Source organism: Pelodiscus sinensis, chromosome 24 (genome assembly GCF_049634645.1).
Source record: "Pelodiscus sinensis isolate JC-2024 chromosome 24, ASM4963464v1, whole genome shotgun sequence".
In the NCBI taxonomy this organism is placed as follows: domain Eukaryota; kingdom Metazoa; phylum Chordata; order Testudines; family Trionychidae; genus Pelodiscus; species Pelodiscus sinensis.
The window spans coordinates 1-54,606 of NC_134734.1; the positions used below are offsets into that span (position 1 = coordinate 1).

The window sequence follows — 54,606 nt, forward strand, 5'->3', positions numbered from 1 at the left end:
GGGTCCCAGGCGGGAGGGGCTGCGGGTGGGAGGGGGGTCCTTACCATAGACCACCAGCACGTACTGGTCGGAGGCTCGCCCGTGCTTGTTCGCCGTCTGGCAGCTGTAGGTGCCGTTGTCCCCGGGGGTCAGCGCCGGCAGCGTCAGCTCCGCCCCCTGCGTCTGCGCCCGCTCGGGCAGCGTGTCGTTCACCCGGCTCCACACGATCTCCGTGGGGCTGGGGGCAGACACCGCCGGGATGCACTGGGGGAACCTGGCTGCTTGCTGGGCTTGGCTGGGGGGCGACCCCACTGGCGGCTGGGGGGGGGGGCTGGCGGGCCCCATGACAGTGACCGGACCGGTCCGACCGGTTAAGGGAAGGGAGGGAACCAAGGAAGGGAGTGTGGGGGGAGGGGCAGTCTGGGGCTGGAACCATGAAGGAGACAGACTAAGGAGGGGCTGGAGTCTAGGGGCCCAGGGACCCATCTCCAGGGGGCTGGGGCGTCCTGGCCCTGACTCCTGTGGCCACGTCACGTCTGGGCTGGGCCGTGCCCAGGGGACCAATAAACCCCCCTGTTCTCCCGGCTGGCGGAGCCTGTTCTGGCTGCCGCGGGGCTGCAGGATCGGGGGGGGGGGACCCCGACGCACCATCACAACCAGGGCTGGGAGAGCTGGGCCAGGCCCATTCCCATGCCTGGGTGCAGGGCCGGCCCAACACCACGGTGATGGGCAGCAGCTCAAATCACAGGGGACCTGGGAAAATGTTTGTGCCAGGCATGTACCGTGTGTGTGTATCCGTAGGGCCGGGCATGTACCGTGTGTGTGTGTGTGTGTGTGTGTGTGTGTCCGTAGTGCTGGGCATGTAGCCGTGCAGGGGGTGTGTCTGTAGGGCCGGGCGTGTAGCCGTGCAGGGGGTGTGTCCGTAGGGCCGGGCGTGCGAGGGGTGCGTCCGTAGGGCCGGGCGTGCGAGGGGTGCGTCCGTAGGGCCGGGCGTGCGAGGGGTGCGTCCGTAGGGCCGGGCGTGCGAGGGGTGCGTCCGTAGGGGCCGGGCGTGCGAGGGGTGCGTGTGCATCTGTAGGGCTGCACGTGCCGTTCTAGCTTGGCGCTGGGCAGAGCAGGCATCGGGGCTGAGCTTCCCCCCACCAGAGCCGGGGGGGGCGCTGCGCCGTGTCCCGCCAGCACAGGCACAGGGTGTAACCAGGTACAGCCGGGGGCGCTTGTGCACGAGGGGCCCCAGCAGAGCGTGTAGAGCCCGACTGTGCGGCCGGGCCCTGCCTGGGAGCTGCTCGCGGCTGGGGCTGGCCGGGGCCCACGCTCACGGGATCTGGCCCGGCTCCCTGCTGGCCTGGCTGTGTCGCCAGCCGGGGCGAGGCCGCGCCAATCCCCCGCCCCCGCAGTCGCCGGCTTCCCCGCGTGTGCTGGGAGCCCGGCTGGGTCCCCCTGTGGGCGGGGCGGGTCTGAGCTCCCCGGGCACAGACCCTGCGCGGTGCCAGGCGCTGGGTGAGGGGTGAGCCGCACCACCTGCCCAGCCGGGCGCAGCGGGTCAAAGGGCTCCCACGCTGCACCCCGGGGACATGGCCTACCTGGCCCGCGAGCTTCCCCCCAGCAGTGCCCCCAGCTAGACCCTTGGTGCTGCGAGCTTCCCCCTGCAGTGCCCCCAGCTAGGCCCTTGGTGCTGCGAGCTTCCCCCCTGCAGTGCCCCCAGCTAGGGCCTTGGTGCTGCGAGCTTCCCCCTGCAGTGCCCCCAGCTAGGGCCTTGGTGCTGCGAGCTTCCCCCCCGCAGTGCCCCCAGCTAGACCCTTGGTGCTGCGAGCTTCCCCCCAGCAGTGCCCCCAGCTAGACCCTTGGTGCTGCGAGCTTCCCCCTGCAGTGCCCCCAGCTAGACCCTTGGTGCTGCAAGCTTCCCCCCCCCCCGCAGTGCCCCCAGCTAGGCCTTTGGTGCTGCGAGCTTCCCCCTGCAGTGCCCCCAGCTAGGCCCTTGGTGCTGCGAGCTTCCCCCCCGCAGTGCCCCCAGCTAGGCCCTTGGTGCTGCGAGCTTCCCCCCCGCAGTGCCCCCAGCTAGGCCCTTGGTGCTGGGAGCTTCCCCCCCGCAGTGCCCCCAGCTAGGCCCTTGGTGCTGCGAGCTTCCCCCCCGCAGTGCCCTGGCCCCTGGCCCCAGCCCCACTGCCCCGTGGGTGACTCACAGTGGGTTGCCATTGACGACGCAAGTAAGGAGCAGGGTGTCCCCCTCACGCAGCACGGCCTGGCTGGGCTGGATCCGCGCCGTGGGCGAGTCTGCAGGGACAGGACAAGGGCAGCTGCACGGGGAGCCCAGGGCTTGTGACGCCCGGCAACCCCGCAGCCCGGCAACCCCGCAGCCCGGCAACCCCGCAGCCCCACAGCCCGGCAACCCCACAGCCCGGCAACCCCACAATGCAGCCCAGCAATCCCGCAGCCCTGCATCCCCGCAGCCTGGCAACTCCACAACCCGGCAACCTCACAATGCAGCCCAGCAATCCCGCAGCCCTGCATCCCCGCAGCCATGCAGCCTGGCAACCCCACAACCCGGCAACCCCGCAGCACGGCAACCCGGCAACCCCACAGCCCGGCAACCCGGCAACCCCGCAGTGCAGCTCAGCAACCCCGCAGCCCAGCATCCCCGTAGCCCGGAAACACAGCCCGGCATCCCCGCAACCCCACAGCCTGGCAACGCAGCCCGGCAACCCCGGAGCCCGGCAACCCTGCAGCCCGGCAGCCCAGCAACCCTACAGCCCGGCAACCCCACAGCCCGGCAACCTGGCAACCCCACAGCCCGGCAACGCAACCCGACAACCCCACAACCCTGCAGCCTGGCAACCTGGCAACCCCACAGCCCGGCAACGCAGCCCGACAACCCCACAACCCTGCAGCCTGGCAACCCCGCAGCCCAAACTGGCAACCTGATAGCACAACCTGCCAAACCCACCAGCACAAGCCACTGGGAGGAAGTGGGGGGGTTACAGGGGGCTGCATGGGGGGGGAGCACTCAGGCCTCAGGATGCGATTGGTTCAATGTGATGGGGGGGGGGGGGGGAGTTTGCTGTTGCAGGGAACAGCCCAGAACTGGACCCGGCGACTGGTGCCCCCCGGCCCGGCCAGACAAGGGGCGGCAGAGGGGACCCGGCACACCGCCCAGCTGGCCCCGGCGAGGGGGGAACATTGGACGGGAGGGGGGAGGAGAGGGGTCCGGGCGCCCCTGTTACCTGCAGACACACTGGCGGGGGGGCACTGGGGGCTCGGCTGGCAGACGGGTTCAGATCGGGGCGGGGGCAGAGCAGGCAGAGCCCCGGGCGGAGGGGAGACTCAGACGGGCGGGGCCAGGGGTAGGGGACCCCCCGAGGGGGCTCACGGCGCAGGCAGGCGGCTGGAGGCCCCGAGAGGCGCCGTCCCGGAGGTGGAGGGGCAGCCCCCCAGGTGAGAGGGGCCCCCCCCAAGAGAGGGTCGCCGCACGGCAGTCGCCCCGGGAAAGGGCCCCCAGTGCTGGGGGGTTCTGCCCGGGGATGGACGGGTCCGAGCGTGGGCAGGACCTGGGAGCCGTGACAGCCCCACACCCGGCAACACAACCCCCCCGCGTGCCAGTGGAACAGCCCAGCTCACAACCCCCCGCACAGCACAACCCAACGGTGCACTGCCGGCCCCCCCGGCCCCCCGGCCCAGAGCCCGCTGCCTGCCACACCCAACGCAGCCCCACTCCTGCCCCCGGCCCCCGGGCAGGGCCACCCTCCCCAGGCCCTGCCCTCACAGCACAAAGCAGCCCCTGACCCTCTGCCACGGCTCTCAGCCACACCCACTGGCCAGGAACGCCCCCCGGGGCCCCCGCCCGCCCCCCCCCGCCCCGCCCCCCCGCACTTACACTGCACGTCTAGCACGTACTGCGTCTGCTTCCGCTGCCCGCGCAGGGCGGGGTTCGTGGCCTCGCACGTCACGATGGCCCCGTGGTCCCGGCGCTGCACCTGCAGCCGCACCGCGGAGCTGACCCGGAAAACCTTCCCCAGCTGCTCCCGGCTGCCGAGCCCTGTCGCCGCACAGACGGGGTGAGCGGGCACCGCGCCCCGGGCGGCCCTGCCCCCTTCCCTGCCCCCCGGGCGGCCCTGCCCCCTTCCCTGCCCCCCGGGTGCCCCAACCCCTTCCCCGCACCCCCGCTCTCTTCCCTGCCCCCCGGGCGGCCCTGCCCCCTTCCCTGCCCCCCGGGTGCCCCAACCCCCTTCCCCGCACCCCCGCTCTCTTCCCTGTCCCCGGGATGGCCCTGCCCCTTTCCCTGCCCCCCGGGCGGCCCTGCCCCCTTCCCTGCCCCCTTCCCTGCCCCCCGGATGGCCCTGCCCCCCTGCTCCCCTTCCCCGCCCCCGGGAACTCCCACCCCCTTCCCTGCCCCCCGGGTGCCCCAACCCCTTCCCCGCCCCCCCCCCCTCCGCTCTCTTCCCTGTCCCCGGGCGGCCCTGCCCCTTTCCCTGCCCCCCGGGAGCCCCCACTCCCTTCCCCGCCCCCAGGAACTCCCACCCCCCTTCCCTGCCCCCCAGCAACCCCCCAGGCCACCCAAGTCCGCCCCCACAGCTGGCCCCCCGCCCCATTCCCCACCCTCCGGTGGGCTCCCCGACTGAGCCAGCCCACTGCCCAAACCAGCCTCCTGCCCCATTCCCCACCCTCTGCCTGAGCCAGCGCCCCACCCCATTCCCGCCCCCTGCCCCACCTCTCTCACCTCGCAGCTCCCTCCGGTCCCTGGTACCAGCGCAGGGTGGCTGCAGGGCGCGACCGGGGCACGAGGCACGTCAGCTCCACCTCCCCGCCCTCCACCGCCTGCTCCTTCGCCTCCACCGTGGGGTTCTCAGGGGCCACTGCAGAGACACGGGGGCAGGGGTCAGTGGGGCCACCCCCTTCCCTTCCCAGCGCCCCCCGGAGTCCGCCTGCCACCCCCTTCCCTTCCCAGCGCCCCCCGGGGTCCGCCGGTCACCCCCTTCCCTTCCCAGCGCCCCCTGGGGTCCGCCGGCCACCCCCTTCCCTTCCCAGCACCCCCCGGGGTCCGCCGGCCACCCCCTTCCCTTCCCAGCACCCCCCGGGGTCCGCCGGCCACCCCCTTCCCTTCCCAGCACCCCCCGGGGTCCACCGGCCGCCCCCTTTCCTTCCCAGCGCCCCCCGGAGTCCGCCTGCCACCCCCTTCCCTTCCCAGCGCCCCCCGGGGTCCGCCGGTCACCCCCTTCCCTTTCCCAGCGCCCCCTGGGGTCCGCCGGCCACCCCCTTCCCTTCCCAGCACCCCCCGGGGTCCGCCGGTCACCCCCTTCCCTTCCCAGCGCCCCCCCGGGGTCCGCCGGTCACCCCCTTCCCTTCCCAGCACCCCCCGGAGTCCGCCTGCCGCCCCCTTTCCCTTCCCAGCGCCCCCCGGGGTCCGCCGGCCACCCCCTTCCCTTCCCAGCACCCCCGGGGTCCGCCGGCCGCCCCCCTTTCCCTTCCCAGCGCCCCCCCGGGGTCCGCCGGCCGCCCCCTTTCCCTTCCCAGCGCCCCCCGGGGTCGTCCAGCCGCCCCCCTCCCAGCCCAGCCCCCCAGAGGGCCCAGCTGCTCCGCCCTGACCCAGCCCGCCGGCCCCAGCCACGGTGCCCCACTGTGGCCCAGCTGCCTGGCCTGGGCCGTGGGCGCACCCAGCACGGTGAGGGAGGCGATCTGGTGGTGCGTGTCGTCCGTGTACAGCTGGCAGAAGTAACCTCCCTCGTCCTCCAGCCGCACGCCGGAGAGCAGGATGCGAACCTGCCGCTGGGTGAACTCCACCAGCTGGAACCGCTCGTCCTTCAGCGCTGGGGACAGGGAGAGGGACAGGCTGGCCCCGGCCCCTTCCCCCAGCCCCCTCACGCCAGCGGGCCTTCCCCTGCCCCCCGTCTGCCTCTTCCCCCTCTGCCGGCTCCTTGACCCACCCCCCAGCCCCTTCCCCCAGCCCCCCTCACGCCAGCAGGCCCTACCCCTGCCCCCCGTCTGCCTCTTCCCCCTCTGCCGGCTCCTTGACCCACCCCCCAGCCCCTTCCCCCAGCCCCCCTCACGCCAGCGGCCCCTTCCCCTGCCCCCCGTCTGCCTCTTCCCCCTCTGCCGGCTCCTTGACCCACCCCCCCAGCCCCTTCCCCCAGCCCCCCTCACGCCAGCGGGCCCTACCCCTGCCCCCCGTCTGCCTCTTCCCCCTCTGCCGGCTCCTTGACCCACCCCCCAGCCCCTTCCCCCAGCCCCCCTCACGCCAGCGGCCCTTCCCCTGCCCCCCGTCTGCCTCTTCCCCCGCTGCCGGCTCCTTGACCCACCCCCCCAGCCCCTTCCCCCAGCCCCCCTCACGCCAGCGGGCCCTACCCCTGCCCCCCGTCTGCCTCTTCCCCCTCTGCCGGCTCCTTGACCCACCCCCCAGCCCCTTCCCCCAGCCCCCCTCACGCCAGCGGGCCCTTCCCCTGCCCCCCGTCTGCCTCTTCCCCCTCTGCCGGCTCCTTGACCCACCCCCCAGCCCCTTCCCCCAGCCCCCCAGCCCCCCTCACGCCAGCAGGCCCTACCCCTGCCCCCCGTCTGCCTCTTCCCCCTCTGCCGGCTCCTTGACCCACCCCCCAGCCCCTTCCCCCAGCCCCCCTCACGCCAGCGGGGCCCTTCCCCTGCCCCCCGTCTGCCTCTTCCCCCGCTGCCGGCTCCTTGACCCACCCCCCAGCCCCTTCCCCCAGCCCCCCTCACGCCAGCGGGCCCTACCCCCTGCCCCCCGTCTGCCTCTTCCCCCTGTGCCGGCTCCTTGACCCACCCCCCAGCCCCTTACCCTCCCGCCCGCCGGCTCTTTACCCCGCCCACCTGCCGGCTCTTTACCCCATCCACCCCTTACCCCTCCCGCCCGCCAGCTCTTTACCCCATCCACCCCTTACCCCTCCCACCCACCGACTCTTTACCCCATCCACCCCTTACCCCTCCCGCCCGCCAGCTCTTTACCCCATCCACCCCTTACCCCTCCCACCTGCCGGCTCTTTACCCCATCGCCCCTTACCCCCTCCCGCCTGCCGGCTCTTTACCCATCCGCCCCTTACCCCTCCCGCCCGCCAGCTCTTTACCCCATCCACCCCCTTACCCCTCCCCACCCGCCGGCTCTTTACACCCGCCCACCCGCCAGCTCTTTACCCCATCCACCCCTTACCCCTCCCACCCGCCGGCTCTTTACCCCGCCCACCCGCTAGCTCTTTACCCCATCCACCCCTTACCCCTCCCGCCTGCCGGCTCTTTACCCCATCCACCCCTTACCCTGCCCACCTGCCCTTTACCCCGACCATCCGCTGGCCCCTTCCCCCACCTGCCCCTTACCCCTCCCACCCGCTGGCTCTTTACCCCATCCACCCCTTACCCCGCCCACCTGCCCTTTACCCCCGCCCATCCGCTGGCCCCTTCCCCCACCTGCCCCTTACCCCTCCCACCCGCTGGCTCTTTACCCCATCCACCTCTTACCCCGCCCGCCTGCCTTTACCCCGCCCCTTTCGGCGGCCCCTTACCCCGCGTGCCGTTGAAGAAGAGCGTCTGCCGGGCTGGGTTCTGGATCACCACGATGGAGCCGTCGTACCGGTGCAGCCGGCAGTTGATCTCCGCCACCCCACCCTCCACCACCGTCATGTTCTCCGTCTGCACCTCCTGCGCCAGGCCTGGGCAGGCAAGGGGGGGGTCAGGGAGAGACCAGGGGCACTGCCAGGGGGACCCCCATGGTGCCGGAGCCGGGCATAGAGCTGGGGCTGGGCGGGCGAGGGGTTATGGAGAGATGGGGGCACTGCCAGGGGGACCCCCATGGCGCCGGAGCCGGGCATAGAGCTGGGGCTGGGTGGGGGAGGGGTTATGGAGAGATGGGGGCACTGCCAGGGGGACCCCCATGGCACCGGAGCCGGGCATAGAGCTGGGGCTGGGTGGGCGAGGGGTTATGGAGAGATGGGGGGCACTGCCAGGCGAACCCCCATGGCGCCGGAGCCGGGCATAGAGCTGGCCAGACGGTTGAGGCGGGGGCACGACAGGGCGGAGCTCTCAGCAGGGGTTGGTGCTGCCCTACATTACCAGGGGCAGCTTGGTTCCTGCGGGCCGAGGGCGCCCGCCCCACTGCCAGCATCCTGCTGCCAGGAGGGCCGGGCCCATGGCACTGAGGACAGACCCCCCAACCCCAGCCTGGGCTCAGGGAAACGGGCGGGAACTAGGCAGGAACCCACGGGGCTGAGCCCCTGGAGCCAGGCCAGAGTCGGGGGGGGCAGCTTGAGGGTGCTGTGTGTTAGGGAGGAGGGGGGCAGAGCTGAGGGCCATTGAGAAAGGGCCCTTCAGAGGCCTTTCGGGGACCTGTTACATGTGGCATGGACATAGGGGGCGTGGCTTATTGGAATGGGGCGGGGCCTAGAGAGAGGAGGCGGGGCTAAAACATCCTGAGGCCCAGGTGAGTCAGCTGCAGCAGCGGCTTTCCCATCCCCCACACTAGAGTGACCTTTGGCCTCTCCTGTGAGGCCACTTCCTGTCTTGGACTTAACCTCTCCCCAGCATGCACTGGGAAGCCACGGCCCGTGTCACTTCCTGCTGCGTGCCAACCCCGCTGTGTATCACGCGGGGCCTTGGCAGTGTCGGACTCCTCGGCGTCAGCCCCGGCGCTGCATGAGCACTTCCAGCTGTGGCCACGTCGCCATCACCGGCCACCCTCCCCCCTGCCACGGGGCCCCATCCAGCCGCAGCCACCCCGCCCCCGCCACCACATGACCCCAGCTAGCCATGACCGGCCACCCCGCCTCTGCTGCCATGTGGCCCCATCCAGCTGCAGCCACGTCGTCATGTCCGGCCACCCCTCCCCCTGCCACGTGGCCCCATCCAGCCACAGCCATGCCACCATGTCCAGCTACCCTGGCCCCACGTGACCCCATCCAGCTGTGGCCACATCGCCATGACCGGCCACCCTCCCCCTGCCACGGGGCCCCATCCAGCCGCAGCCACCCCGCCCCCGCCACCACATGACCCCAGCCAGCCATGACCGCCACCCCGCCTCTGCTGCCATGTGGCCCCATCCAGCTGCAGCCACGTCGCCATGACCGGCCACCCTCCCCCTGCCATGTGGCCCCATCCAGCTGCAGCCACCCCGCCCCCGCCACCACATGACCCCAGCCAGCCATGACCGGCCACCCCACCTCTGCTGCCATGTGGCCCCATCCAGCTGCAGCCACGTCGTCATGTCCGGCCACCCCTCCCCCGCCATGTGGCCCATCCAGCCACATCCACGTCGCCATGACCGGCCACCTCTCCCCCTGCCACGTGGCCCCATCCAGCCACAGCCATGCCGCCCTGCCCAGCTACCCTGGCCCCACATGACCCCATCCAGCTGTGGCCACATCGCCATGACCGGCCACCCCTCCCCCTGCCATGGGCCCCATCCAGCCACAGCCACCCCACCCCCGCCACCACATGACCCCAGCCAGCCATGACCGGCCACCCCGCCTCTGCTGCCATGTGGCCCCATCCAGCCACATCCACGTCGCCATGACCGGCCACCTCTCCCCCTGCCACGTGGCCCCATCCAGCCACAGCCATGCCGCCCTGCCCAGCTACCCTGGCCCCACATGACCCCATCCAGCTGTGGCCACATCGCCATGACCGGCCACCCCTCCCCCTGCCATGGGGGCCCCATCCAGCCACAGCCACCCCACCCCCGCCACCACATGACCCCAGCCAGCCATGACCGGCCACCCCGCCTCTGCTGCCATGTGGCCCCATCCAGCCACATCCACGTCGCCATGACCGGCCACCTCTCCCCCCTGCCACGTGGCCTCATCCAGCCACAGCCATGCCGCCATGCCCAGCTACCCTGGCCCCACGTGACCTCATCCAGCTTTGGCCACGTCGCCATGACCAGCCACCCCTCCCCTTGCCTTGTGTCCCCATCCAGCCACATCCACATTGCCATGACCGGCCACCCCTCCCCCTGCCCACGTGGCCCCATCCAGCCACAGCCATGCCGCCATGCCCAGCTAGCCTGGCCCCACGTGACCCCATCCAGCTGTGGCCACATCGCCATGACCGGCCACCCTTCCCACTGCCTCGTGGCCCCATCCAGCCACAGCCACCCCGCCCTCACCACCACATGACCCCAGCCAGCCATGACCAGCCACCCCACCTCTGCTGCCATGTGGCCCCATGCAGCCACATCCACGTCGCCATGACCGGCCACCTCTCCCCCTGCCACGTGGCCTCATCCAGCCACAGCCATGCCGCCATGACCAGCTACCCTGGCCCCACGTGACCCCATCCAGCTGTGGCCACATCGCCATGACCGGCCACCCTTCCCACTGCCTCGTGGCCCCATCCAGCCACAGCCACCCCCGCCACCACATGACCCCAGCCAGCCATGACTGGCCACCCCACCTCTGCTGCCATGTGGCCCCATCCAGCTGCAGCCACGTCGTCATGACCGGCCGCCCTTCCCCAACTGCCACGTGACTCCAACCAGCTGTGCCACATTGTCATGACTGGCCATCCCTCCCACTGCCACGTGGCCCCATCCAGCCACAGCCACGTCACCATGCATGGCCACCCCGCTGCCATGTCCCCCCAGCCAGCTGCCGCCATATCGTCATGACTGGCTGCCCTTCTCCAATCATCACGTGACCCCAACCAGCTGTGGCAACCATGACCGGCCACTGTGTCCACACCGCCACGTCACCCCAACCGGCTGCCCTGTCTCTTCAGCAGCACCACCAATGGGCGTCTCTCTCTTTCCACAAACTGCTCGTCAGCTCCCTCTCCACAATATCCATGCGCCTGCCCCTCTGGGACGGGCAGAAAGATGCTTGTGCCGGCTGCGCAGCAAACGTGGCCCTTCACGGGCCATGCCAACAGAACAGACTGCCCCCTTGCTATGGTCACCTAGCAACACGCGTAGCCGTCCCGTGGTGACACGGCCAAACGTGAGACACGGCCATGTGGCCACCCCGCTCTCAGTGGGACTTTGGTTGCCGAGCTCCCCACCCCAACAGAAGGGGGGACAGGCCAACGGGAACCCTGAGACTGACAGTCCCCAGAGCCGGTGGGGGAACAGTAGCCAGCCAGGTCAGCCCACCTGACAGGGCAGCAGACCAATGAGGGAGTCAGCAGGTGGGGGTGGGGTGGGGGGGCCCCCATCTGCTGTGGGAGGAGCTGGGCTGCCTGGGCCAGAGGGGCAGAGCTAAGGGGAGAGTAGGGGCCAGGTGCACAGAGCAGCTGGGGACGGCGAGGTGGGGCCCCAGGCTATGGGAGGGGACGTGACGCCGAGGGGGGGCTGGCGCTCGGGGAGAGCTGTGCCACCTCAATCCTGCGGGCGTGGGGCCGCCGGGAGCAGCCTCGTGTCCCCAGGCTGAGGATGCAGACCCCAACCAAAACCCGCCACGCTCCATGTGCCACAGAACAGGGCTCCAGGGCCCCCGGCTGCCTCTCACCCAGGTCTAGTGGAGGCACCCGGCTGCCCACCCCCAGCCACACGGAGCCGCCCAGCCACCCTCGCGCTCTGCGAGCAAAGCGGCCCCTCCTGGCACAGACAGAACCACGGCCACCCACGGGCCAGCCGGGGGCAGGGAGGCCAAGATGGGAGCCAAGCAGGGTCGGGCTCCATGTTCCCTGTGAGCCGGGCGCTTGGGGAGAGTCCCAGGCTGCCCTGCTGATCAGCAGAGTGCTCACAGCTCAGTTTGTGTTTCTACCAGTGGTGCCCATCTGCACAGGCCTCGGTGCGCAGAACAACATCTATTCCACACATGGAAGGAAAGGGTTAGAGGGAACATTGGACTGTACCGAAGGGCAGTCCCTTGGGGGCTGGCTGAGCTGGGGGTGGCGGTTAGGGGTGCTGGCCGAGCTGGGGGACTGCGGGTGGGGGGTTGTGGGAGCCCACCAGCTCAGCCAGCCTGTGAGTGGGCTTGGGGGTTTCGGCTGAGCTGTGGGGCTGTGGGTGGGGAGCTGTGGGGTGCCAACTGAGCTGGGGGCCGTGAGTGGGTTTGGGGTGCCGGATGAGCTGGGGGCCGTGAGTGGGTTTGGGGGTGCCGGCTGAGCCGGGGGGCCGTGAATGGGTTTGGGGGGTGCCGGCTGAGCTGGGGGGCCGTGAGTGGGTTTGGGGGGTGCCGGCTGAGCCGGGGGGCCTTGAGTGGGTTTGGGGGGTGCCGGCTGAGCCGGGGGGCCGTGAGTGGGCTTGGGGGGTGCCGGCTGAGCCGGGGGGCCGTGAGTGGGCTTGGGGGGTGCCGGCTGAGCCGGGGGGCCGTGAGTGGGTTTGGGGGGTGCCGGCTGAGCCGGGGGGCCGTGAGTGGGTTTGGGGGGTGCCGGCTGAGCCGGGGGGGCTGCAGGTCATGCTGCCCCTTTAAGTCTCTTGATGTTTCGTCTCCTCCTCCTAGGACATCACAATGGGTTGTCATGGGAATAGTTCTAATCAGGTAGTGCAATTGGGGGGAGCAGTGGCAGGTGGGGGGCTGGGAGAGAACCCCCCAAGTAACCCCCCGGGGCTTAGCCCCACAGTCCCCCCCTTGGCACAAGAGAAGGGCTGTGGGGACTCCCTGGCTGATGGGTGTCTGTCACTGTGCCCCCACGCTCCCCACTGCCGCCCTGCCCCATAGCTGGGATGCGCCAGGTCCCTTCGTGCCCCCCAGGGGGTGCTGGGCACCCTCTCCTGCCCCACCCCCACCGCTCCCTCAGCCCCAGCAATTAATGCGTTGCCATGGCCGCCAGCCATAGCGATTTGCATATTCCAGCCCTTCAGTATTTGGCTGGGGCGGAGATGGGGGTGAGTGGGAGGAAGTGGGGGGCTAGAAATGGGGGGGTCGGAGAACTTGGCCTGGGACTCATACTGCCCCTCCCCCCATAGGTTAGCACCCCCAGCCCCCGAAAGGGGGAAGCCATGAAGCCAAGAGTGGTGTCATCTCATGCTTTGAAACAGTGGGGAGTGATGGGAGGGGGCTGGGATGGCAGGGGGTGGGCAGTGGAGTGGAGGGTGCTCGGAGGGGGTGGGATGGGGCTCGTGGGGGGGCAGTGGGGTGGGGGTGGTCGGAGGGGGGTTCGTGGGAGGGCAGAGGGGTGGTCGGAGGGGTGGGATGGGGCTCGCGGGGGGGCAGTGGGGTGGGGGTGGTCAGAGGGGGTAGGATGGGGCTCGCGGGGGGGCAGTGGGGTGGGAGGTTGTCGGAGGGGGGCTCATGGGGCAGTGGGGTGCTCAGAGGGGGTGGGATGGGGCTCACGGGGGGCAGTGGGGTGGGAGGTTGTTGGAGGGGGGTTCGTGGGGGGGCAGTGGGGTGTTCAGAGGGGGTGGGATGGGGCTCGTGGGGGGGCAGTGGGGTGGGGGTGTTCAGAGGGGGTGGGATGGGGCTTGTGGGGGGCAGAGGGGTGGGGGTGGTCAGAGGGGGTGGGATGGGGCTCGTGGGGGGGCAGTGGGGTGGGGGTGGTCAGAGGGGGTGGGATGGGGCTCGTGGGGGGGCAGTGGGGTGGGGGTGGTCAGAGGGGGGTTCGTGGGAGGGCAGAGGGGTGGTTGGAGGGGGTGGGATGGGGCTCGCGGGGGGCAGTGGGGTGGGGGTGGTCAGAGGGGGTGGGATGGGGCTCGTGGGGGGGCAGTGGGGTGGGGGTGGTCAGAGGGGGTGGGATGGGGCTCGTGGGGGGGCAGTGGGGTGGGGGTGGTCAGAGGGGGGTTCGTGGGAGGGCAGAGGGGTGGGGGTGGTCGGAGGGGGTGGGATGGGGCTCGTGGGGGGGCAGTGGGGTGGGGGTGGTCAGAGGGGGTGGGATGGGGCTCGTGGGGGGGCAGAGGGGTGGGGGTGGTCAGAGGGGGTGGGATGGGGCTCGTGGGGGGCAGTGCCCCCTGCTGGGCCAGGCTGGGTTGGCAGCGCCGGCGCCCCCCCCCCCCCCCCGCCATGCAGCTGTCTCACCATCCCAGCTATGCCAGCCAAGGTTGCCGTGGCAACACCCCCATCGCCCGTTGCTAGGCACCAAGCCTGTAGGACTCCCTGGCGTGTGGAGGGGTTGGGGGGGGGCGGATTATTGCTGTGTCAGCTCGTTCCCCAGCCCCCCCCGGGTCTCCACGGCGACCGCGGCGCAGCCAGCTGTGACTGTCAAGGTCACTCGCGCCGCCAAGGTCACCAGCCCCCCAGCCTGCCGGTGCCCCTACCCCCCCGCTCTGCCCCCCACCCCTCCCACTGTGCCCCCCAGCCTGCCGGTGCCCCTACCCCCCCGCTCTGCCCCCCACCCTCCCACTGTGCCCCCCAGCCTGCCGGTGCCCCCACCCCCCCGCTCTGCCCCCCACCCTCCCACTGTGCCCCCCAGCCTGCCGGTGCCCCTACCCCCCCGCTCTGCCCCCCACCCTCCCACTGTGCCCCCCAGCCTGCCGGTGCCCCTACCCCCCCCGCTCTGCCCCCCACCCTCCCACTCTGCCCCCCAGCCTGCCGGTGCCCCTACCCCCCCCGCTCTACCCCCCACCCTCCCACTCTGCCCCCCAGCCTGCCGGTGCCCCTACCCCCCCCGCTCTGCCCCCCACCCTCCCACTCTGCCCCCCAGCCTGCCGGTGCCCCTACCCCCCCCCGCTCTGCCCCCCACCCTCCCACTCTGCCCCCCAGCCTGCCGGTGCCCCTACCCCCCCGCTCTGCCCCACACCCTCCCACTCTGCCCTCCAGCCTGCCGGTGCCCCTACCCCCCCGCTCTGCCCCCCACCCTCCCACTCTGCCCCCCAGCCTGCCGGTGCCCCTCACTCCGCACCCAGCCCTTATCCCCCCTACTCCCACCCCCCACCCTGCCTGTGCCCCTAACTCCCCCCCCAGCTCTGCCCACCCATTCCTGCCCCCCTGCCCCTGCCCCTCCAGCCTGCCAGTGCTTCTTGCTCCAGCCCCCCCAGCCCTCCTGCTGCCCTCACTCCTGACCCACAGCCCCTGCCTTCCCGGTCCCAGGATAACTCGGCTGCTGTGGCCTTGCAGGGGATGCAGCTCTCAGCTCCTTTCCTGGCATGTTTTGGGCTGCTGGCCCCCGTCCCAGTGCCAACAAGGGGACCTGCCCAGGCTCCCAGCCCGAGGGCCCCCCAGCCGAGGCTGCCCTCCACACCCACCACCGCCCCGCACGGAGCCCCCCTGGCTGGGGGAACTAAGGCACGCGGCAGGACAGCTCATGGAGTCCAGCCCCTGCTCTAACCACTGGACACCACTCCCCTCCCTGAGCCAGGGAGAGCGCCCAGGAGTCCTGGCTCCCAGCCCCCCTGCTCGGAGCCAGGCCCCGGCCCAGAGGTTCCGGCTTTGGCACCAGGTCCAGGCTGCTGGACTCATCCCAGGCCTGGTGCCCCAGCAAGGCCCATGGGGGGCAGGGATGGGACCCAGCCAAGCCACGGGCCCATAGGGAGGCCTGGGGCCCAGGGGCAGATTCCTGGGAGGGCAGCGAGGGGGGTGCTGGTGCCCCCTGGGTGCGGCTCTGACCCACACATTCCTGCCAAGCCAGGAGCGCCCGCCGCTGCCCACAGAGCCGCCAGGATAGGGCAAACAAGCAGCCTTTGTTTCGCTGCCAGCTCGCTCCCAGCCCCCCGCCCCGGATGCCTGGGTCCCTCTGCATCAGGCTGCTGCGCTCCCCGACAGACCCCTCCCGGCCCCTCCCTCCCCAGGACACCTGGGTCCCTGGCTGCAGCCCCGCCCCCCCCACGGTCCAGTAAAACCGGGGTGCCCCTCCCAGCTCTGCTGGTGCCCCTCTGCCTAGACGCGCCGCCCCCGGCTAGCTCTGGAGGGCAGTGGGGGCTAACGGTCAGCACGGGGGGCTGGCAGTTCGGGAAGTGGTGGCCCCCAGACAGAAGGGTTGGGATGGGGGGGCTGGTTGCCATAGCGAGGGGAGGGGCTGGTGCCCGGGGAGCTGGCGCCGTAGGGTGACAATGGCCTTTTCTCCGCTGCCTGGCGGGGAGAACGGGCGCCTGTGTGTGGCACAGAGCCGCCTTCAGCCCCCCAGCCCGGCCGTCTCCTCCTGGCACAGCCCCGGGCACAGGCCCTGTGAGGGAAACTGAGGCACGGGACCACCTCCCCCAGGAGAGAGCCCAGGACTCCTGGCTCTCCAGCTACCCTACTGGAACATGGGGGGGAGGGGGATTCATGCAGATACAAAATTCCCTTCTGCCTCCTCTCTGACCCAGGCCTCCTGCCCCCCCCCACGGGGCTTCACCAGGCAAGGGGTCCCTGTAGAGCCAGCCTCCCCGACCCAGAACCAGCCGCACCCCAGGGCCGGAGGAGGGGTCCCCGTATAGCCAGCTCCCCCCAATCCAGAGCCAGCCGCACCCCAGCGCCAGGGGAGGGGTCCCCGTATAGCCAGCTCCCCCCAATCCAGAGCCAGCCGCACCCCAGTGCCGGGGGAGGGGTCCCCGTATAGCCAGCTCCCCCCAATCCAGAGCCAGCCGCACCCCAGCGCCGGGGGAGGGGTCCCCGTATAGCCAGCTCCCCCCAATCCAGAGCCAGCCGCACCCCAGTGCTGGGGGAGGGGTCCCTGTATAGCCAGCCTCCCTGACCCAGAGCCAGCTGCATCACAACACTGGGGGAGGGGTCCCCGTATAGCCAGCTCCCCCCAATCCAGAGCCAGCCGCACCCCAGCGCTGGAGGAGGGGTCCCCATATAGCCAGCTCCCCCCAATCCAGAGCCAGCCGCACCCCAGTGCCGGGGGAGGGGTCCCCGTATAGCCAGCTCCCCCCAATCCAGAGCCAGCCGCACCCCAGTGCCGGGGGAGGGGTCCCCGTATAGCCAGCTCCCCCCAATCCAGAGCCAGCCGCACCCCAGTGCTGGGGGAGGGGTCCCTGTATAGCCAGCCTCCCTGACCCAGAGCCAGCTGCATCACAACACTGGGGGAGGGGTCCCCGTATAGCCAGCTCCCCCCAATCCAGAGCCAGCCGCACCCCAGCGCCGGGGGAAGGGTCCCCGTATAACCAGCTCCCCCCAATCCAGAGCCAGCCGCACCCCAGCGCCAGGGAAGGGTCCCCGTATAACCAGCTCCCCCCAATCCAGAGCCAGCCGCACCCCAGCGCCGGGGGAGGGGTCCCCGTATAGCCAGCTCCCCCCAATCCAGAGCCAGCCGCACCCCAGTGCCGGGGGAGGGGTCCCCGTATAGCCAGCTCCCCCCAATCCAGAGCCAGCCGCACCCCAGTGCCGGGGGAGGGGTCCCCGTATAGCCAGCTCCCCCCAATCCAGAGCCAGCCGCACCCCAGTGCCGGGGGAGGGGTCCCCGTATAGCCAGCTCCCCCCAATCCAGAGCCAGCCGCACCCCAGTGCTGGGGGAGGGGTCCCTGTATAGCCAGCCTCCCTGACCCAGAGCCAGCTGCATCACAACACTGGGGGAGGGGTCCCCGTATAGCCAGCTCCCCCCAATCCAGAGCCAGCCGCACCCCAGCGCCGGGGAAGGGTCCCCGTATAACCAGCTCCCCCCAATCCAGAGCCAGCCGCACCCCAGCGCCAGGGGAAGGGTCCCCGTATAACCAGCTCCCCCCAATCCAGAGCCAGCCGCACCCCAGCGCCGGGGAGGGGTCCCCGTATAGCCAGCTCCCCCCAATCCAGAGCCAGCCGCACCCCAGTGCCGGGGGAGGGGTCCCCGTATAGCCAGCTCCCCCCAATCCAGAGCCAGCCGCACCCCAGTGCCGGGGGAGGGGTCCCCGTATAGCCAGCTCCCCCCAATCCAGAGCCAGCCGCACCCCAGTGCCGGGGGAGGGGTCCCCGTATAGCCAGCTCCCCCCAATCCAGAGCCAGCCGCACCCCAGTGCCGGGGGAGGGGTCCCCGTATAGCCAGCTCCCCCCAATCCAGAGCCAGCCGCACCCCAGCGCCAGGGGAGGGGTCCCCGTATAACCAGCCAACCCAACCCAGTGGGGCCATGTGGCACGTGGGTTACCAGCTCTCTGGACTGGTCAGCACCAGAGCTGGGCGCGGGCAGGGCAGACGAAGGCGCCGGGGGAGAGAGGCTGCCAGGAAAGGGGGGCCGGGCTCTGGGCGGCACCACACAGGTGTGGGGGCGACAGGTGGCACCAAGCCCTGGCCAGAGACGACTGCCTTGCGCCCGCTAACCGGGACGTCCACAGGCAGCCAGCAAGCCGGCCCCACGTGCCAGCCACTGCCAGCGGGCACCACTCTGGCTGGGCATCCCACGGAGCCCCCTGGCAAGCACCCTGCCCCCCAGAGCCCCTGCCCCCTCCCACTCCCCACAGAACCACTGTCCCCCCAGCACCTCCCCACAGCCAACCCCCCCGAGCCCCTGCCCCCTCCCACTCCCCACAGAACCACTGTCCCCCCAGCACCTCCCCACAGCCAACCCCCCCGAGCCCCTGCCCCCTCCCACTCCCCACAGAACCACTGTCCCCCCAGCACCTCCCCACAGCCAACCCCCCCCGAGCCACTGCCCCCTCCCACTCCCCACAGAACCACTGTCCCCCCAGCACCTCCCCACAGCCAACCCCCCCGAGCCCCTGCCCCCTCCCACTCCCCACAGAACCACTGCCCCACCCCCAGCACCTCCCCACAGCCAACCCCCCCGAGCTACTGCCCCCTCCCACTCCCCACAGAACCACTGTCCCCCCAGCACCTCCCCACAGCCAACCCCCCCGAGCCACTGCCCCCTCCCACTCCCCACAGAACCACTGCCCCCCCAGCACCTCCCCACAGCCAACCCCCCCGAGCCCCTGCCCCCTCCCACTCCCCACAGAACCACTGTCCCCCCAGCACCTCCCCACAGCCAACCCCCCCGAGCCCCTGCCCCCTCCCACTCCCCACAGAACCACTGCCCCCCCAGCACCTCCCCACAGCCAACCCCCCCGAGCCCCTGCCCCCTCCCACTCCCCACAGAACCACTGCCCCACCCCCAGCACCTCCCCACAGCCAACCCCCCCGAGCCACTGCCCCCTCCCACTCCCCACAGAACCACTGTCCCCCCAGCACCTCCCCACAGCCAACCCCCCCGAGCCACTGCCCCCTCCCACTCCCCACAGAACCACTGCCCCCCCAGCACCTCCCCACAGCCAACCCCCCCGAGCCACTGCCCCCTCCCACTCCCCACAGAACCACTGTCCCCCCAGCACCTCCCCACAGCCAACCCCCCCGAGCCACTGCCCCCTCCCACTCCCCACAGAACCACTGCCCCCCCAGCACCTCCCCACAGCCAACCCCCGCAGAGCCCCTGCCCCCTCCCACTCCCCACAGAACCACTGTCCCCCCAGCACCTCCCCACAGCCAACCCCCCCGAGCCACTGCCCCCTCCCACTCCCCACAGAACCACTGCCCCCCCAGCACCTCCCCACAGCCAACCCCCGCAGAGCCCCTGCCCCCTCCCACTCCCCACAGAACCACTGCCCCCCCAGCACCTCCCCACAGCCAACCCCCCCGAGCCACTGCCCCCTCCCACTCCCCACAGAACCACTGTCCCCCCAGCACCTCCCCACAGCCAACCCCCCCCCCACTCCCCACAGAACCACTGCCCCCCACAGCCAGCACCCCACCCCACACTGCCCCACCCCCACCACCTCCCCACACAGACAGTGCCCTGCAGAGCCACTGTCCCACCCCCACAGCTACCCTGCTGAGCCCCCATAGCGCCCCCAGCCACGCGCCCCCCCCAGCTGCTCCACCCTAGGGACAGAGGGGGGGAAGCGCTGAGACCCAGCACTGAGGGATCTGTACCCACATGTCTGCTGAGCCAGGGCAGAGGTGCTGGCTGGGTCCCTGCTCTGCCTTTCCGGGAGGGGCGGGGAGCCCAGGGGGGGACCCAGGTGTGCCATGGGGAGTGTGCGGCGGGGCGAGGGGGCGTGTGAGCGCCCGGCAGCGCCCACATGGGCCAGCCAGGCTGCTGGGAACAACCAGGGTGTGAGGGGGAGAAGACCCGAGAAGGGGCCCAGGGCCAGAGTCAGGGACAGGACCCAAGAGTCCTGGCTCACAGCCCCACCCTCTCCCAAAGCTGGGGTTAGAACCCAGGGGTCCCCCCCTGCTCTAACCACTAGACCCCACTGCCCTCCCTGAGCTGGGGCAGAACCCAGGCGTCCGCCCCCCCAGGCTCAGCCCTGCCCTGAACAGGGCCGGGTCTCGCCTGCAAGGCACAAACTCAAAACCCTCCTGGCCCCATCATGCCCCGGGCCGGCCCCCGCCCCTCCCCCAGACGGGGAGGATGCCCTGGGGGCCAGAGGCAGGGAAAGGTGGGTGTGGGGTAATTCCCAGCCGCAGGGAGCAGGACTCCTGGGCTCTCTCCCCAAGCCCAGGAGGGAAGCGGGGGCTAGTGGTTAGAACAAGGGGGCTGGGATCCTTCCCTGCCACTGAGCAGCTATGTGCCAGCCCCGCCCCCCTGCCCCGGCTTGGCAGCTCTCTGAGGCCAGGGCCTTTCCTGCCTCCCTGCCAGAGCCCTCCCCCCACTGCTAGGGCAGGGACCCGCTGGACTCCCGCCCCTCCCCCACAGCTCCCCAAGGCTGGGGCACAAGGGGTGCAGGTGGGGGGGCTGACAGCTGGTTGCAGGGTCTCCAGCCCCAGATCCAGGCCTCTAGAACCCCCCAGGGCCCTGCACCAGCCACCCTGGGGGTCCGACTCGGAGCCCACCAGCCCACGGCGGCGCAGGGAGGCCAGGGAACCCCTTCGCTGGGGGTGCGACAGCCTCGGGCCAGCAGGCAGGCGAGCCCCCCCCCCACTGCTGTGTCGCAGGCTGCCGGCGCCTCCATCACCACACGCACCGGGGGAGGCTGTGTCTTTCAAACGCCCTTCTGGCCCGCGAGGATCGCCCCCCCATGTGCCTGCAACCTCCCCCCCATTGGCGTCTTGCCAACCTCTCGGGGGCTTCTCCACAGAGCCCAGGCCCCCACGCCGTGGGGCTGACCCCCGAGCAGGCCCAGGCCCCAGAGCAGCCGGCGCTCCCCCCGGTACCCCCTCTCACGCCGATTCGGGACCCGCCAGCCCCACAAGAGCAATTCATAGTAGCCGAGCGCCCCCCCGCCAGGGGGCTGGGGAGGATCCGAGCCCCCCACTGCAGCCAGCTGGGCTCCCGGCTCTAGCGTCCGCGGGAGGAAGGGGTGGGAAGGGCTTTGGGGAGGGGGCTCCCGGTCCCCCCGTTGGGCCTAAGGCCGCACCGGATGGGTGGAAGGCGACGATGACCCCCAATCGCTACCCCCCGGCCGGAGCCCCCGCCCCTCCCCAGAGGCAGCTGCCCCGTGGGGGGCATTTTGAGGACAATTCGCCAGGCAGGGGCCGTGGCTGCAGGGTCAGGGCTGGGCCTAGGCCAGAGAGCACGGAACTGCCAGGACGGGCAGGGGCAGGGGCAGGGGGCGGGCGAGACCAGGGTGCCCAGGCCCTGGCAGGACGCGGCTTGCGCCCAGCGTGGGGCCAGAACAAAGGCTGGGAAATGTGCGGCCAGTGGGACTGGGGGAGGGGGGAGCACTCGCCATTTTCCTCCCGCTTTTCCCTTTCAGCAGCCACCCCCCGCGGTGCCCGGCCCGACCCCGCGACCCGGCGCTCGCCAGCCTGCACGCCCATGCCGGGGGGGGGGCGACAGCTGGCCGGGCCCCCCCCGCACAAGCACCGGATTTAACATGCTGGGGGCAAACACACGAGCAGCTGAGCTGGGGGGAGGGGAGGCTGAACCGAAGTGGGGTGCAGGGCATGCAAAAAAGGGGTGCAAGGGGCTGCGTGGGGACACCGCACAAAGCGGGGCCGGGGATGCTGGAGGCGGTGCGGGGGGGCAGGACGGAAGCGGGGTGCCGGGGGGCTGCCAGGAAGGGGGGGCCAGGCTGCTATGGGCTCTGAACGCTACATTGGTGCGGGGGGGGGCTAATCCGACCTGCCAGGGGGGCACGAAGGCTAATTTGGGGATCCCACAAAGCCCAGCGGCGCCGCTGGCGAATGGCGGGCGGGGGGTCCCCATTGTCCCCCCAGCCACCCCCGCCCCGCGCCGCGGCAGCTGCAAGTGACAGGGACCCGCACAAAGCAAAACGGGGGGTGATCCAGGAGCCCCCCTCAAACCCGCGGCTGCAGGGCCCCCCACCCGGCTCGCGGCGGCAAAGGGGCCCGGGGCAGCCCCCCAAGCTGCGACCCCCTGGCGCTTCCCGGGGGCAGGAGAGACACGCACCTCGCCCGGGGGGGCCGCGCCCCACTTCACCCCCCGCCGCCACCCTCGGCCCCCGCGCCCCCTACCTCGCCCGGCTGCCCAGAGCAGGCCCAGCGCCGCCAGCATCGCCCGGCCCCGGCCCCACCGCGCCGGCCCCATCGCACCCGCTGCGCGCCCGGCCCGGCTGCACCTGCACTAGGGCAGCTCCAGCCGTAATGTATGCTAATGTATGCTAATGAGATGCGAGGGGCCGGGCCAATGGCAGCCGGGCGGGGCCCGGGCGAGCGGCAGCGGCGTGTTTACAAGTCCCATGCGGGAGTCGGGCGGGGGCAGGTTTAAAGGGACAAGACGGGGCCCTCCCTGCCCCCCGGCGCCCTCACTGCGGGTACAGCGGTGGGGCGGCTGCGGCGATGTTCGGCCCCCCAGATAGAGCCCCCCGAGGGAGAGCGAAAGGGGGGGGTCAATGCCAGGTCGGGGGGGGGCAGGATCTGGGGACCGAGGGGGGGAGGCGGGGTCAGGGCACAAGTATGTGAGGAGAGAAACTGAGGCACGAAGCGAGAGCAGATCACGCAGCAAGGCAGTGGCAGATCTGAGGGCAGAACCAGGGGGCCTGTCTCCCTGAGCCCCCCCACCTCTGTAACCACTAGACCTCACTCCCCTCGCACAGCCAGGGAGAGAACCCAGGCTCCCTGCCACCCCAGGAGCTGCCCAGACCCCCACACGGAGCTTGGGCCTCTCCTGCGCCAAGCACACTGTCGTGCTATCGCCCGCCCCCCCAGGCTCCTATGGGGCGGGGCTCTGTGCGGTGGGACCCCTGCCCCCAAGGCGCAGTGGGGCAGAGCTTTGCGCTGGGGCCCATGGGGAAAAGCGCGTGTTAAAGCGGCCCGGAGGCTGCTCCGATTTGCCCCGGGGCCGGGCCTGGCTCGAGGGGACCCCCGGGAAGCGCCCTGCGCTGGGCAGGCCCGTCACAGCCCCCGCCCGGGGCAGCGCCCTCCCCCCCAGCCACGCCGGGCGGGGGCAGAGCCCCACGGGCGGGGCGGTGGCGCCAGGCGCTGCATCAAGTCCTGGCCTGTCGGCTCCCCAGGCCGGCAGAACTTGTGCGGCGGCTCCGGGCTGGGGCGGGCGCTGGACCCCTTCGCCCGGGGCCCCACCCCAGGAGCCGGGGGAGTCTGACGGGGCCAGAGGACGCCCCCCCCCCCCCGCCGTGGAGAACCCGGCGGGAGCCCGTCTGGACCCGGTGGGGCTCGGCTGTGCACAGCGCGCAGCCCCGCAGGGCGCCTGGCCCTTGTGGGGGCGCTGGGACCGCAGCCGGGCCCCAAGGCAGGAGGGAGAAGGGGCCACAGTCCCTGGAAGGCGTTTCGGGGGGAGGGCTGGAGCATGGGGGGGCTCTAGACAGGGCTTGGGGAGTGTCGGGGGGTGCAGGAGGGGTGGGGCCTGGATGTGTGGGGGGGCTCAGGGCTGGGTGTGTGTGTGTAGGGGTGGGGGAGCTCAGGCTTGAGTGCGGGGGGGGGGTCAGGGTTGGGTGGGTGTTGAGGGGCTCAGGGCTCAGTGTGGGGTGTTGGGAGCTCAGGGTTGAATGTGGGAGGTGTTGGGGGGCTCAGGGCTGGGTGTGGGGGGGTGTTGGGGGGCTCAGGGCTGGGTGTGGAGGGGTATTGGGGGCTCAGGGTTGGGTGTGGGGTTTTTGGGGGCTCAGGGCTGGGTGTGGGGGGTATTGGGGGCTCAGGGCTGGGTGTGGGGTTGTTGGGGGCTCAGGGTTGGGTGTGGGGTTGTTGGGGGCTCAGGGTTGGGTGTGGAGGGGTATTGGGGGCTCAGGATTGGGTGTGGGGTTGTTGGGGGCTCAGGGCTGGATGTGGGGGTGTTGGGGGCTCAGGGCTGGGTGTGGGGGGTATTGGGGGCTCAGGGCTGGGTGTGGGGTTGTTGGGGGCTCACGGCTGGGTGTGGGGGGGTATTGGGGGCTCAGGGTTGGGTGTGGGGTTGTTGGGGGCTCAGGGCTGGGTGTGGAGGGTGTTGGGGGCTCAGGGCTGGGTGTGGGGGGGTATTGGGGGCTCAGGGCTGGGTGTGGGGGGTGTTGGGGGCTCAGGGTTGGGTGTGGGGGGTTGTTGGGGGCTCAGGGCTGGGTGTGGGGGGTGTTGGAGGCTCAGGGTTGGGTGTGGGGGGGTGCTGGGGGGCTCAGGCCTGGGGGTGTATAGGGGTGGGGGGGTTGAACACCCCTCCCTCAGAGATTTGCACCAGGGCCGCTGGCTCCCCCCTTTGCGGCGCCGTCCGGCAGCGGGAGCAAAGGGCCCGTCTGTCCCCCCGTAGTCGGGCCCTTTGTGACAGCGCCGGGAAGGTGCCAAGCAGGGCCTGGTACGAAGCCCCCTGCCTGGCTCGCCTCTGATCCCCAGTGGGGGCGAGGGGGGGGAGTTGTGGGGCCCAAGGGGGGTCGCACACAGGGGGGCTCAGTGCCCGGATGTTGCTGGTTCAATGTGGGGGGGGGGGTTGTTGTTGCAGAGACCAGCCTGGGGTCTGGCGCCCTGGCACCCCCGGAGCACACGGCCGGCTCCAGCCAGACAAGGGCCGGCAGAGGGGACCCGGCCACGCCCAGCTGGTCCCGGCGAGGGGGGAACATTGGCCGGGGAGGGGAGGGGAGGGGCCCGGGCGACCCCGTTACCTGGGGAGAGACACTGGCCGGGGGAGGGGCTGTTGGGGGGTACGGAGGCTCTGCTGGGAGACGGGGCTGTTTTTGGGGACTGAGGGCAGAGCAGGCAGGACTCAGCCGGCTGCAGGGGAGACTCGGGGGGACCCAGGGGGGCCAGGCCGACAGGCTGGAGGGATCCGTCGCCCCTCGTGCCGGGGCTGGCCGGGAGTCGCTCTGCTCTCTCAGTGTTTCTCAACCTTTTTTTATAAAGTAGCCCTTTAAAAAACACGCCAAGTACCCCCAGCACCTACACTTTTCAGACACAGTTTTTTCTACCATCGCAGCACATGTCTTTAAACAACTCCTGGGAGCCAGGCGGGTGGTGGCATTTTGGGTGTAAAAGTCCCAAACTACTAAAGTGCTGTAAAACGTCAAACAAAAATTGACTTGTCTCCAAATTTCCGTTGTGTGGCCTGAACTGCTGGGCTGGGGGGCTCCCCGAAAAGGGGCTGCCACACTGGGGGGGTCCTGCCTGGGGACAGAGGGGCTGAGCATGGGAAGGACCTGGGAGCCGTGATGGGGGGGTAGAGAATTGTCCCTGGGGTCTGTCCTGGGGGCGCCGCGCCTGGCAGTGGGGGAAGGGTCGGAGCAGCCGAGTCGAGGCTGGAAGCCCGGCCGCAGAGCGAGACGCCAGGCGCTCCCGCTGCTCAGAGCAGGCGCCGGGACCCCTCGTCCGTCTCCGAGCCCCATTTAGCTGCTGTGGGCTGGGGCTGGGACGCCCAGCACCCTCAGGCCGGCAAAGGCGCCATTCGTGAGGGCAGGGGGCAGTCGCCCCCCCAACTGGAACCCCTGGATTTCATACTTGAGGCCCGGCCCTGGCTCTTACCTGCAGCCGAGTCGGGGCGGCTCGCAGCTCCGTCCTGGGCAGAGGGGGGCAGGGGATCAGAGTAACACGAGGCCGGTTACTCAGGCAATTGCAGGATCGTTCGATCCACGTGAAAGCGTCGCCGGGTGCTGCACGGAAAGGGGGGGGGTAGGAGTGAGTGTCGTGCTGCAGGGCCCTGCGTTTGGACCACGGCTGTGAAACTTACAAACGTTCTTGAAATCGGGAGAAATCGGGGTGGGGAACCTCAGGCCTGGGAGCCAGATGCAGCCCTCGGCTTCCCTGGCCTAGTCCCCCCGGTTCAGGGCTCCCCTCAGCACTGGGGAGCCTACGCCGGTACTCCAGCGCCTCTGCTGACCCCACCGCCGCGCTGGAGCACACGGACTCTCCTCGCCGGGGCCCCTGAGCCGGGGCGTGGGAGGGGACGTGGGAGGGTCTTTCTGCTTCTCAGTCGGGGGCCACGTCAAAGCGAGGGGGTTTTGGTTTGGTTTTGCTTCTCACTTGTGTGTGACCCTGCCTGATTTTTCGGTGGCTCCGTGGCCCCCGACCCAACCCCGTGAACAATGACTAGTCCCGAGCCGAGTGCAGAGAGCTGCAAAGGGATCTTGCAACACGCGGGCAGGTGGAAGTCAGGGTGGGGCAGCGCGCATGGAAAAATCGAATCCCGACTTTACCCACGAGAAGGATGGGGACTGGATCAGCTGGGACCCCTCAGGTAAGAGATCTCGGAGTCACTGGCTGTTGCAGTGGCAGCCGCAAAACGGACTCGGTCCCTGCACCCTGGGAATCCTTCGGGAAGGAGAAAGACTCAGACAAAATACCATGTTGCCTCTACCTAGAGTCACTGGATGCCCCAGCCTGAACACCGCGAGCAGGCCTGGTGACCCCCTTAAATAAAGATCCATTGGCTCTGGGAAAGGTGCAGCGAGGCCCACAGAGGTGAGTGGGGTGAGGAACCGCGTCCCCAGGAGGAAATGAACGGGACTGGGAAAAGAAGCGACTGGAAGGCAGGGGGATACAATAGGGGTCCAGAGAGTCCCGACCGGCGGGAAAGCAGCAGAATGGAATAGGATCCGTCCCTCCCCTGACATAGCACCAGCAGCTGAGGCGACGAATGTGCAGGCAGCCGATTCCAAACAAAGGAAATGATTTCTTCGCAGCGACCTGTGGAACTCTCTGCTGGAGTACGGGGGAAAGGCCCAGCCCATAGCAGGGTTCCAGGAAGAACAAAATATGTTCATGGAGGGCAGGTCCCTCAATGGCTACGGGCCAGGGAGGGTGTCCGTAGCCTGTTTGCCAGAAGCTGGGATTGTGTAATCCTCTGCAAGGGAAACTGAGGCACAGGGAGGGAGGGCTCACTTGGTGATCCCCTGTTCTCTCCACTGCCTCGGGCACCTGGCACTGGCCACTGTGGGCAGAGAGGACATGGGGCCGGATGGGCCGTTGTCGGACCCAGCCTGGTCAGTCTGATGTTCTTGTACAGAGCCCAGATGTGCCTGCCCCACTGGAGCTGCCCCCCCCCCCCCCCGAGCGCTGGGGTAGAGCCAGAGTCCTGCCCACCACCTGCTCAGCCACTGCCAAACCGGCAGAGCCCCAGAGTCCTGGCTAGAGATGCTGTAAGGGGGGGCAGTGTGTGTGTGGGGGGGGTTCATTTCACCCCCCATTCGGTGCTCGGCCTGTAATAAGCATGCTCAGTACCATGCTGACGGCTGTGTGCTCAGTTCCCCCTCCCCCCACCCCAGCTGCCCCCTCACGTCCCCTCTTCCTGCCGCGGTCTCCCTCCGGCCGCCCCGTAGCCACTGGTCCCGAGGGCCCCATGGCTTGTAGGCAGCCCCCCACAGCAGCCCCAGCCTCAGCCCATGGGAGGGATGGGGGGGTGCACCAGGGCCCAGCGTCCCAGGGCAGGCCAATTGCTCGGGGGCCAGGACGTGCGCCCAGAGCACGAAGAGCCAGGCGCAGCCCCTGGGAAGTGGGGAGGGGGGCCAGGAGCGGCTGCCGGGCAGGGCTAGAAAGACCGTGCCTGGCTTGGGACTGGCCCCGTGTGCCCTGCGGGGAGCTGGGGGGACCTGCCAGACCCTCCAGGGGCAGCTAGCGACCAGGAACAGAGCCGGAGGCAGAGAGGGAACTGGGATGTGGAGCAAGGGGAGGGCGCTTTCGAAGACCTGGCTCCAATTCCCTGCTCTGCCACACTCCTGTCCCATGCCTCAGTTTCCCCTGCAGAGGGGTGCAGAGTCCATGGCAGTACAAGTGCCAGAAGCCTTCTGCCACCCCGTGCCTCAGTTTCCCCCGCAAAAGGCCAGCCAGCTCCCAGGTGGAAGAACCGTGCAGACAGGGAGGCCGGCGGGGCTAAGCCCCCCCCAGAGCTCCCAGCTGGGAGGGGCCGGTGGAGCCCTTCCATTGCCCGCAGCCTGTCGCTGCCAGGTACTGGGGCTCCCCGCGGTGCCAACACGGCCCCAAGTCTCGCTGTGGGACAGGTGCTGGCACTGGGTGGATCTGCCCCCAGCCTGGCACACGGGTAACCAGGCAGGCCCAACCCGCGGCCCACGAGCAGGCAGGGGGAGGGTGCGGAAGCTGGGGTAAGCGAGGGGGTCCCGGGGAGACAGGTGTCGGGAATCGGGGCCCTTGGCTCCCCCGCCTTTGCCCCACGTCCGGCAGCTGCTTTCTGCCGGCTGGTGCTGCCACCCTGAGGCCGCCCCGGGAACGCAGGCCGGCAGAGCGGCGGGACACCTGGCATCTAGCGCTGGGCCACGCAACTTGGCAAGCCCAGGGCCACACAGCTACCCCCAGCGCATGCCCAGGGCGGGGCTTCAGTGTGGCTGCACAGACATGCAAATTGATATGCAAATATATGCAAATAGCTTCGTTCACACTGAGGGGCATGAATTCTACCCAACACGCAGGCCTCCGGTCAGCCAGCTCCGCTGCTATGAACACAATGCAACATGTGCCCGAGTGCCACGCCCAGGGCCTTGCCCAGCCCGCTTCTCTGCCCCCTGGCCCTGCTGGGGGCCTCTCCGCCCCCCCCCCCCCGGGGCAGGTGGGCAGGGTGTCGCCATGGGAACGGGAAAGGCGCGGGATGGAGCCTGGACGCGGTTACGCGCTGCCAGCCAGAGACAAGGCCGGGCGCCCGGCGCAGCCCCCGCTCCCGGCTCCACATCGCGCCAGGCCTGCACCCTTGGGGCAGCAACGCGCCAGGGCACAGCCATTCCACCCCCCGTAGCTGGGCAATGGCCCCCCCGGGGCAGACAGCGCTGGGGCGAGGGCAGGACGTAGCCAAGGGGGCTCTCGGGGCAGGCGGCCTCCCCCTCCGTGTCTGCGCCACCCTGGCCCGTAGTCCGGCTGTTTGGGTGGGCTCCCAAGGACAGCGGCGAGGCTGGACTGGCCGGGATCGGCGGCCGAGGTTCCCCCCCCCCCCGGCACAAACAGCCCCTAGCGCCAAGGAAGAATTAACACGCTCGGGGGGAGCACAGCTGGCCAGGGCGGGGGGGCAGCGCCGAAACCGACCCAGCTGGCTGACGGACACGGTAGTGAAACGGGGTGTGTGTGTCATGGGGTCCCTGGCTCAGAGGCCACAGCTGCCCTCCGAGCACTTGGCACAGAGCCTGCTTGGCGTGGTGGGTCCAATCCGGGAGCGCCCACCCCCTCGCTCGCCCCTTCTGGGATGGGACCCGACGGCCGAGCTGATGCCGGGCTTGGAGCTGGGAAGTTTCTCCCCATTGCTAACCTCCAGCTCGCACGCTGCCAATGACACCGATTCCCTCTAGTAGCTCCAGGGAATAATTGATCCCTGGCCGCTAGAACAGCCCTGCATACTGGTCTCCGCTCCCCCTTCAGCCTTCCTCTCCCAAGCTGCGCTGTGCCCGGCGCTTTAATCTTCCTCCCAGGGCCGGTACCAGCCTTCCTTGCCCACTAGGCTGCGTCCAGACTGGCACGATTTTGCAGAAATACTTTTAACGGAAAAGTTTTTCCGATAAACGTATTTCCGCAGAAGAGCGTCGAGATTGGCAAGGGTGCTTTTGCGCAAGAAAGCTCCGATGGCCATTGTAGCCAAAAATGAAGGTGCCTCTCTACACTGGCCTCTCGCGCAAGGATTCTTAAGTATTCGTGCGCAAGAGGGCTTATCCCTGAGCGGGAGCAGGAAAGTATCTGCACAAGCAGCACTGATTTTGTACATTACCACGTCAGTGCTCTTGCGCAAATTCAAGCGGCCAGTCTAGACGCACCCATGGTGATCGGGGAACAAAATAGCAAATGACTTTTAAGGCTGCTAAATGCAAAGTAATGCAGATTGGAAAACACCCCACCGACACATCCAAGATGGTGGGGTCTGATTTAGCTACAACTACTCAAGACACAGATCTTGGAGACGTTGCGGCTAGTTCTCTGGAAACAGCCACTCACGAGGCTAGGTCCACACTACAGAGTTTTTCGACACGCTCTTGCACAAGAAGCTTTTGTGGAAGATCGCGTCTGATAGAAGCGTCTCGCGCAAGAAGCCTGCAGCGAAGACAAACCTGGGCAGCAGCAAGCAAACCAGAATTTAGGAATCATTAAAAAAGGGGATAGGGAATAAGACAGAGAACAGCTTATTGCCTCTGTATGAAACCATGGGGCGCCCACGTCTGGAATACTGCGTAGAGATGTGGTCGTCTCCTCTCAGAAAAGATCTCTTGGCACTGGAAAAGGTTCAGAAAAGGGCAACAAAAATGCTGAGGGGTTTGGAACGGGTCCCACGTGAAGAGATTAAAAAGCCTGGGACTTCTCAGCGTAGAAAAGAGGAGACTGGGGGGGGGGGGGGGGGATATGAGCGAGGTCTATAGTCACGTCTGGTGTGGAAAAAGCAAATAAGGAAAATTTGTTCCCTAACATACGAACTGGGGTCACCAAATGAAAGAGGGTAGCACATTTAAAACAAACCAAAGGAAGGTTTTCTGTGCACAAGGCAACCAACCTGTGGAACTCCTCGCCAGAGGATGTTGTGAAGACCAGGACTTTAGCAGGGTTCAATAAAGAGCCATCTAGATTCATGGAGAGCAGGTCCATCAATGGCTATTAGCCAGGCTGGGCAGGGAGGTGCTCCGACCTCTGTGTGTCAGAGCCGAGGAATGGGTGACAGGGATGGTTCCCTGTTCTGTTTGCTCCCTCCAGGGCACCTGGCCTTGGCCACTGTGGGCAGGCAGGACACTGGGCTGGCTGGGCCTTTGGTCTGACCCCACCTGGCTGCTCGGGGAGTTCCTGGCCATGGGGCGGGAGGTGCCAGCGTCCGCTCGGCAGTGTCTGCGCTGTCGTCCATGCAGCCCTGCCAGCTCCGCAGCCCCCCCACTCCCACGTTTCTCTCTTGCTTTGCCCTTCGCTGGCAGAGGCCTGGCAGCCCTGCCCAGGGGAGAATTCGCTGCCCCGTGCGACATGCAGGCCCCTGCCGGTAGCGCTGGGCTGGCGGTAAACACAGCGGCTTGTTGAATGAGACATCCCGTCCCTCGCCTTGTCCCCCTGGGGCTGACATGGCCCCGGCCGGGGCTCGGTTTGTGCGGCTGCAAGTCGAGGGGAGAGTAAAAATCGCTGCTTGAGTTGTAGCTGGAAAGGACTCGCATGGCCGGGGCCCCAGCGGGCTGGTCTCTCCAGCCTCCCTCCCGCCTCGCCACAAACCAGGCCCGGCTGCAGCCACTGGGCTGCCCAAGCCCTGCACGAGAAGGGGAGTAGCTGTGGAGAGCCCCTCCCAACCTGCTCCGCCCTGGGGCCTCAGCCAGCGCCGACCGCAGGGAAAACGGCCCCCCAGCACGTTCCAGCCTCACCACCTCCGCTCCCTGCCAGGGCCCCGCGTGGCCAGCACAGCCTGCGTGGGTCTTAGCCCCTGGCCCCACAGGGTGCGTGCGCCAGGACTGGGGCCCTGCAGCCAAGCCCTGGTCCCCCGGGGCTTCCCCCATGGGGCACGGTGAATGCCAGGAGCCACAACACGGGGCTGACCGGGGCTCTCAGCAGCAACGCGGAGCTCCCGGCAACCGCCAGGCCCAGGCAGAGGCCTTTCTCTGGGCTGCCGGGGCCCGGGCCCGAACGCAGACGGGAAGGGTGGGGAGGCGCCGTGCCCAGCTGCCTGCAGAGTCGGGGGCCAAGGAACCCACAGCCCGTCTGGACAGGGGCTTGTCCCACTGGGTCTTAACCCCCCCCCCGGGGCAGCCGCTCCCTGGTGGCCCCACACCCAGCGGCAGCGTCTCCGCCAGCCCCGCTCATTGCTTTGGCTACATTGAGCCACACCCTGGGGCCCCAGCCCAGCCCCCCAGCTACCCATGGCTGTTCCCAGCGAGCTGGTGCACCCCTCCCAGCCCCACAACCCCCTTCCCGCAGCCACCAGGCGCTGCCCCGCTCGGGGAAAGGAGCCAGGCCTGGGCTGACATGGAGCCTGGCGCCAGTGCCCAGCGAGGCGGCGCAGATGACAAGCCCGAGGGCTGAGCCGGGGACACTCAGGCCCCGGACAGGAGGTTTCTATGCCTGGACGTGGTGTGGTCTGTGGGCCGGGCCCCATGGCTGCGCCAACCTCCCCCGTGCCGCACTACACTCTCTGGGGCAGCACCAGCTGCAGAGCCTGGGGGGAGGGAGGCCCCAGCAGCCTGGCCCCCCAAGCCATTGGACTATCCAGGGGCAGGGCAGCCTCTCGGCGCTGGCCCGGGAGGTGCCCTGGGCCACACCAGCGTCCCGGGAGGCAGCGAGTGACTGTGGGCATCAGAGGCTCGCCAGGGACTGGCTGGTGGACTTTGGGGACAGGGGGTGTCCTACACGCCCCCCCCCCGGGGCTAGGGGAGCCCCCCCACCTGCCCTGCTGGAACCCAGCCCCGGGGCGTGATGCCTCCAGCAGAAAGCAAACTGGGACTGGCCAGCCCGGCCCCCCAGCCACCAAGTGACAGGGACCAACTTCTGGCCACCTCGGCGACTTCACACAAACCCCAGAGGGGAGAGACTCAGTAGCCAACTCCCCGCACCCCCAGGGCCCCTCAGCCGGCGCGCCCCACGTCCCGGCCCCCCGCCCAGCCCCCCGCGCGAGGAACCAGGCCAGCAGTGAAAGAGGAACGGGTTTATTCTCTGCCAGCCATTTCAATGCTTCTTGTTTGCCGCTGCCACCTGGAAGAGAGGAGGCGGGTGAGAGCCGAGCCGGGCGGCCTGGGCGCAGAGCTACGCCCACGGGGGCCCCGCTGGGCACTGGAGCGAGCGGCTGCCCCGGGACGTCCAGAGAGCAGCCTGAGGGCTCGGGCTGGGCGGGCCAGGCTAGCGAAGGGGCCGGACTCCGTTCTGCGTCGGCCGCGCTCACCCTGCAGCAGGAGCTAGCGATTGGCCCTTTCCGCTGTCAAGGGGCTGGACCAACCCGGCGCCGGGCGCTATCTGTGCCACTGGGCCCAGGGGCGGGGGCTCCCACGAGCGCCTTGAGCGAAGGCCCCACCCCCTGGGGGCGGGGACGCAGGCTTACCTGCCCGGCGATTCGGTCCAGATCTCTCTGCCCCTGGGGGGTGAGTTTGCGGCCCCTGGAAGGGAAGGGGGAGGGTTAATGGGCTGGAGGGGCTGCAGCCCGTGGGGTGTCGCAGGGCTCAGGGCCCCTCCCGCCCAGCCGCCCCTGCCCCTCCGCTCACCCATCCTGATCCTTCTCCACCATCTTCAGCCCCTCCAGGGCCTGCAGCACCCGCCTGGCCACGCTCTTGGAGCCGCGGCTGAAGTGGCTGGGCATGACGCCGTTGCGCTGCCGCCCCCCGTAGATCTTGGTCATGGAGCCGACGCCGGCCCCGCCGCGCAGGTACAGGTGGCGGGCCGTGGACGCTGCGGACCCACAGGCAGAGCCGTTAGCTCGGCACCGCACCCCGCTCCCGCCTGCCGGAACGGGTTCCCCAGGGCGCAGAGCCACATTCAGAGCCACACGCTAACGCCCCCGGCCCGGTGCCCGGAAGGAGAACTCAGACAGCCCTGGGGCCCAGCCCTATAGCTCGGAAACAGAAGGGCCCAGGCGCTCGGGAGCACGCAGGGTTCTAGGCCTCTGCCTTCTCGGGATGTGCCGGTTGAAGCGGTTAACCTTAACGGGCGAGGCGGCCCAGTTAAGGTTAATAAGGGGGCTGGGATGCAAGGGCCTGGTTCCAGCGTCTACCGCTCCGATTCCGTATTCGTTCCAGTCGCCAGCTATGGGGACCCCCCACCCGGGGCGGCCGCCAGCGCGGGAAGGAAGCCAGCCGGCCCCTCGCGGCGCCGGGATCCTCACCTGCCCGGGTGTAGAACCAGTTCTCATCGTACGGGGCCAGCTCCTTGTGCTTGGCCAGCTTGACCGTGTCCACCCAGTCGGGCACCTTGAGCTTCCCCGACCTGGGGGCAGAGAAGCGGCGGCCGGGTGAGCAGCCGAGCGGAGACCCCGGCCCGAGGGGGCTGGGAGAGGGAGCGGGGACCCCACCCCCCGCCCCCCGCACTCACTTCTTCAGGAAGGCGGCCAGGGCCCGCACGAACTCCTGCTGGTTCACGTCCTTCACCGTCACGCCGGGCATCTGCGGGAGACACGCTCAGCGGGGCAGGAGCGACGGGCCCCCCGCATGGACAGCGCCCCCCCCGCCCTGACGGGCCCCCCGCCCCCCCCGCATGGACAGGCCCCCCCCCGCCCCGACGGGCCCCCGCCCCCCGCATGGACAGCGCCCCCCCCGCCCCGACGGGCCCCCGCCCCCCCGCATGGACAGGCCCCCCCCCGCCCCGACGGGCCCCCGCCCCCCCCGCATGGACAGCGCCCCCCCCGCCCCGACGGGCCCCCGCCCGCCCGCATGGACAGCGCCCCCCCGCCCCGACGGGCCCCCGCCCGCCCGCATGGACAGCGCCCCCCCCCGCCCCGACGGGCCCCCGCCCCCCCGCATGGACAGCGCCCCCCCCCGCCCCGACGGGCCCCCCCCCCCCCGCATGGACAGCGCCCCCCCCCGCCCCGACGGGCCCCCGCCCCCCCGCATGGACAGCGCCCCCCCCCCCCCGCATGGACAGCGCCCCCCCCCGCCCCGACGGGCCCCCGCCCCCCCCGCATGGACAGCGCCCCCCCCCGCCCCGACGAGCCCCCGCCCCCCCCCCCGCATGGACAGCGCCCCCCCCGCCCCGACGGGCCCCCGCCCCCCGCATGGACAGCGCCCCCCCGCCCCGACGGGCCCCCGCCCCCCCGCATGGACAGGCCCCCCCCGCCCCGACGGGCCCCCGCCCCCCCCGCATGGACAGCGCCCCCCCCGCCCCGACGGGCCCCCGCCCGCCCGCATGGACAGCGCCCCCCCGCCCCGACGGGCCCCCGCCCGCCCGCATGGACAGCGCCCCCCCCGCCCCGACGGGCCCCCGCCCCCCCGCATGGACAGCGCCCCCCCCGCCCCCGACGGGCCCCCCCCCCCCGCATGGACAGCGCCCCCCCCGCCCCGACGGGCCCCCGCCCCCCCGCATGGACAGCGCCCCCCCCCCCCGCATGGACAGCGCCCCCCCCGCCCCGACGGGCCCCCGCCCCCCCGCATGGACAGCGCCCCCCCCGCCCCGACGAGCCCCCGCCCCCCCCCGCATGGACAGCGCCCCCCCCGCCCCGACGGGCCCCCCCGGCAGATCAGACCCAGCGGCCCCGGATCGGCCCGCGGGGGGGGGGGGTCCCGGGTCACGTGGGGGGCCCCGCGGGGGGGGGCCCGGGTCACGTGGGGGGTCCCGCGGGGGGGTTCGGGTCACGTGGGGGGCCCCGCGGGGGGGGCCCGGGCCCCGGCGCTCACCTCGCTGCGGGCTCCGCGCTGCCGGGCTGGGAAAGGGCCGCACGGGGCCGCCCGCCCGCAGAACACGGGCCCAAGTCTCGCGAGAGCAGCGCCGGCCAATCGCCGCCGAGCGGCCCGGGCGGGGCGGGGCCTGGGGGCGGGAAACCTGCGCGTGCTCCGACGCGGCCTCGTCACCCGCTGCGGGGCGGAAGAGTGACGTCACGCCGCCTCGCTCTTACGTCACCGCCTCGTCCTCTGCCACTGCCTCCTTTGGTTGCGGCCTTTAACCGCGGCGCCATGACGTCATCGAGTCGACGTATGATGTCAACGGGCTGGAATGCATTCTTGTGACGTCACATATCCACTTTGTGACATCATCTATCTGTTTCACTATGACATCACAGCGACTCATCACCATGGCACCGAGTTGCATCCTGTGGGTGCCCCCAACAAGCCCCCCACCCCGAGGTTCTGCTGACACTCAGTGCCCCCTAACCGGCCCCCTGCTCCCCAGAACAGCCCCCGCTGGGTGCCCCAACCAGCCCCTCCTGCCCCCCAGGAACTGCTCATGCTCGGTGCCCCCTAACCTGCCTCCCTACCCTGGCCCCCCAGGAATAGCTGGCACTGAGGGCCCCCAAGTAGTCCCCCCACCCCCCAGAACAACCCACTCTGGGCATCCCCCAACCAGCTCCTCCTACCCCCCGGTAACTGCTCTCACTGGGCGCCCCCCAACCAGCTTCCCCCCCACCCTCTCCACCCAGAATAGCCTGTGCTGGGTGTTCCCCAACAAGCCAGTCCCCTGCCCCTCCCAGGAACAGCCTTATGCTAGGCACCCCCCCACAATGTCCCCACCCCTCTCAGGAAGAGCCTGTGCCTGGTGCCCCCTCTGTGTCCCCTGCCCCCCCGCTGGGAGCAGCCTGTGCTAGGTGCCCTCCCAGGAAGCACCTCCAAACCCCTTCCTGTCCCCTCCCCAGCTGGGAACACCTTGTGCTGCACCGAGCCATGGCCCATCCCCCCCACCGCCAGCCTCCCCCGTGCCCCACCACCACCAGTGGCAACTGTGCCCCACCACCACCAGTGGCAACTGTGCCCCATGTGAGCCAGCCCCGCCCTGGACTCTGCCTCCATGCCCCCAGCTAGAAGGGGTCTGTCTGGCAAGGACCCGGGGCCCCCACCCGAGCCAGCCCCGCCCATCACTGCCCAGAACGTGGGGCCCAAGGAAGAGGCCAGGCTGCCACTGCCAGTCACAGGACGGTTTTATTGCCGCGGCCGGGTCCGTTATCTCCCTGCCAGCTGTGCCATTGATCCCTGCCTCGGCTCCTTCAATAATTGCTCCAGGAGCCGGAGGCAGCCCCCCCGCCGCGGCGCCCCTGCTCCCTCCAGCTGGGAGTCTGCGTCGCACGCGGAGACGCCCCCCCCGAGGCCTCGAACCCGTGGCCGGAGCTCCGCCCTGCCCCGGATCAGGGCCCCACTTAACCGACAGTGACCCCAGAGATGCAGAGACTAACCCAGCGCTGGGCTGGGGAATTGCTGGGGGGGGGGGGGGAGGCATCACAGAATGGGGGGGGGAGATTTCCTGAGTGACGCCCCCTTCTCTTTACTGACAGGCCCGGGCGCTGGGCAGGGAGCCCGGAGCCGGGCCGGGGCTGGCCCTTAGGGCCTGCCACCCTGGCCCTGCGGATGAACCTTGGCGCGGTGGCAGCACAGGACGTAGCGGAGGAAGACAGACCGGAGTGCCCGCCCAAAGTCCTTCTTCCTCAGGGCGTAGACCAGCGGGTTGGCCAGGGAGTTGAGGTGGGAGAGCAGCACGGCCAGGCGGTCGAGCGCCTCGGAGCTCCGGCACCCGGGGCACAGCAGCCGGACGCAGTAGAGCACGTGCAGCGGGATCCAGCAGCCGCAGAAGATGCTGAGCAGCAGCAGGAGGGTGCGCGCCATGGGCAGCTCCCTGCGCTTGGCCGCCTGCGCGCCGGCCCGGAAGTGCCCGCGCACCAGCCGGAAGAGGTCGGCGTAGATGCCCAGCAGGGCGCCCAGGGGCAGCAGGGTGCAGGCGAAGAAGATGAAGTAGACCAGGTACTCGGGGGCGAAGACGGAGATGAAGGAGCAGCGGCCCAGGTGGGGGTCGTGGGGCTGGCTGGCGTGGGGGGTCCAGCGCGCCCCCGGGAGCACCTTGGAGAGGAAGCCGCCGTAGGGCTGGTCGTGGGCGATGAGGCGCAGGGGGGCTCGCTCCACGGCGAGGCTCATGGCCTGGCTCTGGTTCCTCTCCACGTACTGCCCCTGGCGGTTCCAGCCCATCATGGGCGAGAGGCCAATGAGCAGGGAGAGCAGCCAGCACAGGCCCACGGCGCCCAGCACCCGGCCCCTCCGCACGTGCATGGCGTAGCTGCGAGAACAGAGCCCGGTCAGGGCCAGCCGCCCCCCAGGCCGGGAGCCCCAAAGCCCTCCCGCCAGCTAGGCCTGGCACGCGCCCAGCCAGCCGAATGGGTGGATGCCCCTCCGGCCCTGCCCGCCCCAGGCCGGCCGGGGGCACAGACTGGCTCACCTAGTCTCAGAGCCAGCTGGCTGGAGTGGAGACCCAGCTAACGTGGCCTGCTGCTCCCCGGCTGGGTTCCCACCCGCCCATACGCCTGGGTCCCCCCCCGCCCATGTGTCTGGGTCCCCCCCCGCCCATACGCCTGGGTCCCCCCCCGCCCATACGCCTGGGTCCCCCCTGCCCATACGCCTGGGTCCCCCCCCCGCCCATACACCTGGGTCCCCCCCGCCCATACGCCTGGGTCCCCCCCCACCCATGTGTCTGGGTCCCCCCCTGCCCATACGCCTGGGTCCCCCCCCGCCCATACGCCTGGGTCCCCCCCGCCCATACGCCTGGGTCCCCCCCCCGCCCATGTGTCTGGGTCCCCCCCCGCCCATACGCCTGGGTCCCCCCCCGCCCATGTGTCTGGGTCCCCCCCGCCCATACGCCTGGGTCCCCCCCCTGCCCATACGCCTGGGTCCCCCTCTGCCCATACGCCTGGGTCCCCCCCCGCCCATACGCCTGGGTCCCCCCCCGCCCATACGCCTGGGTCCCCCCCCACCCATACGCCTGGGTCCCCCCCACCCATACGCCTGGGTCCCCCCCCACCCATACGCCTGGGTCCCCCCCGCCCATACGCCTGGGTTCCCCCCCGCCCATACGCCTGGGTCCCCCTCTGCCCATGTGTCTGGGTCCCCCCCCGCCCATACGCCTGGGTCCCCCCCGCCCATACGCCTGGGTTCCCCCCCGCCCATACGCCTGGGTCCCCCTCTGCCCATGTGTCTGGGTCCCCCCCGCCCATGTGTCTGGGTCCCCCCCCGCCCATACGCCTGGGTCCCCCTCTGCCCATACGCCTGGGTCCCCCCCCGCCCATGTGTCTGGGTCCCCCCCTGCCCATGTGTCTGGGTCCCCCCTGCCCATACGCCTGGGTCCCCCCGCCCCGGGGCCCCGCCCTCCTCTCTTGCCTGCGGGGCAGCCGGATTTTGAGGTGGGCGTTGAGGGCGATGAGCAGCAGCAGCAGGACGGAGAACTGGGTGGTGACGAGCGGGAAGCAGGCCAGGAAGAGGCAGGTGTAGAAGCAGAGGGACAGGTCCATGCTCAGCACCACGGAGAAGGGGATGGCCAGGGCGCCCACGCCCAGGTCGGCCAGCGCCAGGCAGCCCACCAGGCAGTTGGTGACGCTGCGCAGGCGGCGGTGCAGGCCGAGCGTGGCGCACACCAGCAGGTTGGTGCCCACCACGGCCACGGCCAGCAGCCCCTCCAGCAGCACGAAGGCGAAGTGCAGATCCATGGGGGGCTCCGGCCCGGCGGTGCCCGTGGCCAGCCGCTGCCGCTGCCTTGGCTGAGCGCTCCCTGAGCAAACAGGGCGGGGGGGGCCGCATTGATCCTGGCCCTCGCGGCGCCGGGCGCCAGCTGCCGGCGGGGGAACGGCCGGGCCAGGCGGGGGCGGGGCAGCCAGGGGCAGGGGCAGGGGCGGAGCAGACCAGGGGGCGGGGGTTCCCGAACCAGAGGCTGAGATGCACACCTGAGCCCCGCGTCGGGCGTCTCAGCGCTTCGCTGCCCAGCGCCAATGCCGGGCCCAGGGCTCCCTGGGGTGGGGCCCGGGGCTCCCTGGGGTGGGGCCCGGCTCTGGAGTCTGTCTGCAGCCCCTGGGAGCCGGGGACCAGGGCCGGGACAGGGGCTCTTGGGTGCTACCGTAAAACACCTAATAGCAACTGTAATGTGCAGCCCCTGGCGCTACCGTAAAACACCTAATAGCAACTGCAACGTGCAGCCCTTGGCACGCCCTGGCCAGGCCAGGCTCATGGCCGCTACCATAAAACACCTAATAGCAACTGCAACGTGCAGCCACTGGCGTGCCGGGGACCCGGGCCAGGGCAGAGGCTCCTGGGTGCTACCGTAAAACACCTAATAGCAACTGTAATGTGCAGCCACTGGCCTGCCGGGGACCGGGGCTGGGATCCTGTGTGCTACCATAAAACACCTAATAGCAACCGTAACAGGCAGCCCCTGACGCGCTGGGGACCTGGGCTGGGGGGGCTTTGGAGAAACAGCCCATGGGCTGCTGGTGGCCCCCAGCGCTCTGAGAGCGGCCAACAGAGGCTGCAGAGGGAGCGGCTGCTAGTGTGGGCCCAGAACCGGCAGCCCCTGAGCCCTGCGGGCTGCAGCAGGAGGAGGCGCTGGTGGCTGGAGAGCGGTGACCCGCCCTGCCCCGCCCTGCCACACCCACCGTCCGTCGCCCGGGGCGAGAAGCCGGGACCTTCGCCTGGCCGGTGTCCCAGCATCCTCCTGCCGGGGCACCGCTCAGGCAGGCAGGGACTCGCTTGCTGGGCTGGATGGAGCCTGTCGGGGCGGCAGTGCAGACCTCTGGGCTAGTCAGGGGGCCGTGACGCCCCCCTCCAGGGAGCCACAAGACCAGGGCGTCCATAGTCTCCTGGACCCACTTTTGCTGGTGAAAGGGCTGAGCTGCCCGAGTCCCGCCCGCCGGGGCTGCCCCCCCCCCCCGGAGCGGGTCTGGCATCTGTGGGGGGGACGAGGCAGGAGCCGCCCACGAATTGCAGCAGGTACAAAGACCCAGGACTCACGCGCCACCTCGGTCCGCCTGCTAGAGGCCAGTGCTGGCGGCTGCCTGGCCCTGGGGGGTTCCATGCCCCGGGCGGGTCCCAGGGCTCCGGGGAGGCTGTGGGAAGGGAAGGATTCCCTGGGAGGAAGAAGAAGGGGCCTTGTGCATCCTCTACCTCATCGCCGAGTCGACCGGAGCCCTGCCCGGCCTGTGCCTACGGGACGCGCCACCGGCCCTGCACACCGAGGGGAGCTGGCGTCGCAGGACAACGACCTGACGTCGCCCGGTGCCGACATGCCCCCCCCCCGCCTGCGAGGGGCTGGCAACGCTGGTGTCGCTGCGGATCCAGGCTCGGCTCCGACCCCAGCGTGAGGAACGGCAGCGCCCGGGCTCGCCGGCCCCGCGTCCTGCTGGTTTGGTGTGAGGAGGGGGCCTGCGAGGCCAGGGACCACGTCTGAGCCATGAGCAAGGCCCTGCTCCCCCCGCCCTGGGACGGGAGGGGCGTTAGCGGCCCCTGAAACGGGCCTGGACTCCTTGTGCCAATCACCGCCCAGCCTCGCATTTCGCTGTCACGCCCCGGGCGTGTCCCAGGCCTCCAGCACAGCTCGGGCGGCTCCCTCGCCAGGCCGGCCAGCAGTGACCCTTCCCCCTGGGCTCCCCAGGGCCGAGCCCGACACTCTCCGGCTGCGATGCCTCGCGGAAAGTGGAAGCAGGAGGGGCCGCGGCTGGGACTGGGTTGTGGGAGCCGCGTGCGGAGCAAACTCCAGCCCTGCCCGGCCTGGCCGCTGGGAACCGCGATGAGTCTCCATCCATAGCCGGGACCTGGGACTGACCCTGCCCCGGCTCCGGTTCACGCCGCGCGGGCGGGGGCGCGAGATCGAACCAGCCTGGCCAGGAGGCTGCAGCAGAACACGACTTTATTGTCCAGGACCCAGAGCCCCCAGAGCCAAGGCCCGAGGATGGAGTAGGCTGCTCCGCCCGGCCCCTCGTGTCTCTCCGGGCTGGCTCCCTGCAGGCTGGCTTGGATCGCCGGCTCCGTACTGCGCCCCCATCGCCAGCGGGCCCCGGGACCCGCAGAGGCATGTCATCGACACCCAGCTGTTCAGGGCAGAGCCCTCCCAGCTTTGGATCCATCCCTCTATGTCTCCAAAGCCCAGGCACCGGCTGCGCCCTGCTGCCCGCAGGAGTGGGGCTGGGAGTCCTGGGCATGGCAGTCAGAACAACCTAACGCTCTGCTTCCATGTGCCTGAGCTGCTAGCTAGCGGAGAGTCCTGTGGCAGGGAGTTCTGCAGGTGAACGGGGGCTGGAGCACAAGGGTGAGCGGAAGGCCGGGCTCCCCTCATTTCATGTTCCGGGCAATGGCGGAGACGACCCCGGCGGCCTTGCCAGCCAAGCCCGGCAGCACGAGGGAGGCCACCTCGCCCAGCATGTCCAGCGCTGAAAGAATCCACGACGGGTCCTTGATCTCCAGGCTCTGCTCCCGCAGGCCCTGGATCTCCTGCTCCGTGTGCTTGGCCTTGTCCTGGAACCCTTCGCTCAGCAGGGCCGCCTTCTCCTGGGGGCAGCGAGAGCGTCAGGGGAGGCCCCTCCCCACCCCACAGGACAGTCCCAGCCCCACCGGTGCAGGTATCCCACCCTCGCCTGCCGTTCGCCTGCGCCCGGCTGCCCCGGCAGGGAGTCCCAGCCCTGGCAGGCGAGGCCGGCGGCAGAGGCGCCCCTGCCTGGGCTGTGCCCACCTCGCCCCCGCAGCCCCACCCACCCTCCCTCACTACCTTCAGCTTCTGATCCACCATCTTGTCCAGCTCCTCCAGCAGCGTCTTCCTCTCGTCCTCCAGCCTCTGCTCCAGCTGCCGCAGGTTCTCCTGGAAGCTGCGCTCCTGGTCTTCCAGCAGCTGCTGCAGCTCAGCCTCCCTCTGCCGCAGGACCTGCCGCTCCCGCTCGGCCGCCTCGGCCCGGGCCTGCTGGGCTGCCGTGGGGAGAGGGTGGGTTGGTGCGGGGAGGCTGCCGGCAGGGCTGCAGCGCAGCGTGCCTCCCCCGCCCCACGGCGCAGCGTGCCTCCCCCGCCCCACGGCGCAGCGTGCCTCCCCCGCCCCACGGCGCAGCGTGCCTCCCCCGCCCCACGGCGCAGCGTGCCTCCCCCGCCCCCCTGCCCCACGGCGCAGCGTGCCTCCCCTGCCCCACGGCGCAGCGTGCCTCCCCCGCCCCACGGCGCAGCGTGCCCCCCGCCCCACGGCGCAGCGTGCCTCCCCCGCCCCACGGCGCAGCGTGCCTCCCCCGCCCCACGGCGCAGCGTGCCTCCCCCGCCCCATGGCGCAGCGTGCTTCCCCCGCCCCACGGCGCAGCGTGCCTCCCCCGCCCCACGGCGCAGCGTGCCTCCCCCGCCCCCCTGCCCCACGGCGCAGCGTGCCTCCCCCGCCCCACGGCGCAGCGTGCCTCCCCCGCCCCACGGCGCAGCGTGCCTCCCCCGCCCCACGGCGCAGCGTGCCTCCCCCGCCCCACGGCGCAGCGTGCCTCCCCCGCCCCACGGCGCAGCGTGCCTCCCCTGCCCCACGGCGCAGCGTGCCTCCCCCGCCCCACGGCGCAGCGTGCCTCCCCTGCCCCACGGCGCAGCGTGCCTCCCCTGCCCCACGGCGCAGCGTGCCTCCCCCGCCCCACGGAGCAGCGTGCCTCCCCCGCCCCATGGCGCAGCGTGCCTCCCCTGCCCCACGGCGCAGCGTGCCTCCCCCGCCCCATGGCGCAGCGTGCCTCCCCCGCCCCACGGCGCAGCGTGCCTCCCCCGCCCCACGGCGCAGCGTGCCTCCCCCGCCCCATGGCGCAGCGTGCCTCCCCCGCCCCACGGCGCAGCGTGCCTCCCCCGCCCCATGGCGCAGCGTGCCTCCCCTGCCCCACGGCGCAGCGTGCCTCCCCCGCCCCATGGCGCAGCGTGCCTCCCCCGCCCCACGGCGCAGCGTGCCTCCCCCGCCCCACGGCGCAGCGTCCCCGCCGGGAGGTACCTGCCATCTCTTTCTCCTTCTTTGTCAGGACCATGTCCGTCTGCCAGATGGACTGGGACGTGAACGCCTTGGACTGCAGGAAGTCCTGCAGCACCGCGTCGGCCTGGGGTGGGCAGCGGGAGGGAGGAGTTAGGGCTGGCCCCAGAGCAGGGTTGGGATTGTGGGTCGCAGCCCTGGAGAGTCGTTGGCCTTCCCAGAGGGGGGCACAGGTTGGACAGGGAACTTCTCTCTCCCGGGGGTGCCTGATCCCGTCCAGCCCCAGCGCCAGCGGTTTGTCCCCACTCGACACCCTCGGCGCCTTTTCTGGACCATCTGGGGGCTGACCTCATGTGTTAACAAGACACACGGCCCCATGGCACGAGCAGCCTGGGCAGAGCGGCCAAGGCTGAATGGGCCACGGGAAGGAGGCTCTCCCAGGCTGAATGGGCCACGGGAAGGAGGCTCTCCCAGGCTGAATGGGCCACGGGAAGGAGGCTCTCCCAGGCTGAATGGGCCACGGGAAGGAGGCACTCCCAGGGCTGAATGGGCCACGGGAAGGAGGCTCTCCCAGTGCTGAATGGGCCACGGGAAGGAGGCTCTCCCAGGGCTGAATGGGCCACGGGAAGGAGGCTCTCCCAGGGCTGAATGGGCCACGGGAAGGAGGCTCTCCCAGGGCTGAATGGGCCACGGGAAGGAGGCTCTCCCAGGGCTGAATGGGCCACGGGAAGGAGGCTCTCCCAGGGCTGAATGGGCCACGGGAAGGAGGCTCTCCCAGGGCTGAATGGGCCACGGGAAGGAGGCTCTCCCAGGGCTGAATGGGCCACGGGAAGGAGGCACTCCCAGGGCTGAATGGGCCACGGGAAGGAGGCTCTCCCAGGGCTGAATGGGCCACGGGAAGGAGGCTCTCCCAGGGCTGAATGGGCCACGGGAAGGAGGCTCTCCCAGGGCTGAATGGGCCAGGGCTGAATGGGCCACGGGAAGGAGGCTCTCCCAGGCTGAATGGGCCACGGGAAGGAGGCTCTCCCAGGACTGAATGGGCCACGGGAAGGAGGCTCCCCCAGGGCTGAATGGGCCACGGGAAGGAGGCTCTCCCAGGCTGAATGGGCCAAGGGAAGGAGGCTCCCCCAGGGCTGAATGGGCCACGGGAAGGAGGCTCCCCCAGGGCTGAATGGGCCACGGGAAGGAGGCTCTCCCAGGGCTGAATGGGCCACGGGAAGGAGGCTCTCCGAGGGCTGAATGGGACACGGGAAGGAGGCTCTCCGAGGGCTGAATGGGCCACGGGAAGGAGGCTCTCCCAGGGCTGAATGGGCCACGGGAAGGAGGCTCTCCCAGGCTGAACGGGCCAGGGCTGAATGGGCCACGGGAAGGAGGCTCTCCCAGGGCTGAATGGGCCACGGGAAGGGGGCTCTCCCAGGGCTGAATGGGCCACGGGAAGGAGGCTCTCCCAGGGCCTGCTGGCAGTTGGAAAGGGCGTGAGGGTGGGCGAGGCGCATTCTGATGCTGTCCCTGATGCCTGGTTTTAAGCCGCTTTCCCGGGCTGCACCATGAGGCGTGCACAGACACAGAGCCGGCTCCAGCCTCGTCCTACCTTAATCCCCTTCCCTGGCAGCTGCCGGTATCTCTCCACCATCTCCTGCCGGTCATCCAGGAAGCGCTGGTAGCCCCCGGGCACCGCGTAGACGCTCTGGCCACTCCGGTCATCCAGCTCATCCCACAGCTCCAGCAGGACGGCCGTGCAGCGGTCCGAGGACGCCTGCTCATTGCGCTGGACGAGCCGCTGCTTCTGCTCCTCCAAGCGGTGCTGCCGGGGGCACAGACAGGGCCGGGGTGAGGCAGGGTGGGGGTACAGCGGGGGCAGGGGTACGAGCCACACAAGGACTGACTAGGACAGGGCTGTGAGCTGATCCGCAAGAGCCCGGGGCTGGAGATCCAGCTGGGTCCTGACATCTCGGGTCTCCAGCTACGCAGGGGCTGGGGGAAGGGGTCAGAGCTCAGACGATCCCCGGCTCCGCTAGCCCTGCAGAGGGGCAGCTGTCCCATAGCCCCTCACCCCACAGCTAGTGCGACGGGATGTACCATGAGCTCCCCTTGAAACCAGCGGTCGTCGTCCTTGAAGGCGCGGGCCATGAACACCCGCAGGGCCTCCCGCTCGCACTGCGCATGCAGCTCCAGCAGCTCCGCCACGCTCTCCGTGGGCAGCGCCGCCCGCCGCTCCAGCAGCCCCTCGTAGGCAGCCACGGCCTCGCCCACCGCCGCCGAGTTCTCCACCTGCGCCAGGGCCAGCACCGCGCTCTCCAGGCAGGGCACCGCCCCGCTGCGGATGGCGTCCACGTAGGTCACCGCCAGGGTCCCCAGCACTGCCGGAGAGGAGGGTCAGTGCCAGGCGCCCAGCGGGGCCGGAGGGGAGGGTCAGTGCCAGGCGCCCAGCGGGGCCGGAGAGGAGGGTCAGTGCCAGGCGCCCAGCGGGGCCGGAGGGGAGGGGCAGCGCCAGGCGCCCAGCGGGGCCGGGGGGGAGGGGCAGCGCCAGGCACCCAGCGGGGCCGGAGGGGAGGGGCAGCGCCAGGCGCCCAGCGGGGCCGGAGGGGAGGGGCAGCGCCAGGCGCCCAGCGGGGCCGGAGGGGAGGGTCAGCGCCAGGCGCCCAGCGGGGCCGGAGGGGAGGGGCAGCGCCAGGCGCCCAGCGGGGCCGGAGGGGAGGGGCAGCGCCAGGCACCCAGCGGGGCCGGAGAGGAGGGGCAGCGCCAGGCGCCCAGCGGGGCCGGAGGGGAGGGTCAGCGCCAGGCGCCCAGGGGGCCGGGGGGGAGGGGCAGCGCCAGGCGCCCAGCGGGGCCGGGGGGGAGGGTCAGCGCCAGGCGCCCAGCGGGGCCGGAGGGGAGGGTCAGCGCCAGGCGCCCAGCGGGGCCGGAGGGGAGGGTCAGCGCCAGGCACCCAGCAGGGCCGGGGGGGAGGGTCAGCGCCAGGCGCCCAGCGGGGCCGGAGGGGAGGGGCAGCGCCAGGCGCCCAGCGGGGCCGGGGGGGAGGGGCAGCGCCAGGCGCCCAGCGGGGCCGGAGGGGAGGGGCAGCGCCAGGCGCCCAGCGGGGCCGGGGGGGAGGGGCAGCGCCAGGCGCCCAGCGGGGCCGGAGGGGAGGGGCAGCGCCAGGCGCCCAGCGGGGCCGGAGGGGAGGGTCAGCGCCAGGCGCCCAGCGGGGCCGGAGGGGAGGGGCAGCGCCAGGCGCCCAGGGGGCCGGGGGGGAGGGGCAGCGCCAGGCGCCCAGGGGGCCGGGGGGGAGGGGCAGCGCCAGGCGCCCAGCGGGGCCGGAGGGGAGGGGCAGCGCCAGGCGCCCAGCGGGGCCGGGGGGGAGGGGCAGCGCCAGGCGCCCAGCGGGGCCGGGGGGGAGGGGCAGCGCCAGGCGCCCAGCGGGGCCGGGGGGGAGGGGCAGCGCCAGGCGCCCAGCGGGGCCGGGGGGGAGGGGCAGCGCCAGGCGCCCAGCGGGGCCGGGGGGGAGGGGCAGCGCCAGGCGCCCAGCGGGGCCGGGGGGGAGGGGCAGCGCCAGGCGCCCAGCGGGGCCGGGGGGGAGGGTCAGCGCCAGGCGCTCAGCGGGGCCGGAGGGGAGGGGCAGCGCCAGGCGCCCAGCGGGGCCGGGGGGGAGGGGCAGCGCCAGGCGCCCAGCGGGGCCGGGGGGGAGGGGCAGCGCCAGGCGCCCAGCGGGGCCGGAGGGGAGGGGCAGCGCCAGGCGCCCAGCGGGGCCGGAGGGGAGGGTCAGCGCCAGGCGCCCAGCGGGGCCGGAGGGGAGGGTCAGCGCCAGGCGCCCAGCGGGGCCGGGGGGAGGGGAGGGGCAGCGCCAGGCGCCCAGCGGGGCCGGGGGGAGGGGACAGTGCTCGGGTGCCCAGCGGGGCCGGGGGGGGAGGGGACAGTGCTCAGGTGCCCAGCGGGGCCGGGGGGGAGGGGACAGTGCTCGGGTGCCCAGCTCCCCCTAAAACCTTCCCACACCCGACAGGGTCCCAGCTGCTCCCAGGAAGGGCGCTGAGCCTGAGATGCCCCCCCACCCCCAGACGTGCCCCAGGCCCCCCTGTGCTCATGAGCAGTTGGTGCCTTGGCTCTTGGGACACGCCAGGCTTCACCCCCAGCCGCGGGGCCCCGCTCTGCCTTCTCTGCGGCCCAGTGGCCCTCGGATGGTCTTCCAGGGTCCTTTCTAACCACGCACCCCAGAGCTGGGCGCAGGCTCCAGCCCTGGGCCCACCGGTGCCAGCCACAGGGAACGCCCTCCCGGCTTGGGTCATCCGGCTCCAGGAGCCCCGCTGAGCCCACAGCTGCGTGGAGCCCTGGGAGACAGGCCCTTCCCCATCTCGTGGCACCTGAGCCGATATGAGTCTGACTGCTCTGAATGAAGACAGCGTGTGCCTCAGTTTTCCTGTGCCTGGCGCCAATGGCTGGTGGCAGGACCGAGGGTGTGCGGCTTTTCCCGAGGCTGTTGGGGCGGGTGAGGGGCGCCAGCTGCCTGCACGTAAGCGATCGCTGGAGCCCTTCGTCTCCTGAGAACTAGGAGGGGGATGCCAGCCAGTGACGCTGCCCGGGAAGGAAGCAAGATAAAGGCCGGGGACGGGGCAGCGCATGTGTTGGGGGCCAGGCGGCTGGAAGCGAGTCAGTCTCGGCTGGCTGGGGGCATAGGGCGAGGGCCAGGGCCTTGACTCTGGGCTCCCCTCCCCCCAGCCTATCCCTAGTGTCCCTGCCCCTGGCTGGTTTCCTTTGGAGCAGTCCCGGACCGTCAGCCCAGGGCTCCCGACACTCACTGGCCCCGGTCACCACGTGCTCGCCCGGGAGGGTCTTGGGCTGCGACGTCTCCCAGACGTGGCGGCAGAACCGGTCCCCCTGCTCCCGGAACTCGGGCTCCAGCTGGTCCTCCCGCAGCTCCTCCAGCCGGGGCAGGTCCTTGCCTCCGGCCGGCTGGAGAAAAACGAAGCATTTCCGGGCCGGGAAGAACTGGCGGATGCACTCGCGGGGCAGATTGTGGAGCTGAGCTCGCTGGCTGCTGCCTGGGGAGGAGACGGGAGCTGGGCACCAGCCCTGTGCCGACAGGCGGCTGCTTCTGGGGGGTCGCAACCCTGTATCGACAGGCGGCTGCTTCTGGGGGGTCGCAACCCTGTGTCAAAGGTGGCTGCTTCTGGGGGGCAGCATGATGGCTATTGGTCAGTTCCCAGGGCTTTGAGGGGAGCTGGGGACACTTCCCAGCTAGAATGAGGCCGGGAAGCGAACGCCCTGACTCCCAGGGACCGGAAACACCCATGAGGTGTCCAGGGCTTGGGTTTGTGCCTCTAGCAAAGGCCCCCCGGACCAGCCTTGCCTGCCTGGGGAGAGCCCCCACCCTGCCCCCTGCAGCACAGCGCCCCCTAGTGCCGCCCTGGGGCCATGGATCCAGCACCGCTCCCCTACCGGGCTTTAGTTTCAGGCCATTCTCCAGGTACTCGTCCTCGGTGATCTCCCGCCCGTCCAGCTCCAGCTGCAGCGCGAAATCCCGCACGGCCCACACGAAGGCCGGGAAGAACCGCACGAACTCGGCCGAATCCTCCCGCTCCTGCCGGTCGCCCTCGCCTGCCGCCTTCACCTTGATGCGCTCTGTCAGCTCCGACACGTAGCTGGGGGCGGCTAAGGAACCCGAGGTGCAGCGCCCCCTGCGGGGGGTCCCGATCCCTCAGGGCCCCCCAACCCGCCAGCGACAGGGAACGAAGGGTTGGGGGAGGGGGAACATGCCGGCTGTGACCGTACCACTGTGCTGTGTCTGCAGCCCATCCGGTCCCGCGTGGGCCCTGCGAGGCGTCTCTGAAAAGCTGACGATTCTCTGGCTCTGGCCATGCCACTCGTATGCGTGTGCCATGGTTGGAGGGGACCTCAGCTGTCTTGGCTCTGGGTCCTATTTCAGCTGTTGCCTTCGGGGACACCCCGAGAGGAGGCGGGGCCGGCGTCTTCTGGGAGGCGGCTCGTTAAGCTCTGTCGAAGGGCGTCACTGACAACGAGGCTGGGAACGTTCAGACCAGCCTGTGAGCAGCGGCTTCTGCCTGCCAACCCCGGAGCCACGCTTGCCCACGTGACTCCAAAATCCCCGGCTTTTCCACAGCGAGAGCCACGAGGTTCCCTCCACATGGGGGCAGGCCCACGAGGCCCTGCCAATTCCTCCATTTGGGCTTCAGTCCGGCTTCTCCCCTCTGGGGGATCTTTGCTACCAACCGCAGCTCCGAGCGCAGCCGGAAAGGCCACCCAATGGGGACGTGCCCCAGAGACGCCGTAAACCAGCAGCCGGTTCCCTCTCTGCTGCAAGCCGGCACCAAGAACTGAGCTGTGGGGCTGTAGCCGATCCCTGCGAATACTCCAGCTCCCGCTGCTCTTTTTCTAACTCCCCTTCGGATGTTAGACGCTAGCGGCCTGGCCAGCCGGCTCTTGGGAGAGGGTCTGAGGTATACGTGGACAGGGAGTGTGGCTGGTCCTTTGGGATCGGAAGAACCGTGGGACGTGGGGAGATGGGTTTTCACGAGCTCGTGTGCACAAGGCGGGTGCCGGAGATCACGGCTGCGCCCATGGCGGGTGCCCCAAAGTCTGGACAAAGGGGCCATGGGAGGTGTAACAGGGAAGCTCAGGTTCCATTGATTCTGCGTGTGCTACTCATGCGCTTGTGTGACGTCTGCGTGTGGAGTGATGGATACGGGCTCTGGGCTGATACTGGCCTGCGCCGCCTGTTGTAAAGGGGGACTGGCCAATGGATGACTATGCTAATTAGTGAGGCTGCAGGGACAACTGGCTCTCAAGGTGGCCAATACACACCTGAGGGAGGCGTCTGGGAACATGCGAACCAGCCAGGGCAGAGTGGCTGCCGGCGCGTGAAACACAGAGGCTGTGTCTAGACTGGCAAGTTTTTCCACAGAAGCAGCTGCTTTTGCGGAAAAACTTGCCAGCTGTCTACACTGGCCACTTGAATTTGCGCAAGAACACTGACGATCTCATGAAATCTCATCAAATGATTTTGCAGAAAAACTTGCCAGTCTAGACCCAGCCCTCCTGTTCGGGCAAAAGTCCCTTTTGTGCAAAAGGGCCAGTGTAGACAGCGGGGGCAGGGCCTTATAAAGCCTCCAGGGCGGAAAAGCTCTGAGGTAGATGGAGCCTATGGGCTGTGGCGGGAAGAACCGGTTTGGTCCCAGTTCCTCCGGCCTGAGGAAAAGCCGCCAGGCCTGACTCCATGGTGATGGCCATGGACGCCATGTTGAATTGCCTTCCCCACTTGCTTGGACACTGTCACACCTGACTTAACCAGCAGCCCCCTCGGGGCGGCGCCGGACAGTGGAGGGGGATGGGGGGCATGCCAGGCTGGCGGGGGGGCACAAACGGGGCATTGAGGAGGCTGGGTCGGGTTCCAGGGGGCTCTCGGGTACTGCGGCTCCCCCACCATCCGGATGCAATACGGGGGATACTGCTCCGTGCTGGAAGTTCTGTCGGTCCCACGGGAACGCTCGTCTCTCCCCGCCACGGGACCTGGCCCGACAAACGCACCCCCTCCCCCGCCGGGGCTCTCCCGGCTCCGGGCCTGACCCGGCTCCGGCTGCACGGCAGCAGTTCCTCACAGAAAGTGGAAGCAGGAGGGGCCGCTGCTGTGGCTGGGGCGTGGGAGTCGCGTGCGGAGCAAACTCCAGCCCTGCCCGGCCTGGCCGCTGGGAACCGCAATGAGTCTCCATCCACAGCCGGGACCTGGGACTGACCCTGCCCCAGCTCCGGTTCACGCCGCGCGGGCGGGGGCGCGAGATCGAACCAGCCTGGCCGGGAGGCTGCAAAGAATCGTAGAACCCAAGGAGAGGCAGGGACCTCGCGAGGCGTCGCCCCCACGGCAGGACCCGGCCCCGTCTAGACCATCCCTGGCAGGCGCGTGTCCAACCTGCTCTCACGGATCTCCAGGGACGGCGATTCCACAGCCCCCCGGGCAATTGATTGCAGGGTTCCACCCCCTGACATGACAGGCAGGACGTTTCCCCCAATGTCCAACCCAAACCTCCCTGGCTGCAGTTTAAGCCCCTTGCTCCTTGTCCTGTCCCCGGAGGCCGAGGGGAACAATTTTCCTCCCTCTGCCTTGGGACCCCCTTGCAGATACCTGACAGCCGCTCTCACGCCCCCTCTCAGCCGTCTCCTTTTCGAACTTAACAAGCCCAGTTCCTTCCACCTTCCCTCCCAGCTCCTGCTCTCCAGACCTTGCGTCATCCTTGCTGCTCGTCTCTGGCCCTTCGACAAGTTCTCCACATCTGTCCCGAAATGTTCCGCCCAGAACTGGACGCAACCCTCCAGCTGAGGCCTGATGGGGCAGAGCCGAGCGTGTCCGGCTCACCACACTCCTGTGCATGCAGCCCAGAATCAGCTTTGCTTTTTTTTGCAGACTGTTGGCTCATGGTCCCCTCTGCCCCGATCCCTTTCTGCAGGATCCTTCCTGGACAGTCGCTTCTATCCTGTGTGACGTGGACTGGCCCTCCCGACGTGCAGCACTTTGCACTGGTCCTTAGTCACCCTCATCCCATTGCCCTCGGCCCATGTCTCCGGTGTGTCCAGATCCGTCTGAATTCGGACCCGTCCTCCAAAGCTCTTGCTACCCCCCGCCCCCGCTCAGGATCAGCTGCAAACTTAATAAGTGTCCTCTCTCTGCCATCATCTGAATTGCTGATGAGGATACGGAACAGAACCAGCCCCAACCAGACCCCGGCGGATCCCCCCTTGCTCTGCCTGCGCAGCCTGGCTGGAACCTGTGAGCCCCGATCGGCCAACGGGCATGGAAAACCCACAACAGCGTGTCATTTTAACTTTGCAACACTGCTGGTCCAGCAGGGCTCAGCCCCTCCAGCTGGGTGCACAGGGACACACACACACACACACACACACACACACACACACACACACACACACACACTGAGCACTGGGTGCACAGGGACACACACACACACTGAGCACCGGGTGCACAGGGACACACACACACACACCGAGCACTGGGTGCACAGGGACACACACACACACTGAGCACCGGGTGCACAGGGACACACACACACACACCGAGCACTGGCTGCACAGGGACACACACACACACACACACACACACTGAGCACTGGGTGCACAGGGACACACACACACAGAGCACCAGGTGCACAGGGACACACACACACACACACCGAGCACTGGGTGCACAGGGACACACACACACACCGAGCCCAGGGTGCACAGGGACACACACACATACACACCGAGCACTAGGTGCACAGGGACACACACACACACCGAGCACTGGGTGCACAGGGACACACACACACACACACGAAGCACTGGGTGCACAGGGACACACACACACACACACACCGAGCCCAGGGTGCACAGGGACACACACACACACACACACACACACACACACACACACACCGAGCACTGGGTGCACAGGGACACACACACACACACACACACACTGAGCACTGGGTGCACAGGGACACACACACACAGAGCACCAGGTGCACAGGGACACACACACACACACACACACACACACACCGAGCACTGGGTGCACAGGGACACACACACACACACACATACCGAGCCCAGGGTGCACAGGGACACACACACACACACACACTGAGCCCAGGGTGCACAGGGACACACACACACACACACACCGAGCACTGGGTGCACAGGGACACACACACACACAGAGCACTGGGTGCACAGGGACACACAGAACTGGGTGCACAGGGACACACACACACAGAGCACTGGGTGCACAGGGACACACGGACACACAGAACTGGGTGCACAGGGACACACACACACACAGAACTGGGTGCACAGGGACACACACACAGAACTGGGTGCACAGGGACACACACACACACAGAACTGGGTGCACAGGGACACACACACACACAGAACTGGGTGCACAGGGACACACGGACACACACACACACACACATACCGAGCCCAGGGTGCACAGGGACACACACACACACACCGAGCACTGGGTGCACAGGGACACACACACACACACACACACACGAAGCACCGGGTGCACAGGGACACACACACACACACACACCGAGCACTGGGTGCACAGGGACACACACACACACACACACACACGAAGCACCGGGTGCACAGGGACACACACACACACACACACCGAGCACTGGGTGCACAGGGACACACACACACACACACATACCGAGCCCAGGGTGCACAGGGACACACACACACACACACACTGAGCCCAGGGTGCACAGGGACACACACACACACACACCACCGGGAGACGAGCTGGTGAAATGTGGGGGCAGAACGGGGCGGGAGGAGGAGCAGAGCCGGCTGGGAGAGGGGCCGCGGGGCGTAAGGGGGGTCCCGGGCGGAGGCGCTGGGGCTGGCGGAGGAGGCAGGAGGGGCCCTGGCGGGGGGGAGTCCAGCGGCCCCTGGGCCCTGCGGGTTTGGGGTCACGGTGGCGGGAGGCAACCGGGGGACGTGGGAGCTGTGGTTGACAGACCCGGGCAGGGGCTGCCGGGCGCAGGGGGCGCGGTGCGGGGGCCCCAGGCCTTGGCGAGCTGGCTGGGGGGTGACCTAACCCAGCGTGCTGAGCTGGGAAGGAGACGTCCCCGCAGCTGCCTCTCCCTAGACACCCGGAGGCCCCTCCCTGCACCGGTGGGAGGAGGGCCCCGCGAGCGGGGTGGCCTTTCCACGGCCAAAGGGCCACGCAGGGTTAACACCGTGCCCAGGGACAGCGCCAGCAGCTCAGCACCTACCAGACACCGTCTGTCCTCCCCGCGGGACGGGCCCTGATTCACGGGAGGGGAAACTGAGGCACGGACCAGTGCTCCACAGGGGAACAGCGCAGGAGCTGGGGCGAGAACCCAGGTGCCCTGCCCCCACCGACCTGCTCTTGCCAGGCCTGTAAGAAGCACACGGGCCCTTTTCCGGGGGGGCAACAGGCGCGTTTATTGAAAATGCCACAGGAAAAGCAGCAGCAGCCGGTCGCTCCCCGTCTGCCGTGGCTGGAGCCAGGCCAGTGGCCGGCTGGACGGAGCACGCGGGGGAGCTGGGCCCTGCCGGTCGGATCCGACACCCCGAGGTGCCGCCGGGCTGGGCCTGTTCTGTGGCCAAACCCCCCACGTCTGGGGTTTGCTGCGTCACGCGGCCAGCGCTAACCCCTCAGCGGCGCTGCTCTCGGAGCGTCCCACAGATCCCCTCTGCTGGCTACTGCCGGGCTGCCCCGCGCGTCTGGCTGTGGCTCACTCTTGGGGGCCCCTGCCTGCCTCCAGGGCTCCCCCTTCATTCAGCATCGGGCACCAGGGATGTCTCCACGTTTCTCACTTCTCCATCTGG

The 54,606-nt window shown here is 70.0% G+C and overlaps 4 protein-coding genes across 4 annotated transcripts; all 4 read right to left on the reverse strand.

Annotated features, from left to right (window-relative positions):
* Window positions 1–3: 3 nt before the first annotated feature.
* Window positions 4–22,240, reverse strand: LOC142819675 (cell adhesion molecule 4-like; the record flags this gene model as incomplete). The annotated part of the gene is given in 8 exon segments (XM_075908200.1): window positions 4–217; window positions 2,163–2,253; window positions 3,851–4,012; window positions 4,694–4,715; window positions 4,717–4,829; window positions 5,628–5,780; window positions 7,479–7,625; window positions 22,084–22,240. Coding segments are annotated over 8 exon segments (975 nt in total), but the record flags the coding sequence as incomplete, so codon positions are not given.
* Window positions 22,241–32,548: 10,308 nt separating this feature from the next.
* Window positions 32,549–35,320, reverse strand: RPS19 (ribosomal protein S19). Its single transcript, XM_075907382.1, has 6 exons — window positions 35,235–35,320; window positions 33,937–34,007; window positions 33,731–33,831; window positions 33,114–33,297; window positions 32,954–33,008; window positions 32,549–32,610 (listed from the first exon to the last, which is right to left on the reverse strand). Exons 2-6 carry the CDS (start codon window positions 34,005–34,007, stop codon window positions 32,584–32,586), a joined length of 438 nt encoding a protein of 145 aa, XP_075763497.1. The 5' UTR covers window positions 35,235–35,320; the 3' UTR covers window positions 32,549–32,583.
* A 1,153-nt stretch (window positions 35,321–36,473) lies between these two features.
* On the reverse strand, window positions 36,474–40,820 carry LOC142819537 (adenosine receptor A1-like). The gene is made up of 2 exons (XM_075907402.1): window positions 38,688–40,820; window positions 36,474–37,593 (listed from the first exon to the last, which is right to left on the reverse strand). The coding sequence occupies exons 1-2, from the start codon at window positions 39,011–39,013 to the stop codon at window positions 36,867–36,869; spliced, it is 1,053 nt and encodes a 350-aa protein (XP_075763517.1). The 5' UTR covers window positions 39,014–40,820; the 3' UTR covers window positions 36,474–36,866.
* A 77-nt stretch (window positions 40,821–40,897) lies between these two features.
* LOC142819536 (guanylate-binding protein 7-like) lies at window positions 40,898–48,925 on the reverse strand (the record flags this gene model as incomplete). Its single annotated transcript, XM_075907401.1, has 7 exons — window positions 40,898–41,840; window positions 42,058–42,251; window positions 43,279–43,381; window positions 44,846–45,058; window positions 45,334–45,614; window positions 48,027–48,269; window positions 48,667–48,925. Coding segments are annotated over 7 exons (1,509 nt in total), but the record flags the coding sequence as incomplete, so codon positions are not given.
* Between the last annotated feature and the right edge of the window lie 5,681 nt (window positions 48,926–54,606).

Excerpts from the sequence above, each read along its gene's own strand:
- RPS19 (XM_075907382.1), bottom strand. The coding sequence starts at position 34,007 with ATGCCCGGCGTGACGGTGAAGGACGTGAACCAGCAGGAGTTCGTGCGG. Across the intron at positions 33,298-33,730 it reads CTGGTTCTACACCCGGGCAG|CGTCCACGGCCCGCCACCTG; the intron begins GTGAGGATCCCG and ends GTGGGTCCGCAG. Across the intron at positions 32,611-32,953 it reads TGGACCGAATCGCCGGGCAG|GTGGCAGCGGCAAACAAGAA; the intron begins GTAAGCCTGCGT and ends CCTCTCTTCCAG.
- LOC142819537 (XM_075907402.1), bottom strand. The coding sequence starts at position 39,013 with ATGGATCTGCACTTCGCCTTCGTGCTGCTGGAGGGGCTGCTGGCCGTG. Across the intron at positions 37,594-38,687 it reads AAAATCCGGCTGCCCCGCAG|CTACGCCATGCACGTGCGGA; the intron begins GCAAGAGAGGAG and ends CTGTTCTCGCAG.